We start from the raw sequence: 65079 nt of genomic DNA on the forward strand, positions 1-65079 counted from the left end.
CACTAGAATTCAGACAAAATTTTGTTTGGCAAGTCCAAGAGTGAATTTTTATTACGAACCATGATCATTGCAAGATCCCTTTTACTGAATGACTTTGTAATTTACATTTATTGAGAATATTGAACGATCACGGTTTCTATCACGTACTCTACACTGATCAATATATAATGTATAATCATACTGAGAAAAATACACCCACTGCATTAAGTTAAGCATTGGTTGTCATGTTTTTGATATGCATTGGTGTGTAACATACATTGGATGTTCTGGAAAAAAATATGACAACAAATGCTTAAATAAATGTACTTAATGTGTTTTTGTCTCAGTATGATTACATATTGGTCAGTGTAAAGTATGTGAAAGAAACCATGATCGTTTATAAAATAACTTTTATCGATGTTTTGCCATTTAACAGCGGAAAACGGAAAACTGACAAATAGCTATGCCTTCATAAATAGGACTCTATTAATGATTCTATACTCTTACATATTGATGTTCGAGGAAAATATAAATACTACATACAAAACAACAAAAAGGCGTTAATAACGAACACGCTTACATCAAATGCATATTTGTTATGTAGTAAATATCATTTTCTGTAAGAGGCATGTAATGCGGGTATCACGAATTATGCTTTTAGCGAGTGAATTTGTTGGTTCCATCGGTTAACTTTTATATCATTTTAATTTGAGTTATTGATTGGTATAATCATACTGACTCTTTAAAAAACGTCAGTCTTATAAAGAAAGAACATTAGAAAACCTGATGGGAAAACAATGATTCATAGCTATAAAATGAGTCAAAAAAGTTGGCTAGAACTTTGTTATGTGTATAAACATAATTTGTGTGTATCAGTATGAATAACTGAGTAGAGAATAAAACAATGTCAATCTATTCAAACAAAGTACATGTAATTACGACAAACAAACAACTGTCTAAACAACAAAAATACACACGAGGAAAAACAACAAATTAGGACAAAAGCGGAAACACACACATGTACATGTAGATTGCACAAAAGACATTGTTCGCAAATAATGTCAGTAAGCTATATGAATGTACAACCTACTCTGATAACCGCCTGTATATAGCGACCGCCTGTCTTTAACGACCGGTGTTTAGACTCTCCGTGAGTTTTTACTATAGAACAGCACTGTGCATAACGACCACCTGTCTAATTTGGATAACGACCGGTAATACTAGCCCCGTCAAAGTTGTCTGATGACCGGTCGCTGAGATCGATTTTACGACTAAGCGTTCCTTTGACCATGATTCTGCCGCTAATTAACTCCCTTTAGCAAGTAATTGGCAGTCATTACTGATGCCCAAACATACAAGACTGCATGTTTCATAACCTAGCGGTCGTAACATTTGAGGTACATATAGGGTTGCTGACATGAGGATGGAAGTTTTAACGGCCGTTTACGCCTATCAAAGACTGAAAATATGATGGTCGCTAGATGCAAATACATATTTATGAAATTCAATCTTTTACCCAGCTTTGTTAATGAAACCACGATCCGCGGGAGATATTACCACATTCATGCCATATGTAACCAAATAGAGGTGGGCAGGCTAGTAGCCTTGCTTAAAGGGGCGATTGTAACCCTATAGAGATAGGCAGGCTAGTAGCCTTGCTTAAAGCCCCAATGATATTATTGGTAATAGATGATTGTAACCCTATAGAGATAGACAGGCTAGTAGCCCTGCTTAAGTCCCACAGGAATATCAACATTAGTGGCGTATATATGATATATGAAAATTCCCGCATGATAATAGCACGGAAGGTGGGGATACGCCGGTTGAAAACCTTGACAGGAGTTTGTCATGTAAATCCGTGTATAAGTCTGGATCCCGGTGCTGAGTAAAACTATAGTGGTCACTTTTATAGAGCTAATACAGAGATATGTAGGTGTTTAATAAACACCAAAGTATATATAATTATTAGCCAGTGGTTTGAATGTTCAATTGTGCACTTTTATGATGGTTTATATAACACATGCCTTAAATCCTTGTACCGATGTGTAGTATATTTTAAAGGCCGAGTAACCGTCATTTTAGCGGGGATTGCAGTTGTACTCAGTTGTTGTTTTATAAGGCATTGGCAAACTAGCGTGACCGAAATATCAGTAAAATTGTTAACTACGCGGCACCTACTTTAGTAGCGACTTACGTGGGATGTTCTGGAAAGCATGACAGGACATCGCACGGTCTATGCACGTGTTTTAAACTAGGTGACCAACTTATTATGTTAATGTTTACCGAATAACGTATGAGTATAGTAGGGACTACGAATGGAATGTTTCTGGAAGGAAATGACAGGACCATCACCGTAGTCCACAAACCTGTTTAATAAACTGCGCAGTATAGTTTGTGCAATAATGTGCATATTACACTGCGGTTCTGTCCAGCCTCAAACCAAGAAGTCCAGTCAGAAAATCAAAAACATATACTATTTTGTTAACCTGCATCAGGCGAAACGGTTAGGCTATATTCTGAATTAGGAATTAGTAAATTTTGACAATTTATGATGAGCTGGGTACTTTGGGCAAGCATTGTCCCAAGGGCACTTGCACAAGTCACGTACCCAATCATTATAAATAGAGGGCCGCAATAGGCCCCAGTCAGAGGGAGATTAGACTGAAGACTGAGACTGAGGTTTGAGACTGGGTACTTCCGCCTCACATACACTTTACATCTACCTACGTCACCGCCTCCTCTAGGGTCACACATTAGAGAGAGAAAGAGAGAACTCTTGTCTACATTTCACATTGAATAAATAAGCCGTCAACAAGCTTTCATCCTACTCCTTGTCGTCATTTCGACCGACACAGCCATCCATAGGACGACAAGGTGGGGTAAGGGGTTTGTTATTTGGTGCTGTGACCAGGATCTTCAAAATGCAGAAGAAAAGAAAGAACCTGAAGACGAAAAAGAGACGACTACAGGTAAGCGAAATTTCTCTACTTTGATAAGTACCTCTAGTAGCTGACCATTTTTAATGTTGTTTAGGTATTAAGTGGTATAATTTGGTTAGTTAGAAACCAGGTACTGTCAGTATACATATTTTTGGAAATATTTAAAAAAAAATATGTCTCTCAATTTAGATGTAGACATGGCCCAATTAACTGAGCGTATGGCAGGTCAAACACAGACAGAACAAAAATCAAAATATGCCCCCAAATCAGAATATTGCTCAGGATTCGCTGACATAAACAGATTCGCATCAAGCTATGGCCTTATTACGTAAAACGATACAGTGAACCCTTTGTTAAAAGATATAAAGGAGGCAATGGACATATCATATGCTGTTAGACAATTAATAATGAAGTTTAGTAAGTTATAGACTTTATCAAATCAAAGAATCAAGATCAGCCAGCGTTACCATCTTACCGTCAATGATAAAATTCTGGCAAAAATATTCATTCCTTGATTTACCTTAGATATCCCATTCATACCCTTTCCAGGTCTTAAGAAGGAATTAGCCGAATTGGATGAATTGCTCAAGAAACCAGATTTAAACCTATTTTCTTATTGAATTTACAGGTACAAAGACATTGTCAAGATGCGCAGTTCATTTCTAACCGTGTTTCTTTTTCTGACCATATTAAGTTTAAGCACTAGTACTGTAATAAGACAAAATGTAATATTTGAGAAAGTTGCTGATGTAACATCAACTAGATCAAAATGGCTTGTAGCTTTTGTTCTTAATCTTAATCCTTACGAAGAAGTTCTTAAAAAGTTAAATACTAGTATGTCAGAAATAACTAAAAGCATCCCAGCAGAGTCAATAAAACACCAAGAAACATCTAGAACGAGATTAGGTCTTAATAACAACCTTATAATACTGAACCATGAAGTTGAAAATTTAAGAAATACACAAGACTTTCTTCGTTCAGAACTTACCGACATTAGGACACTTCATCAAGCCAGAACTAAAAGAGCTTTAATTCCTGTAATAGGTAAAGCACTGAACTTTCTGTTTGGTACTTTAGATGAAGGTGATATTAATACAATCAAAACTAACGTAAACCTCTTAAGACGTAATCAAGTCAATCTTCAGCATGCAGTAAAGGAAAGCTTAACAATAATTCATGCTGCACAAGGTCAAATCACTGATAATAGAAGGAATATAAATGACGTGATTGATACCTTAGAGAATCTAAGAAGCATAGCTCTAAATTTAACAGAAGCAATACAAGATATTGATGAATATTTAAGTACATACACTAAGATCGACAGGGCCCTTAGTGAAGCAAAGGAATTAGTTGGATTAGCTAGAGATTATCTTAATCATTTGAAATCTCAGATCAATATACTATCTCTAGGACATTTAAGCTCTTCAGTCGTTTCACCCCCAGACTTGTACGAACTCCTTGTAGAAGTAAAAAGCAAACTTGACCCAGGTGTTAGAGTACCTTTTGACCCGGAAACTGACCTTTGGGAATTTTATAAGACAGTGACCTGTACGACACTTATTAGTACTGATAGCCTTATTGTAGTTATTTCCATTCCATTAATAGACATGATTGGCAAGTTTGCTGTTTACCGAGCACATAACCTTCCTCTTCCGTACCTTGGATCGAATCAAACAAATATTTTGGCGACTATTATAAGAAGAATTAGAATAATTAGAAGCAGAAGCTCTTGCAATCAATGAAGCGAAAACACAATTGGTTACAATGTCAATTGAGGAAATGAATCAATGTATAAATAGCGTTAAAAACTACTGCAGGTTTCTTAGTCCAATGTATACTATAATGGGAAATAAGAAATGTATTGTTAATCTTTTTATGAATTGGACTAATAATTAAGTTAAAGATGCTCCAACCGCTGACAAATGGTATTTTTTCAATTACAGGAGCAGTTTTACTTAAATATTTTCTTCAGTAGTACAAAATACAAACACTCATCCCCTATGGCCCAGTATTTGACCAATGGCCAATGGATAGTTGTCCACGAAAGAAATAGATCTTTGACACTTTTACACTGAAATGCCCCTATAGACTACCCAAAATACAAATCTGGTACTGGTCAATGGTGACCAGATACCCTATATCTGGTAGTGACCAGATACCCTATTGACACCTTATCCCTTGCGGAAGGTTGTTCTGCATCAAATGAATATATGACCTTGCCCTCATATTATCATTCAGAGAGTAAATACAACCTAACAGATCATTTTCAACAGGTGATTTCAAATTATTATGTAGGCTCCATTGAACTCTGGAAACCAATGACCCAAAGACTACCAAATGTAAAAAAACATTAAGATACCCCATAAACTTAAGCCTATAAAGGAAATCCCCATTGATGAGTTGATAAATGAACTTGACAATTCATTTGATCTTGAACCCATGGAATCTGATTTGCCCCTCTCGACCTACTTGTCGATAGTAGGTGTGGTAGTAGTTGTTGTTATAGTGATATATTTATGTCGTAGGAGAATTAGGGATAAATGTCAGAAATGTAGGTTAGGTAAATGGTCAGTGAAAAGGGGAAAGTCAGAGTCGAGTGTCTCGCAAGCCTCAAGACCCATGCAAAGACACAAAAGTAACCAATCCACAGAAGACATGACAGCCTTAGAAGAATTGATGACAACATACATCAAGGAACTCATCCACCAGGAACAAGAAAACACAGAAAAACCTACACTGATGTCAGGAAATTACCCTGAGGGCGTTGACCTCGCCGAGGCAGATGTAACTGCCCCATCAGGAAGTGGAGGAATTGAATCGGGTAAACAAGACTGCCTTACAACCCGAGTACGAAGTGTAATATACCCAGACTTGAGAAAAGAGCTCAGTCTTCCATAGACAGATATAAAGTAACGTCTTGGTCGTAACAAGACAATGTCTAAATGTGAAGAAGGAAATGATAATGACCCGGTGAAACATTATGCCTTGATATTTAACGATTAAAGATACTTACGAGACAAAGATATACATATAATGTCTCGGTTATTACAAGACAATACGGAAACGTCTTGGTGTTAACAAGACCAACTCTTGTCTGGATATTAACGTTAATCAATTAAAAAAAAAATCAGAATGTCTTAATGCGGATAAGACAAAATGTGACCTCTTCAAGAACCGTGGTGGATGACGGACCTAAGAACATAAAAAAGCTCTGGATATAACTAAATAAGCAGCAACTGTGGAGATAAACTGTGGATTTTTATATAGGAGCAGCCATATTATTACGAATTATTTTTAACGATGAAGTTACCATGGAACTCGGTGACTGTTAAATAGGTTCAAACTAAAATGGACGTGACTGTGAAATAATATTACTGATTTTCAACGACGTAGTTACGATGGAACTGTGTGACTGTTAAATACATTGTATGTTCGAACTACAATGGAAGTGAATGTGAAATATGTTCGAACTACAATGGAAGTGACTGTGAAATATGTTCGAACTACAATGGAAGTGAATGTGAAATATGTTTTAACTACAATGGACGAACTGTGAAATATGTTTGAACTACAATGGACGAACTGTGAAATATAATTACTCGCCAACTTTATGATGTTGTGACCATAGAACTGTGACTGTAAATAAGACTTTATATTGCATGAATATATTTAAAGAGATGTTTATAGTATAGTTTGGTTTGTTTAGTTTTACGTCCTATCAACAGCCCGGGTCATGTATCGGGACCAGGTTTGTTGGTGGAGGTTAGCCGGAGTAACCCGGAGAAATAACCACCGGCCAGCGAGTCCAGTACATGGCAAACTGCCCCTCATGGGATTCGAACCAGCATCCCAGTGGTTGGAGGGGCTTTGTGGTAATTGTCTGGGTCATCTTTACCCACTCGGGGCCAACGCGGCCCCTTGTGTATAGTATAACGTCCAAGGATAATTTACTAATATGTGAGTATTGTACATATACATATTGTGCATTTAAGGTAGTAGAATTTGTAACGTTTAATTGGATAAAACTTCGCGATAAATTAAAAAATATACTGCATGACGCTAATTATGCGAATGAAAGAAGGTTGAAAGGAGAAATGAATGAAATGGCCAGCTAGTTACTATTTAGGAATTTTTTTAAAGGAGGCGGTGTGTTAATTGGAAATGTTAATAACTATTGATTCTTGTTTGAAGAAAGGGGCTTGTTTGATTGTAACCCTATCGAGGTAGGCAGGCTGGGTAGCCTTGCTTAAGCCCCAAGTGATATTATTTGGTGATAGACGATTATAACCCTATTAGAGATAGACAAGGGCAAGTAGCCCTGCTTAAGTCCCCATGAATATCATAATCAGATATGATATTTTGAATAATCCCGCTTAGGTAATACAGTAAGTGGGGGTACCATGTTGAACCCTTGTCAGAAAGTTGTTATGTTATCCGTTTATAATTGGTGGATAACGAGGTTGATTAAAATTATGAGTGTATTTTATAAGAGCTACAAGTATTAGAGTTATTTAATAACAACCATGTATTATATTTATTAGGCGCTGTATTTAATTTCATAGTGCATTATTGTGGTGTATATAATGTTGCTTATACCTAGTACTGATGTGTAGTATATTTAAATGGTCAGTAACGCGGGATTGTTTACTCATGTTTGCAGCCAGAGTTAGGTTGTTGTTTTTAAGGCATGGCCAAACTAGGTGACCGAAATATCAGTAAATATGTTACGGGCACCTACTTTGTAGCGACTACGATAGATGGATATTTTCGTGGAAAGCATGGCACGGACATCGCACGGTCTATGCACGTGTTAAAACTAGGTGACCAACTTTATTAATTAATTGTTACCGAATAGGTATGGGTATGGTAGGGACTACGTGGAATGTTCTGGAAGGAATGACAGGACATCGCGTAGTCCACACACCTGTTTAACTCGCAGTATAGTTTTGTGCAAAATGTGCATATTACAGGCGGTTCTGTCCAGTCCTCAACCCAAGTCCAGTCAGAAAATCAAAACATTTATATTTTGTTAAGCCTGCATCAGGCGCCGGTAAGGCTGTATTCTGAATTTAAAATTAGTAAATTTTGACAGTTTATGATGAGCCTGGGTAACCTTTGGGGCAAGCATTGTCCCAACGTGCACGTGTACCAGTCACGTACCCAATCATTATAAAATAGAGGGCCGCAATAGGCCCCAGTCAGACGGAGACGGAAACTAGACTGAAATTAGACGGACATCAGACGGGAATAAGACTGAGACTGGGTACTTCCGCCTCACCATAGCACCTATTTCACCGCCTCCTCTAGGGCACACACATGAGAGAGAGAAAGTGAGAACTCTTGTCTACACTTTGAATGAAAAGCCGTCAACAAGCTTCTACCCTACTGCCTTGTCGTCATTTCGACCAACACAGCCATCCATAGGACGACACTATGAGATAGTCAAGGGGTGGATATAACGCAACTGATAATCACCGTTGGAGTATCGAGAATGATGGAACCACTGCTAATACCCGGGCAATCAGATCACACATATCACAGCACTGCCAGTACTGTACAGCAAGATTTTGTAGTTTTAAAAGCGACATAGGAATGCTTTTATGATAAAATTAAAGACATTAATTTCTTATAAATAAACCATTTAATTCAAAATCGACGATTTTCATCGTAAACAATGTCTAAAGAACAAAGTATATTTGGCTATGCATCAACTGACTCAGAAAGGATGTGCTCAGCTTTTTAGATTGGGTTGATAATAACAAAAACAATGATTGAAAGTGAATGGTGTCATTTATTTGAGTTATAAATGACAACATAAAAAATTCAAAATTTAGTGCAAAAGTGTGAAGATTATCTGTTGACATATGTATGTAATAACATAAAAAAGAACCCCTTTGAGGTAAAATGGGGCTAATAAGCGCCTTCATTGTTATACAATAATATAATTAATTATGAAAATTACAACCATACGTTCGGTGTAGAACCAATAGAGGATTACTATACACTATATACAAAGTATCAAAACATAACACATAAAAAGCAAATAAGAAAACAAAAGAGGAAGGATGTTAGGCGACTTTATGGTCGAAATAAATCTTTAATATCGCTTAAACTTTTTAAAACTACAACTGAAAATTTTCTCTGTAAACAATCTGTATGCGCATGGTGCTGCCAAGGTTATACAACTGTGACTTTGCATGTTCGAGTTACCTCCCTTTTTCACTTAAGCATTACCTCCTTACCTCCTTGCAACGGTTTTGGATAATATAACAATTGGTCATAGCTAATTACATTTATGTTGTAAAATAGGGTTTAATATCAACAAAACCACGATTAAAAGTGAAAGAAAAAGTCATTTATTTGCGATATAAATGACGACCTAAAATTCAAAATTTAGTACAAAATTGGAAAGGTTAACTGTTGACATATATATGCAAAAACAAAAAAGAACCTATTTTATACAAAGTTGGGCTAAAAATAGCGCCAACCATATCCCTGGGCAACTAGATATCTGTTAAACTGTCCAGTTTATATCCCACATCTACATCCAGTCTACACTGTAACTTCCTACTGACATTATAATGTGATTTGCAAAACTATGTCCTTGTGATCAGAAAAAAACTATTTCTCACACAAAAAACAACAAACATATCAAACATATCGTAAAGCCTCTCAGAGGCCTCTAACCCCGCGAGAGCTTTACCTGACTAGATTTTTTGGTCATCGAGTACATTACCCCTACATTATGATATGGATTAACTCCGTCGAGTTCCATAGCAAACGAAATGCCATTCTTGTCTCCATCAAAATATCCATAAGTGCCATACAGTTCCTTCCATGCTGGTGAGTGATGTAGATCCCACATATCCATGCTTGGATTAATGTCTTGGTCCAATAGGTACGTAAATAAACTTACTCTTGGACACCAGTTTCACGAGAGGAAGAAGACGAATGGGGATAGTAACGATCCTGTCCACACAAAGGACAGATATCAACTTCAGCATATGTGTACTTTGAATTGTCCGATAAAGTATACAATCATTTGGACAAACACTGTAAATTTTCTTTTTTTATCAGGAATGGGTCAATAATTTTTCTTCCTTCGTTGTACGAAGATGGTCAGATGTTGTCAATATCATTCTGTGTTGTTTTTTTATCTTTAGATTATGAGTAAAAGTATTTTTGCTCATGGTAGGGTGGCTAACAAACATGTGAAACTGATAGCAGAGCCATGATAAGACTGTCAAGTTGGAATTTTTTAATCTTCTTAATAGCAATACCGACATTGTACTGGTTCATATCACATGACGTATCATCTTCTGTCTTGTCTGGGTCCTCCATCACTTGTATCAGAATCTGTATCACTACCATATTCCTGTTCTTGGTCAATACATGTACTGCTGAAACCATCATCCTGATCTTTGAAAGATTCTTCACTTACATCAGAAGTTGTATCAGAGTCTTCTGGCCCTTCTTCAAATTCATTGTCGATGTCAGCGCTGTGGTCAAAATCTTTTGCCCTGAAAAAAATGCAAACACTACATTAATTTGAAAAGAAAAAAAAACAATTTTTAGACATGTCTTTGTTTTCAATTTTCTTCACAGCAAATTTTAATCTTGTAACTTTTAATATGATAATAGGTCGTCCTTAAAAATGTACTTGCTGTTTCGCGACCAACCCAGAGGTTCTTTTGACAATTTTCATCAAATTTATTTTTTTTCGTTGAATTTTGTCTTTAGTGTCAAATTAACCAAATACCTAATATAAAATTACCCGTGTCTAGATTTCAAGCCCTGGTTTCTTCTAAATAAATACTTTCATAGCATTTACATAACACATAATGGCATATAAAATGTCAAGGAAATTATCGTATTTTTCTGTGACATATTTGAAATGAAAATAATTATAATAGGCAATTAGGCATGTACCCTTTAGCTGTAAGCTGAGTACCATTACTTTCAGTTTCAAGTCAAAAGCAATCTCAGATTGTTATGTGTAGGTTCGACTTACCCGTCGTTTCTATCGTCATCTCCATCCTTTGTATTGTTAATATTATCCCTACCATTATTATGGTTATCGTCTTCAAACTTCTTTGACACATTAAAACTGTCTTTGACGTCGACGTAATCAGTGACTTCAGTGCTACTACTAGTTGTATCACTGTCGGTATATAATCCGTAATATCTGACATGCTGTATTGATTTCCGGTAATCGATGGGTTTCTGTTCGTATTTACATAGTTGACAACCACAACGTCTCTTTGAGGCACTCATACCACGGCCAGATGGCCGCTAGGAAGTCACAACAGGCATATTTTTTCTGTATCGTCGAGTACAATACAGCGCTTAAATTGGACCACATGTTCACATTGTTCAAGCGTTTTATAGACGTTACACAATACACATAAGTTGATGACGTATCCAAACGAGTACTCCTGTAATTGTCACATGACTACTAACGGCGGTAAATTTTCAAGCATGCCAACTTTCACACAGTTGCAGACTTCGCTCAGCCCCGAAGGCGAGAAAGTTATTACAGGTAAGGTAGACTTGTATTTTAAAACGGAATATCGAAAACATGACAACTACATGTAACGAACCCCATGTAACGAGCGTATGATTCTCTGGCTGTATATAATTCAGTTCCTTTCCGTTTTCGGAAGGGAGATAATTCCGTATATTACAAACTCCAAAGAACGCTGATCATAGTCACTTAGGCGCTCCATTCCCTCCCGAAGCCTGATCCAATTGTAGCCAGGTGTTGTTTACATCATTTTAAATCATCGCGCCAGTGGTCATTTAAATGTATGTAAAGTGTACGTGCCGCACGGACCACTTGTCCACACTCTATCACCGGCCTCTCCTCACCGCACTCTCACTTCACCCCTCGACAGGAACGGACGTCCCTGTCGAACTCAACCCCAGCATTCACCATTGTCACAAAGAGCCAAGAAGCCCTGGTAAGTATCTGTATGAAAGTGTTCATTAAACGTATTCATCATGTAAATATAATATGTCCATTTCTGTCTATTTATATCATCGTGTGAATGACGTGTGAAAGAACTTATACTTTTATACTTTATCTGCTTTGCAGGTCTTCGTACCAATAAATATGTATTTGTACCAAAGACAGCGTCCCTTATTATTTTGGGAACCCATGCTACAAATTGGCGCCCAACGTGGTTTGGTATTTTGTGGAAGACCAGGACTGCGCCGACAAACCGGAGCAGGTGCCCGCCATAGCGGTGGATCCGCGATCCGTTTGGGAGGATCTGTGACCCGGAAGTGACCTTTGTCAGTGTGTGTTTCCGTATCGTCCTGTTTCGACGCCAAGAATACGGCAGTTCGTTAGTGTTTGGTTGTATAACGTGTATCGTACCAAGTTTGGTTGAAGACAGACTGTACTTGTGACAGGATGATCACTTTGATATCGTCACGTGTGCTTGCGCATATGTGCATTTGATAATTGGTGATTCGCGAGCGACTGTTGTTGGCATTGCTAACGTGTGAAGTTATAGACATTCAAATACTTTATTGTGATTAATAATTTGATTTCTATTTTAATTTTGCTATTATGTATCAATAGTTATTCGTAAATCATATATAACTTTGAATTGATATAGTCATTAGAATTAATTACAAATTTGACACATTTACACATTAATTTTTTGTAACTGTTGTTGATTTCAAAATTGACTTCAGTAGCCTAATTTCAATTTCGCATTCTATTTTGCGAAATTAAATTGTCCTCGTGTTTCCCAGCTTATCATGTACTTTGTATGATTATTATGACCATAACTGTCAGGATGCTTGTGTGGGTTTGTGAGTGATATTTCATGTATTCATTGTTCTAGTTTTCTTGCCAGGGCTGGAAGGATTTGATCACTGTCACCGAGCACCATCATCATCATCATCATCATCATTGACTCATCATCATGATAAGTTACCTCCCTTGCACTATAACCTGCTTCCCGAATGCACATCATAGAGTAAGGTAAGCATGTATGTATATCTGCATTGATCCTGTTTTCAGCTGTGTTTCATCATATTGTCATAGTTATTCATTGATTTGCACCTGGCTGCCTACTCTTGGTAATTCTTGTATATTAATTTTGTAATTGTTGTTTACTGTTGATAGTTGTCATTGATATCTATAACTAGTGTTATCAACAGGGGCAAAATATATTTTGTATCCACTTTTGTCAATTTGGACCTCAGATAATTCTAATGAGTTTGGGTAAGTTGGAGAAGTATTTAGATAAACCAATTGAATCCCCACAAAGGTTATTTAGTAGACCTATACTTGTAACTAGTAGTAAAGGTTTTTCTTTATTTAGGAATTTGGATTTAATCAAATGTTTAGGGTTCGAACTAGAAATAAATTGTTGGCCTGGAGCAAATTTCAATCAAACTTATAATTGGCTAAAGTCAAATCTTGCTGGTAAACAAAGAAAGTATGGGGATATCACATTATACATCTGGATAGGTACGTGTGACTTAACCAGCAAGAAGGGCAAATTTATAGATCTCGCTCAAAACAGCGACAAGGAGTATGAGGAATTTATTCATTTTCAAATTGATAGGATTGTATTATTTGTTAAGAACTTTTCAACAATCAAACTAATATTTTTAGATATTCCTCCATATTCAATTGTATCCTGGAATACTTATAAGGGTCACCAGTGCCCTGATTTGTTTATAGATCAGGATAGGATTCTGGATGGCAGAATTACTTTGTTAAACAATTACATTCAGGAGGTAGACCAACAATAAGGTGTAAAATCTCTAAATTTTAGAGCAGACCTTTTGAAATAGCAGAGAAAAGGCAGGAACCTGTGGTTAATTTTGAGTTATTTAAAGACGGTGTTCATCCCGGCAGAGTTTTGGCTCGGGTATGGATGAAGCGTTTTGTCTCTAAAAATTTTCATGATTGTGTATGATTGTTTATTTTGCATTTATTACTTATTGTAAGCTTGTATGTTGATATAACCTGTATATATATATGCAGTTATGTTCAGTCCAATAAAGGTGGATCATGATACAGTAGGTATGGATGATGGGAAGGGAGCTGAAGTAGCTTCTGGCGGTCCAGGGGATAAACAGGTTAAACCTGGGGTCAAAGTTGATCCCGAATCACCTACGATGTCTGATGATGACATGATTAGACATCTCTTGTCCAAAGGGAAATATGTTATATCCACTAAGGGTACTGTGGATGGAACTGGTGTTAAACTATCAGTTATTCCCCCCTTGGATAGAGGGAGATCTAGTATTATTTCATTTTTAAATAGCACAAGTAATGATGGCACTTCATCATTTTCGGGTAATAGGTCCCATACTGTACCCAAAATTCCATCATTTGCTAGGGATGACCCTCCCATGAAAGGAGACATATCCTATATGGAGTGGAGATTTGAGATCAGGAGTTTGGACAGAGATCCAGATGTCTCTCCCAGCTTGTTGATTCTGGCAATCCGTCGGTCGTTGCGTGGTACTGCGCGACGTATGGTTATGACGTTAGGGGAGGTGTCTACTGTACCTCAGATTTTGTCCAAATCAGATTCTTTATTTGGCGATACATCAAATCATGGTATGGTCATGCAGGAATTTTTTAATTCAAAGCAAAGACCTGATGAGTGTGTTGTCAATTTAGGGTGTCGATTGGAATCACTATTACACACAGCGATAGATAATGGTTCCTTACACAGGTCAGCAAAAAATGATCTCTTGCGTCACAAATTTTGGACGTCATTATACTCGGATCAGTTACGGAGTCAGACTAGGCACAAATATGACTCAATTACGAGTTATGACCAACTATTGCGAGAAATCCGCATGGTGGAAAAAGAAATCAATATTTCTAAACAGGATACTGTACATTCCACTGATAACAAGAAAAAGGTTAAGAGCCAGAGTCACTCTGTTACTTGTGAACTTGAACAGCAACAGGTAACTACTAATCCTTCAGAGATTAGCAAGGACTTTCAGAATAAACTCAAAGATGTTGAGGACAGACTCTCGGCTAGAATCGATCAAAAAATTTGATCAGATTTTCTCCAAACTTGGTAATGCGGAGCATGGCAAATTAGGCCAAGGTCATAGAAAGGGTAAAGGACAGAGGTCAAATAGAGGTCGTGGTTACCGGGGTAACCGAAACAATCCTAAATCAGGTCAGGATAAGGGTAAGTCCAACGAGCACCGAAACAACTAGCGGTCTCTGCTAGTGGCCGCGTAGAGACCGTCAATGAAGGTCAAGGTCAAGGTCACACTGATATTTTGAATCGTTTGGTAGGAGTATCCAACGAAGGTCATGTGGTCATTGAGGGACACAAAGTCAAGTGTTTGATAGACAGTGGATCTTCCACTATGTCATATGGATTTTATAAGAAGTTGTCCAATAAACTTGAGTTACAGGATTTGAATACACTTGCTGTAGATATAACAGTGGCCAATGGTTCTAAGTTAAATTACTTATGAGTCCATGGTTGTTAACGGTATGGTCCGGGGTATTGACCCGGGTACTTCAAATCTCGTTACAGAAAACTTTTATGATACTAACCTTAAGTATACAGTCTGCCCCAGAGTTGTTAGGGTTAGACAGAATGTGTCTAGTGTCAAGTTACCTGTGAAGATCTGTAATATTACAGCGAAGCCAATAGTTATTAACCCGAGGGCAACCCTCTATCTTGCTAATGAGGTTAAAATTGTTGATAATCTGGCTTCAGATTCACAGGTTGACTCTCCAGTGTCCTTACTGGGTCTTCATGTTGACACACAAAATCTTTCTGAGGCGCAGCTGTTGAGGGTTCGTCAGGTTTTAGGTAATTGGAAGCATGCATTTTCCACCAGTGCTTTTGATATCGGCTGTACAAACATTGTTAAGCACAAGATCGACCTCATCGAGGAAAGGCCTTTTAAGCAGCCTTACCGGAAAATACCTCCCGGCATGTATGAGAAAGTGCGACAGCATATACGTGATATGCTGGAAGCTGATGTTATTACGGAGAGTAAAAGTCCATTCTCTAGTAATGTGGTACTTGTTCGCAAGAAAGACGGTAGTCTACGTTTTTGTAATGATTACCGTATGTTGAACTCTTGTACGCGCAGAGATGCATATATTTTACCTCGATTCGACGACACCGTGGATACTTTATGCGGGTCGCGATATATTTCGAAGCTAGACCTTCGTTCGGGTTATTGGCAGGTCGAGGTAGACGAAGCTGATAGAGAGAAAACCGCATTTTCCGTGGGCAATTTGGGTTTCTGGGAAACCAAGCGGATGGGTTTTGGTCTCACCAATGCACCAGCTACGTTCCAGCGTTTGATGGAAAAGTGCATGGGTGATATGCATCTGCGCGAGTGTCTCATCTTTCTGGACGATATTTTGATATTCTCCAAAACCTTTGACGAACACCTCGTAAGGTTAGAGTCCGTATTCTCAAGACTCGTACAGCACGGCTTGAAACTTAAACCATCCAAGTGTGAGCTTTTTAAGTCTTCAGTGACATATCTCGGTCATGTCGTCTCAGAGTACGGTATAGAAACAGACCATAAAAAGGTGTCTGCTGTTAAGGATTGGCCCGAGCCAAAGAACGTAAAGGATTTACGTCAGTTTTTTAGGATTTAGCGGCTATTATCGGCGATTTTTAAAGGATTGTGCCAAGGTAGTCCAGCCTCTTAATAGTCTGCTTCAAGGCCATGACTTGAAGAAAAAAACCAAAACGGCTAAGTCTCGAAAGTTTAAGACTAAGGCTAAAGCCAAATGGGTTTGGGGTACACCCCAGCAGGAGGCCTTTGATTTGGTTAAACAAACACTGACGCAACCCCCTGTTCTGGCATATGCTGACTTCTCAAAAGATTTTCTTGTACATACAGATGCCAGTTCTTTAGGCTTGGGTGCAGTTTTGTACCAGGTACAAGAGGGAAAGGAGAAAGTAATTGCGTATGCGAGTCGGGGGCCTTAGACCCAGTGAACGGAATTATCCGGCACATAAATTAGAATTTCTAGCATTGAAATAGGCGGTTACAGAGAAACTTCATGATTATCTCTATGGTAATAAGTTTGAAGTTGTCACAGACAATAACCCCTTAACTTATGTGCTGGGTAAGGCCAAGCTGGATATACTACCGGTCAGAGGGTGGGTAGCAGCGCTAGCCTACTATGATTTCACTCTGAGATACCGAGCTGGGAAAAAACCTAGATGCCGATGATCTCTCTAGAATGTCACAGGTCCAAACCGATTCTGTTCATGCCATATGCCAGTCTGTGGTGTCTAACTTGCCTCCATTAGCGGACAGTGTATCGGACGTTGCCGTAGCTCATGTGGCCAGTGAGTTTGCGGTGGAATCTGATACTATTAGCACAGTGGACTGGAAACAGGAACAACAGGTGGATCAGGACATTGCTAGGGTTTCCGATCTGGTGAGAACCGGTTTTCATCCCAGGGGGGAAACATTACAGAATGAGTTCCCATATGTGCAAAAACTTTTAAGAGCTTGGAACAAATTGTGTTTGCGAGATGGTGTTCTCTATAGAACCGCTTCTCTCGATGGTCAGAAAGTAAATCAGCTCGTCCTTCCAAAGCATTATCATTCCCTAGCACTTAAGGGTGTCCATGATGATGTTGGACACCAGGGAAGGGAGAAAAGTCTTTGGTTGGCACGTCAACGCTTTTACTGGCCTGGTATGGAGAAGGATGTAAACACTAAAGTTGACACTTGTGGCCGCTGTTTAAGACGTAAGACTCCAGTTAAACCGGTTGCTGAGTTGGTGCCAATAGAATCCTCTAGACAACTTCAGATACTCTGTATCGATTTCCTCAGTCTTGAGAAATCCTCAAGTGGTTATGAAAACATTCTGGTTATAACCGATCACTTCACTAAGTATGCGCAGGCAGTGCCATGTCGTAACCAGACAGCACACACAACAGCTAAGGCTTTGTTCGAAAAGTTCATTGCCTACTACAGCTTCCCTGAGCAGCTTCATAGTGATCAAGGGCGTAACTTTGAGAGTAAGGTGATAAAGGAGCTGTGTAAAATCGCAGGGGTTCAGAAGACCAGAACCACTCCTTATCATCCTCAGGCAAACGGCTCAGCCGAAAGGTTCAACAGAAACACTGCAACCTCGAGGAGCATGAAAAAAGACTGGACCTCTTATATAGCGCCCCTGGTTCAAGCCTATAATGCAACAAAGACCGATGCCACCGGCTATCCACCACATTACTTAATGTTTGGTTGGCATCCTCGATTGTCAGTAGACGCGTTTCTTGGCTTCAACCCAGCCGAGCAACAGGAATCTGTGGACCCGTCATCCTATGTTGGTAAACTACGGGGCCGCATGGAATTTGCATACGAGACTGCCCGTCGTACCGCATCTAAAAGAGCTGCTCAGAACAAAGACCGATACGACCGGTCAGTTCGAGAGTCAAAGTTGTAGGTTGGTGACCGTGTTTTGGTACGCAAAACTGGTCTCAAGGGAAAGAATAAATTGGCTGAAAGGTGGGAACAGGAACCCTATTTGGTGACTTCTATTCCAAATAGTGATATTCCGGTCTATAAGGTTGCACCCGAATGTGGTAAGGGATCGAAACGAACCCTTCACAGAAATATGCTGCTTCCTTTCCACTCAATTCCAGTGGACGTTCCTCCTAAGGTAGCTAACCGTAAGGTTAACCGACCAAAACAGTCAATCCCTGAACGACGACATAGTCCAGACCCAACTTCCACATTTGAATCTGATTCAGAGTCAGATACTGAGCTCTGTCCTGTTGTAAGAAAACGTACAAGACAGTCGAGAAACCGTAAGCCCAGTGAGGTAGGCCTTAGTCCAATTCCCCGACCTAGTCGATCCACTATCGATTTAGGTACGACTGGACCTAACGAACCTGTGTCACCACAGGAACTTCATATCGACCCTCCGGAGAGTCTCTACTCAGCCACTCAGTCTACGGAACACCCTATTGATGATACCATCAGTGTTGTGGACGAGATTGAGGTTGATGAGAGCGTGGTTTCTCAACCTGTTCCAAGGAGGTAAACTCTAAACCTCCAGAGCGTTGGGGCTATACCGTTTCCTCTATAGCAGGTGTGAGTAAAGAGTCAGGGGAAATCTTTGTGTGATTAGAACTTACACAATATCCAATTTTATCCAATACTATGAGTAGCCTCCCTTGGAAAGTTGATACCGACTGGTAGGGGGTCCCCCAACCGTTGGAGATTAAGTTCCAGAGTGGGAATGTATTTTTTTAATATGTCATTCTATATTTTATCTTGTGATCAACCTCATTTTATTGATACCATGTTTTTTTATGTATTAGTATCCTTCCAGATACAAGCAACCACCACCTGTTGTCAGGTATGGGGCCCCCAAACCGTCAGCAGTGGTGTGTTGTAGTACGATGGTGGGTGTGTTATTTCGGTCGTAAAACCAGAAAGAATTATAGTGAGTTTCATTTTGTTAACGTTACACATGCCATCCAGAACTAAGACTGCTTTATTCTTTAAGCCAGTAGAAATGTTCTATTATTAGCATGTCCCATTTAAAGGTCCCTTCTGCAAAGATGGTCCCTGTCTCTCCTGTGCTATTGCTCCTAAATAGGGTTCCTTTATAGAAAACTATACCTATATTAGTTCCTATTTCTAGGGCACTACCAGTTCTAGAGCGGTAGTCTCCGTGATATTTTTATCGTTAAATTATCTTTAAAAATGTCCTATTGAGAAATGCATGGTGTCATTTTACAAAGCGGGGGAGTATGTAGCCAGGTGTTGTTTATATCATTTTAAATCATCGCGCCATTCGCCATTTAAATGTATGTAAAGTGCACGTGCCGCACGGACCACTTGTCCACACTCTATCACCGGCCTCTCCCCACCGCACTCTCACTTCACCTCTCGACAGGAACGGACGTCCCTGTCGAGCTCAACCCCAGCATTCACCATTGTCACAAAGAGCCAAGAAGCCCTGGTAAGTATCTGTATGAAAGTGTTCATTAAACGTATTCATCATGTAAATATAATATGTCCATTTCTGTCCATTTATATCATCGTGTGAATGACGTGTGAGAGAACTTATACTTTTATACTTTATCTGCTTTGCAGGTCTTCGTACCAATAAATATATATTTGTACAAAAGACAGCGTCCCTTGTTATTTTGGGAGCCCATGCTACACAATGTAATGACTGCTCGAACAAGATACGTTTTTAACCTTTTCTGTGAAAAATATTGTATGTAATATCTTTTAATTGATATAAGTTTTGTGAACTAATTCCCTTCATAAAATATTTTTTTTGTAAAAAATCACGATGTTATATGAAAAAACGCAAATGTTCGCAGCATTTTCAAACCGCTGTTTTTATGTTAATATTATAATGGAAATTGATGAAAAATTATAAAGATTAGACAGTGCGTTATTGTGCTTCTGTATGTCTAAAATAAAACCCAAATGAAATTAAGCAATGCAAACAAAATCGGCGAAAATGTTCATATTTCACGATTATATATCGTCAGCTAGTATAGTATATTTATATGTGTGTGTTTCAGGTTCCCTGAAATGCCACTTTGTGCATTTTGAAGGGTATTCAAAGGTATTAAACTGATGATATAAATATTTTTTTGGCTGATTGATTTTCTTGTGTTCAACTTCACGCAAGTAAAATTTTGCTGAACATATGTAGAAAAATATAAACGTGCCTACAACTCGCCACTAATGCTAATGCTATATATGATAATAATAAACCAGAATTTATATTTGGTTGAGCCTTGAATCTATATTTAGTACTACATGTATAGGTTTCTGGCTGGGCATTATAAAATGTTAGTGAAAATTTACTACTGATTGAAAGTTGATATATTATAACCAGACATTACATTTGGAGTCAATAAAATTGTTAGGGTGACAACAGCAAAATGAATTAAATCTAGGGTCAGTCAGGCCAGGGAATATGAAACGTGCATATTTTTGATATTAATTAACAGATGATCTTATTCTACTTTTGATTAATTTTACAGATACTGGCCTCTCTGAAGCAACCCTGAAACAGTTCAGGGAAAATGATATTTTGGATTTTTTTTTAAAATGTCATGGACCGATCCTACGTCCGACGGTTCATCGAATCAACTTCAAGCATAGAATTTTAACAAAACCAACAAGGTACAAGTGCACGTGGTGACACAAATTGCATAGAACAAAACCAAGGTACAGCGGATCATAATACAATTAAAAGTAGTACTGTTACTGATCGACCTGCCAATGATATCGATTTTACAGCTGAACAAATGCTTGAGAAGAAAAGCCAAAGGGGAACACAGACTGAGGCACAGAAGTATTTCTGTCATTTGATTCGAGATGCTGCAGAATCAGCAGGTATTTTGAGGAAAGCAACACCAATCAGTCTTCTTTCAGGTTCAAGAAAATCACTTTTTATGGAAAAAGTTTTATGTGTAGCTCCATAGCTTGAAAAAAAAGCAGAGAGAGGTGTTTTTAAGGCTTGGACAGGTACTTCAAAACAGAAGAAAGTACTTAGTGGATAAAGAGGCTGGAAGGAGAACAACAAAAACCAATAAACCGCAACCAATAAAAGTGTCAAATGTGTTGTGTCGTGATCATGATGATCAGCAGTTTAAACTTGGAGATCACCTTTACCTGTTGTACAAAAATTATTCTATTTAACTGGGACAAGATATTCTTGTGGCTGATAATACTGAGCATTTTGTTGAAGTTGTTCTTAAGTCAGTGAAGGAAGTAAATTTCAGCAGAGTTCATGAAAACTGGAACATTTGAGTGATTTAAAAAAGGTTTTTTTGGAGGAAAGATCGACTTTCAAAAATAAAACCAAGTGTTCAAAAGTCTGCAGTTACATCTAGATCTGCTACGGTTACATCTGCTTCAGTTATATCAGTGCCAGTTACTTCTGCGTTGCCAGTTACTTCTGCGGTGCCAGTTACTTCTGCGGTGCCAGTTACTTCTGCGTTGCCAGTTACTTCTACAGTGCCAGTTACTTCTGCGGTGCCAGTTACTTCTACAGTGCCAGTTACTTTTGCGGTGCCAGTTACTTCTGCGGTGCCAGCTACTTCTGCAGTGCCAGTTACATCTAGATCTGATAAGTCTAGGGTTGCTTCCAATTCGAATACCATCGCCAACGTACGCGTGCAAGAAAAGAATGAACAAACAAATACAAATGTGCATGGTTTTAAAGAAATTGTTCTTATTGAATGGGGGAAAAGTGAAACATACTTTGGTGTTACAAAACCTGATAAGTACACCAGCCATATCATAGTGCAAAATTGTTCAAAACCGTTTGCAAAAATCACAGGTAAAGGAACTAAAATAAAAGTTTCCCTCGATGAAGTAATGATAAAAAGACTTTGAGGTAAATCCCAATATGCGGTTTTGTGTATGGCACATGCCACTCTTCAACAGCCTTATGCAACATATTCCAGCTGGGAAAATGGGAGCGCTGCAAATTCGCGATACAAAACAATTCTTGGCAAAATATGAAAAAAAATCCTGGAGTATTTAGCAGTATAGAGATTTACCTTGCTCCTTTGAAGTTTGAAGTTGCTATATTGTTGGAAGTTTTTTGTTTGATCACCCAGTTAATGCATTTTGTTATCAATGAAATTAATTTTGAAAGTATTGAACATTTTTGTGTTACTTGTTTTTAGTTTTTAGGTCTGGCATGTGCACACTTATGTATAATACTATTATGAGTGATATACTCGTGATCCATGTACGTACTAGTACTACATATATATAAACTAGGCCAAAAAAAAAAAAAACAGTTTGTCTGATGTTTAACTCTAACCATTTTTTTATAATTATTCCAAAAAGAAACTTCTTCTTACCTTTTCAAGGAAAAAATTAAATCCTTAAAACATAATTAAATATATTATTCTTATAACTACTATATTAAAGCTAAACTGATTATGCATATTACATGTACTTGTCCAAATACTGAAAGTGAAACATGGGTAGGGTTACATCAAACAAATTACATTCTATTGTTGGTCTGTATATTAATTTTATTGAATTTAATACACATCCATTACATGTGCAAAAAAAATAGTTTTCGTCGTTGGTGATAAAATAACTGCCAGATCTGCATTTTAAATATTATATATGATCTTTATCAGCTGGATGTCCATCCTCATCCTGATCTCCAGGGCTTGAAGTACTAGGATACGTATTGTACAAAACACTAGTTACTTGTATTCCGTAGCTGAAATTATCGAGCATGACAATTATTATATCAAAAATCACACTTGGCTAGAACAAAAACATCACATGCATATATATATACAAGGAATCAATGTGAAGCTTTTTTTTGCCACTGGCAGCATATATATATATATATATATCAGATTTATTTTTAGGAATTACAATATGCATATGTACATCAAATGAAATTTTAAGTACCCTTACTTAAATAAATTAAGTGACTACAAAAAGAAATGCATAGGGTTATTTTGAGTGCTCTTAAAAAGGGTGCAAAATGATTTAAGAACACTTACTTAAAATTATATGACCATTGAAAGAAACGTCTTTTGGATATTTTAAGTGCACTTAGTTGAGGAGTTCTTGTCCTGAAATTGCTCTCAATATACATGTAATTTTCAAATAAAATTTTAAAGTACCATTAATATTGTATAGTTTAAGTGTAATCTAAGTGTCCTTGCTTTTTTTACATCCTTATTTTTAAGTGTGGAACTATTTAAGAGCACTTAAAATTTATCTAAAAATTGCAAAATTAAGTGTCCTTATATTTTTCCTTTTTAAGTACATATTGTGATTCTTAAATTTCTTAAATTAAAAACCTCCAATTAAAGTGTCCTTAACTTTTAAAGAATAAGTCTCTTTGATCCGAATTTAAGGACCCTTGAAGTATCAATATTAAGGGCAGAAATTAAGACAAAATTAATGACAAATTTAGGAAAAATTTAAGGGAAAATTAAGTGCTCAATTTAATGGTGATTTAAGGGCATATCCTGCAGTAGTGATAACTGGTACAATGCTGGACATTTGAAGAATAAGGTTATACAGAATACATAGGATTCGACTTTTTCCAATGACGGGAAACTTAAATTTGTTGACATAAATATAAGGATTGATAATCAATCTTGTTGTTTGCATTAACTGATGAAGAAAGTTATTTTTGTGCAAATGGTACATGAACTGCTTCGCATATCACTTCATTTGCACGAGATCAACTTTCTTCATCAGTCAAAGAAAGTAACGAAATTAGCAATCATTGCTTAATAATATACACTGGTAGGCAATGTTTTCGTCAAGTCTTATGTTTCAGTTTTGCCTCTTGTTTAGCTTTTTCTTTGATACAATTTTCTGTAGCACATATTCATTAATTCTTCAATATCTAAAATTAATGCACAGTATATGAAATAGTACAAATGCAGTGTATTTGCATGATTTGACTTTCTGATTTCTATTTCATTTAAAAACATAGCATTTCTATTGGTGCAAAATATTACGAAAGAATAAAACCATATGGTTGATTTTATATAGAACTGAAAAGGTAAGCACACTTCCGGACTATTTTATTCGTAGTATGTGACCAGATATTTAAACTGGAACCCAAAACTTCCTGGTCTATTTAAAGCATTACGTGAAGTATGGTAATAGGGGTCGCGTACAGAGGCCTATATACGTTTCTCCTCATACCTTCAGGTGTAGTATATACATTTGTATATATTGCACTGGTGTGAGGGAGACGGTTCCCCGAGATAAAGTATGCCTTCCGAGGACGAAGCCCGACGGTTACATAATTTATCAAGGGGAATAGCAAGGGCAATAACGTTAACTTGAAACACTTTGAATACCAACATGATCATACACAATTTTAAGATTGAATAAAGTGTTATGTAGTTTATGGCATTGCATTAATATTCGTTAATTGTGGAGAATTGTTGGAAGGCAGTTTCCCTGTATGCAATGTGGCGTGTTTGAATGTCTTTATTTCCTTAAAAAAATAAAACGTTTTGCCAACACTGTTAAAATTACATCTTTGCTTCGTAGGTTTGGTTTCGGTAAAATTTGTTGATTTTCAATCATATTTAAAGATGCTCCTCCACTGACAAATAATATTTTACTCGATAAAAACCGTATTTTTAAAAATAATATGAACATAATATTCGAATGTGTTCATTATCACACACCTACACCTAGAATATTCCATATCAATCGTATTCATATCTAAACGAATGAATGAACGAGCTTGGAGTCGGAAAGTGAGGTTAAATAGCTCGCCCTACATACAATATCAGCCGATCACAGTTCAACGGGGTGACAACATATGTAGACGTGCGCTTTACAAAGATGGTTCCTATTGCAGTTTTTCACCAAGAAAATATTAGTTATATCAAGATTGAGATGGGATGAAGATATGAACCCAGAGCCGGAAAATTGATTTCCAGGCCAAGTAGCTCGTCCTACATACAATTCCAAAGAATACGATCCGATAGATTGAGAACCCTGGTAGATAAGTGATAATAGATGAAGGGCACGGCGCCAATATTCCAAATCAGTTTTATTCAGGTTGAAAAAGGATAAAGGTATGAACTCGGAGCCTACAAGTACGAAAGTATATTAGACTTTGAAATGGAACAGAGGGTGGGCAGCACGTGGGTAAACAAAGGTAAGGTTAGTCTGGTGTAAGTAAAGACCAGTTAAGTTTGCTGTAAGTAAAAGACAATGTTAGTCTGGTGTAACTGAAGACAAGGTTAGTCTGGTGTAAATAAAGACAATGTTAGTCTGGTGAACGTAAAGAACAGGTTAGTCTGGTGTAAGTAAAGACCTGGTTACTCTGGTGTAAGTAAAGACCAGGTCAGTCTGGTGTAAGTAAAGACCAGGTTAGTCTGGTGTAAGTAAAGACCAGGTTAGTCTGGTGTAAGTAAAGACCAGGTTAGTCTGGTGTAAGTAAAGACCAGGTTAGTCTGGTGTAAGTTAAGACCAGGTTAGTCTGGTGTAAGTAAAGACCAGGTTAGTCTGGTGTAAGTAAAGACCAGGTTAGTCTGGTGTAAGTAAAGACCAGGTTAGTCTGGTGTAAGTAAAGACCAGGTTAGTCTGGTGTAAGTAAAGACCAGGTTAGTCTGGTGTAAGTAAAGACCAGGTTAGTCTGGTGTAAGTAAAGACCAGGTTAGTCTGGTGTAAGTAAAGACCAGGTTGTCTGGTGTGTAAGTAAAGACCAGGTTAGTCTGGTGTAAGTAAAGACCAGGTTAGTCTGGTGTAAGTAAAGACCAGGTTAGTCTGGTGTAAGTAAAGACCAGGTTAGTCTGGTGTAAGTAAAGACCAGGTTAGTCTGGTGTAAGTAAAGACCAGGTTAGTCTGGTGTAAGTAAAGACCAGGTTAGTCTGGTGTAAGTAAAGACCAGTTAGTCTGGTGTAAGTAAAGACCAAGTTAGTCTGGTGTAAATAAAGACCAGGTTAGTCTGGTTTAAGTAAAGACCAGGTTAGTCTGGTGTAAGTAAGGACCAGGTTAGTCTGGTGTAAGTAAAGACCAGGTTAGTCTGGTGTAAGTAAAGACCAGGTTAGTCTGGTGTAAGTAAAGACCAGGTTAGTCTGGTGTAAGTAAAGACCAGGTTAGTCTGGTGTAAGTAAAGACCGGGTTAGTCTGGTGTAAGTAAAGACCAGGTTAGTCTGGTGTAAGTAAAGAACAGGTTAGTCTGGTGTAAGTAAAGACCAAGTTAGTCTGGTGTAAGTAAAGACTAGGTTAGTCTGGTGTAAGTAAAGACCAGATTGGTGTAAGTTAAGACCAGGTTAGTCTGGTGTAAGTAAAGACCAGGTTAGTCTGGTGTAAGTAAAGACCAGGTCAGTCTAGTTTAAGTAAAGACCTGGTTAGTCTGGTGTAAGTAAAGACCAGGTTAGTCTGGTGTAAGTAAAGACCAGGTTAGTCTGGTGTAAGTAAAGACCAGGTTAGTCTGGTGTAAGTAAAGACCAGGTTAGTCTGGTGTAAGTAAAGACCAGGTTAGTCTGGTGTAAGTAAAGACCAGGTTAGTCTGGTGTAAGTAAAGACCAGGTTAGTCTGGTGTAAATAAAGACAATGTTAGTCTGGTGTAAGTAAAGACCAAGTTAGTCTGGTGTAAGTAAAGACCAGGTTAGTCTGGTGTAAGTAAAGACCAGGTTAGTCTGGTGTAAGTAAAGACCGGGTTAGTCTGGTGTAAGTAAAGACCAGGTTAGTCTGGTGTAAATAAAGACTAGGTCAGTCTGGTGTAAATAAAGACAATGTTAGTCTGGTGTAAGTAAAGACCAAGTTAGTCTGGTGTAAATAAAGACCAGGTTAGTCTGGTTTAAGTAAAGACCAGGTTAGTCTGGTGTAAGTAAGGACCAGGTTAGTCTGGTGTAAGTAAAGACTAGGTCAGTCTGGTGTAAATAAAGACAATGTTAGTCTGGTGTAAGTAAAGACCAAGTTAGTCTGGTGTAAATAAAGACCAGGTTAGTCTGGTTTAAGTAAAGACCAGGTTAGTCTGGTGTAAGTAAGGACCAGGTCAGTCTGGTGTAAATAAAGACCAGGTCAGTTTGGTGTAAATAAAGAACAATGTTAGTCTGGTGTAAGCAAAGACCAGGTTAGTCTGGTGTAAGTAAAGACCAGGTTAGTCTGGTGTAAGTAAAGACCAGGTTAGTCTGATGTAAGTAAAGACCAGGTTAGTCTGGTGTAAGTTAAGACCAGATTAGTCTGATGTAAGTAAAGACCAGGTTAGTCTGGTGTAAGTTAAGACCAGATTAGTCTGGTGTAAGTAAAGACCAGGTTACTCTGGTGCAAGTTAAGACCAGGTTAGTCTGGTGTACGTTAAGACCAGGTTAGTCTGGTGTAAGTAAAGACCAGGTTAGTCTGGTGTAAGTAAAGACCAGGTTAGTCTGGTGTAAGTAAAGACCGGGTTAGTCTGGTGTAAGTAAAGACCATGTTAGTCTGGTGTAAGTAAAGACCGGGTTAGTCTGGTGTAAGTAAAGACCGTGTTAGTCTGGTGTAAGTAAAGACCGGGTTAGTCTGGTGTAAGTAAAGACCGGGTTAGCTGGTGAAAGTTAAGACCAGGTTTGTCTGGTGTAAAGTTAAGACCAGGTTAGTCTGGTGTAAGTAAAGACCAGGCTAGTCTAGTGTAAGTAAAGTCCAGGTTGCCTCGGGTATTTGGCAGGAGCGCTTGGTCTGTTAACAATCCTTGTCTATTTAACTATCGGTGTTGAGATAGCTAAATAGTTGGAGATGAAGACGAAATAAAAATGTTTATTATAAGTGGTAGGAACAGCAATGTTACAGTTTACAATATTTACTATCGACTATAAAACAACAGTGCAAAAAATAAACAAAGTCGCTTTGAATAACATCTAATATTTATTTCTAGAATAAAAAGCGACACACATTTGACTCTTGGATAACAAAATTGAATATATAGGTTGTTAATCGAAAAGCAACGGAATCATATTTAGCGCATAACAATGTACCTTTAAGCATACATAAATGAAACGTTTTGCACAACATACTATATATGTTTAAACAAAATTGTATTGAATGTTAATTTACTAGCCCTATTGGGTTCTCCGTCACATGATGGTTTACATAAACATTATGTTGTTTATACAGCTTAGTTCTGCGTCATCTGAGGACGAATCACATCTGTTTATACACAGTTTCTTTTACAGCAAGAAGATGAATTGTAAAAAATCGGTTTCCATTATCGGGGCCCCACAGCTGTCGGGGACCTTTGGGAACAAAAGTAAACTTGGATGTAGATAAAGTATGCACTGAACCTTTTTATATTCATGGCAAAGAGTAAATATCTCCATTTACCCTCTGTGAAATGGTCACGCACGACAATTCAAATATTTGACTCTTTAGGCCAAAGTAGTTTAGACATTATACAAAAAAGTACAAAATGAATTTGTATATTTATACACAGGTATTTGTCATTGCGTAAAACCTTTAAATGATAGTTTTAAATGAAATAAATCTCCTTGATTAAGATATTAAGCTCCTTTTTACCTTTGAATAGCCTAATATTTCTCATACAAATACATCTGCGATAATCTAGCTATGGTATGATAAAAGTACACGTATATGTAATCTAATTCTAGCTTCTTAATCAAAGTCAGCATATATATAAATTATAATAAAAAAAAACTAATGATTAAATCAAAAACACAAATCATCAAAATTGAGCAACTAAATTGAAAATAAGCACTAATAAATGTAATGTAAACATTTGTAAAAAAATATAATATGTTTGCATACAAACTATTCGGTTGTTCTTTATTGTATGATTACATTATCTGGCTCTCTCTGGCGCCTTATTAAAAAACAACATGGACAATCATTAGGGGTGTTTCGAATTCTTATCAACTTGTCTCAGTTATTTTATGCCTAGCATGTCAGGATATAATAGGATGATTTGTAGGACAACAGTGACTAGAAGCCGTAAACGGATGCTTAACGCTCTTAACGATCGAAACTGGGAATGTTTGATATTTTATAATTTGTTTATCAAAGGCCCACTACCTTAAGAAATAAAACAAAAACAAAAGTTTCTTATAAGACAATAATAACAACAGAAAACTAAAATTGATGACCTAAGGTGGGGTTACAACACCAATCAAAAATTATCAATCTCGTTTTACATTCATATTTTGAAAATGAAAAACCATTTCGGAAAGGTAGTGGGCCTTATGGGTTCAAATGTATATTGTACAGAAAGGATTTAGTTTGAAAAAGATATAATGCGATGCTAAACTATCAACAACATAAATAAGCAAACATACTTTACAATGAGTGTAGGCATACAATAAATCTCAATTGTCCTTGTATTTGTGCTTTCTTTCATACAGATAAAAAATAGGTTTTATATCGTAATGAATGTTAACTATATACACAATATGTAATAGAGTTAAAATAAAATAACGAATCACGGTTTTGTTTGATTAACAAAACAAACAGCCTTAATTTTCAACTATAATTTATACGTAAGAACAAATATAGAAATTAGTCCAGTATATGAAACCACGAAATATTGATGCCGCGAATTTAACGCGATATACAGTATTTGGTACATACAATCAAAAACAATTGATAATTTAAAAACCTTCTATTAAATTTGTTTCAAAAAGTAAACATCTTAAACTAAACATCTTCATTAAAAGCGCAACCCAATTTATGATCAAATGACATATACGCTATGTACAATACATGTTCAAATGCGTGTGATTGTGTGTCGGATATCAAATCAGAAATTTAAATGAAAAATAAGATTAAGTGGACCCCACTCGATATGAAATAGGAAAAATTGAATTAATAAATAAATTAAAAGATGTACGATTCCCGTTAACACAAAACGCATTACCTTTCTCTTGAAACACACTAAAATCTGGAAGATTTTCCATTCTCCATAGGACTTCAATATCACCAGTTTCCAATGTAACTAATCTTACAGAAAATGTATTCATATCTTTAATAACAATATGACACAAGTTATCCAATGGATTATTTGAAATAGACTGAAATAAACTAAACAAAAACATTAAAAGGACCACGAATAAAGTATCCATAGAGACAGATTTATCTTACCAGTCCCGTAGCACAGACTCAAACGTTAAAGGTGACGCGGATCTTTTACTTACGATAAGCCTTGCAATCAATCATTTGACATTATCTACAGTTCATACTCTTCTCCATGGATTAAATTCGTAGTAGTAATGTTTGCAAACAGTCTTCTCAGTTGCGTTTTCAGTCGTGCATTGTACCTATGGTGTTTAAAAATGAGTAGCTTTCTACTATGGATAAATATATATAAACATAAAAAATACTATAAAACTAACACATCGCTCTGACTATTGTTATTTACCAGCAATTGTACAAGGGAAAATCAGGTTTCGTACTGTTTTTTTTTTTATTTTAAATCTAAATATGCAAACACAAAGATATTACAGGATTAGTTTTCAAAATTTCATTGACCGCCGTTTAAATTAGAAAAAGTAGCCTTCATTTCTTCCATATATCTATAAGGTCACTAAGTACTTGACCCCATTCAGAATGTCGGGCGTCGTTAGGGAAATATACACTTATCTATTTAATAACAGAAAAATTTTGACATATAAGGAAGGCAGTATCTCGTACCGTCATCTTCGATGGCTAAATACGTGTGGATTTGTTATTCCTATTTACGTAATGCTCACATCTTAAAGTGAATAGTCGGGCAAAGAAAACCAGTCTAAATGCGTTCATTGGCCTTCCAAAAGTTCTCACATATTAACACGACGGTCAAGTTCTGCTTACGTTTCCCAGTTCTGACCATTGAAATAAAGAAAAGTTGAATTCATTGAAAGCGAGGCTGCATGGAAATGTAACCATTGACATTGTCAGCCGGGAGGACGATTTAGGATTCCTATACTTTAAATTGATTTCTTCGTATGAAGACAGATTTTGACGAGAGAATTTATTTTTCTATTTCATATGAAATTTATACTGGATACATAACGCCATTTTTACCGACTTTAGCCATCCTTGCCCGACTGTTCACATTAATATGATTACAAAAATATCAGTGACGTGTTTAGCATTATTACAATGATTGTGTTACATATGTTTTACAAATATGATATAAAGCAATGCAAATAATGCGTATGGACACATGTTTTATACATTTATTTGCAATGACTGAAATCTCACTTTCAACTCGGCTGTGAAAACAAAAAAAGTAATTGCATTTAATCAGTTTGAATAAAAAATGACAAATAGTCGATTTCATTCAAATAACATGATAAGAATTAACCCAACTGTATTAATTATTTACATTTTGATTGGCAAAGTACGAAATGTTCTAATGAAATGTTCTATCACTGAGCCTCTCCATCTGAGCGGGGAGGGGAATCTTTAAGTGCTTTCGTTTTGTGTTTCTATCCCAGCGGTAACTACTACCGACATAATACGTTGATATGACCAAACCCATCTGTCCTAGCTTTCACTTGCTGTACCAGAATTCCCCGGCCGCGGTGACCAGATCTGCGCTGTCGTATATGCCAATCCATTTGACAATATTTCATCGCTGTCAGCAGCCTACCGATAGTGGCCCTGGTTTGGAACTTGTCTATCCAACACCGGATGAGAGCCAACAATCTCGACTGGATGTTGTTTGGAAACCTCACCTCTTGCTGTTCTATAGTGGGAGGAGACAACCCAAGTTCCAGGAAAAGGTTGAAATATGCATTTCCAATATTGTCGGCAATTTTCATGATCTCTTGGTCAGAGGGAACTCTTCTTCCGACATCAATGGGGACTATGCCTCCTGTGTAAATTTAAAAACGAATATAACACTTATGACATGGTTTTAATGTAAAAGTAAACTCAACAAGTGTATATGCTGCTAGTAAAAGATTAAACTTTAATTAAACTTTAATTGAATTTCATAAAACAGTTTCAAACGTATTCTTATATGATGTCGTTTATTTTAATGTCTGTCACTAATTTGTAATTTTGTTACCTGTGAATACGAATAGTCAATATTATGAATACAGTGTCACCTTCACAATAACGGCAGCTAAACTCACCCTCTCACTCAACCACTCACTCACTCACTCACTCACTCACTCACTCACTCACTCAACCACTCAACCTCTCATTCACTCAACCACTCACTCACACACTCACTCAACCACCAGCTACTCACTCACATACTCACAATAGCTCATCAATTAAATCAGAAAGTAGCAGAACACAAATAATTGTTGTCGTGTCAAGATGTGCAGACACATCGTATAACCTGTTAACAATATGACGTTATCGGAATTTAATATATTTCTATAGCAATATTGTATGCAACATCAACCCACATGCGACATTCTTTTAAATGCGGAAACAAACTTCTACTTTTACCATAATTTTACCGAACAAATAAATGGACAGGCATACGGATATTCCACATCTAGGGCAGCCGTGTCTCGCTGCATGGTTCTATATAATAAATAATTGGTTTAATCGATGGCAATAAATATTTTATTGCGTTTCTATTTAATCCTGCTTGTCATATGCATTTTCATTAGTAAAAACATTTTAATACATTGTATATCTTCTCAAGGTAGCTTCTGATTGGCTGATACAACAGCGTTTACATTGAATAAATTATAGTTATGTACAGCAGCTATAACGTGTAACAATATATTCAATGTAATCTCTAGAGTATGTCACTGACCTTGGTTTTCTGAATCTTCGTCTAATTCTAAAACTTCGTCCATACGATCAGTTCCCATGTCGACCATTTCCATAGCCTTAGCAATGTGCTGGAATGTCTGATTTGGGTAGGTATTTGTCCATTTTAGAAACATCTTGGTGATGATTGTGATTCCTGCCAGGCTGGTTGACTCCCATTTAGTTTGTTCAATTTCTGGGTAAGGCAGACCAAGGCCCACAAATAGCATCTCGCATCTAGATGCCTCGACCAGACGGGACAGACGCCCAAGTTCTCGTGGAGTTGGCCTGCGGTAAGACGTAATGGCGCCATCCCCTGTTTTTAAAATAAATTGGAATAAACTTATTTAATGTGTATGTTGTATGTTGAGTCATATACGTTTGTACTATTATCGATGCAAAACTCGCATAATAACTCTGGTGTATTAAAAAAGTGTAAACAATGTCTTCAATGATCATTAGAAAATGAATGTGTCTTTCTTATCTTTTTTTGTTATTATTTTTCAAACTCAAAACAGTAAAATGCTAATTTTTTTTTTTTACTTTAGACATATACTTACTCGATATATCAAAACCGTATCGCGCATCTCCAGAACCCTTCCAAATAGAAAGAGACATATTTAAAAAGATTACTCGTAGAAAACATTACCAATATAAAATAAAATACTTAGCAAATATAAAAGCAAACATATACATCTGTATATAAAAGTAGAAAAAATGTTGTTAAAAACGCATTGGTTTATGTGACATCTAGCTTAAATAGCCATACGAAGCAACGTATTCATCACAATGATCCATAGTCAGTCAATATGTATTGCTATCCGTTTTAGACAATTAACGTGTTAATTTCAAATTTTTCACATACTTCCACTTAAAGTTAATAAAGAAATCAATTACATTTAAATGAACCATAACTTATACCTCAATTCCCCAGTAAATGGCGTCTGTCTTAGACAAACGATGTTGTCCTTGGCATTCCCCTCCTTTGCATGGTACGCCGCTTTCTGAGTTGATGACTCTGTATAGGTGTACCGGAGTATCGTAAGGAGTCAGGTAAAAGCTGCAATGTAGTTTGTGCGTGAATTGAAAGTGTTCTTGATTGGTCATTAGCAATGTGTTCAGGATAATTTGCTCGATGGATTGTCGTAAGAGTTTTCCAGAGTCATCCGGAAGACCGTCTGCTGAGGTACTGAAGGCCGTCATAGCAATGGTGGATCGTTCTGCATGCATGGACAGAACCATTCTGTAGTGGTCATCGACTTCGAAGCAGACAAAGCCGTTATAGAGACAATCTTTATGGTCTGATGTTGTCCCACTTCCGGTTGTTGCTTCTCTCCCACTTGGTTTTGGCAGTGACGTCAGCTTGTACATCTTCATTACGCTAGCCAAGATTCGCTGGAACAATTCATTAGACATGTATGCATTGAATACAAAGCACAATGTTTTGGAGATATGATTGTTTAGCTGCTGTATACTTGTGACCCTACTTGTGATATCGCTGACGTCTTGTAGCACTCTGAGTTTGCTAGGAACTATATAGGTCTCCGTGAACTGTGATACTGTTTTCGAAATTTGAACTATCAAGCCAAATTTTTCCATTATTGCAAAGAGTGCTGATCTGTATGGACGAAAAGCTTCGTTTTCTTTTCTTTCGAGGAGACCGTCAATAACCTCTTCAGTCAGCTCTCCACTTGACTTGTACAACTTCAATTTTCGGAACAGCGGGAGGTCGTCTGTAGGTAAGAATCTATTATCCGTGACGAAAATGTTTATAAAATCTGCAAGCCATTGTGGGTCCGTAACCACTGTGTCAAACTCTCGAAAATAAATCACAGACCTTGTGCAGTGCAGGTATCTAAACATAAACGATAATGTTACCAGCACTTACATTAAGATAACTTAAATCAAAGATATATCTTTATCTAAAAAAATATAATTTCTTATCAAAAACTGTCTATACCGACAAAACGTTAATGGATTATAAAATAAATGGCTTATAACACAAAATCAAATGTAAGGAATTAAATGTATGAATATTGGCCATATTTATGAATTGCTATTTCGTTCTCTCCTAAATGATACTGCTTCATTTAAAATACATTTCGTTGCATATCCTTGTATACAAAGTTTAATGTAAATGCCTACTCACTCCAATGCGAGTTTGATTTCATCTTCATCTGCTAATGCGGCAATCGACGATTTGTTCATTTCTATGACCTCTGCCAATTGGAGTACCTTCGTGCCCTTTTCCATTGCCTTGAGTAAGTCCAGCTCTAGTTTTAACCATTTAGTTGGTAGTTGCCTCTCCCATTGATCTTGGTGCACGGCTGTCACTGTTATGAGATTCCGAAGTTTATCAAATTCAGCTGCATCACCAAGGCTATTGTCAACCGTGCAGAATTTGGCACAATGAAAATCTGAAAGCTCTGGAAATTCTGTTATACTGTTTAGTATTGTCTCTATGTCTTTGTTGTAGTCCTGCAACATTTTTTACGAAAAATGGAAATAAATAAATAAATAAATATATTATAATGATGGAATTATTTGTTTGAGTGTCTCATGTCGTATGTTATAGCACATGCTATACATTTGTACTTCTTACAATCATACATAATTGATCATCATTATGTGTGTTTGGTTTAGTATTTAAACATTATAATGTACGCTTGCTGGTAAATTAAAATATAAGGAAGAAATCATGTCCATATATTAAAGGAGTCCTACAAATTCACCAATTGTTTCCGCAAAGATCTTTTGATTAAGCGAGGTAATAAAGCGTCTTCGTATTATTTCCTTATTTATATACATTCTTACTATATATATTATGTAAGAAGTAAGTAAATATTGGAAATTAAACGTATAATTCAAATTAAAACCTATATATATATATATGTGTATAGTGTGAATCCGGACTGAGAACATACACCGACTAACAATCGATAAATGTTTCTAGATTTAAAGATATGGCATCACAACTATTCTGAGGTTACAAGAAGAAGCAAACATTCGCCGCAGTAGACAATGTGCAGTGGCAATACTATATACTGTACCTTTGACGATTTCTTTAATTCATCGAGAAACGTGCCGACAAATATGATCGGAGGAGCATGGGTCTTGAACTTAGGAGCATTTAGTTCACCTGAAGAAAATGTACCAATAAGACGAATCCATTTCTTCAGTCGATCTGAAAAATGTCAAACATATATATTTAGAACTAAAATATATGGTACATTTCGGATGATATAAAAAAATGTATTTCTATAGCAACTCAAACTCAAAAAATATAATTTAATAATATCCTTCCCACTTATGTAGATATTTGTGTAACAATATTGTATGCAATATAAACCCACAGAGGCATTATTTTAAATGCGGGAACAAACATTTCCTTTCACTATAATTGTACTGAAACTATGGGCCTATGTTCCGTTACCATGGCAACACCGAATTACAAAAATGTTACTATATTATTCGGCATACCTCATAACCAATAGGTACCGATTTTCATTTTAGTTAAAAATATCTTAATTTCACGCAATCAAAGTCACCCATTTTGTTATCATGGAAATCAGTCATACGGAAGTGTTCTCATGTTATTCAGTATACTTCATAACCCATATATATCAATTTTCACTAAAATTTTACAATATCTAAATTTCAATCAAACAGGGGCCTCCATTTCGTTGCCAAAGCAACTTATCGTTTTTTAAAGTGATACATTATAATAAGCATACATCATATCCTCTTGTTACCAATTTTCACTTCCATCTGACATTTTCTAAATTTCAGCCAATCATGTTGTTACCAGCACTGCTTTATTCAAGACACCCAAAAACTGTTGTCCCGAAATTTTAATTTTGAAACTAATTTACACTTAGTCAGAAAATATCCTGGGAGTATTTTTAATGCAGAGCAAGATTGCGGACAAAACCGTAACAGGGTGAGATGAGATGAGTAATGTTTCGTTTTCGTTTCGATCTTATTTACCGTTTTCTTTTTCTTTTTTTCAAATATCATTTCAAACAAGATTCTCAGTTCAAAATATTAAATTGATAACTCAGGTATAACGTTAACGATGTACTTAATTGATTTAAGGATAAACAATGTAGAATATCTAACAAAGGATGGCATATTCTGGCCTGTTAGTGCAGGTAGTTTTAATGAAAGTAAACACAAAATATTTCAGGCCATTTCGGCCTTTTTAACAAAAAAGTAGCAGTATTTTGATCAGGCAATAAGTGGTACTTTCCATATGCAAAGAAATTTGGGTCGTGTACAGTTTCTGTGAAATTTTTAACATTAGCTTTAAAATGTGCAAGGTTTGTACAATACGAAAGTTTTAAGGCAATGTTTGTTAAGAAGACCCAATTTTGAAATTTTACAAAGAGGATAGCTTTTTGCCGGTAGTTTAATATATTTTAGAATAATCTTATTTATGTGCATGCGAAATTTCATGTTTTACTATAAACACAGTATTTTACAATTATCTGCTGTACATTATTCTGTTACATTAACGAATAACAGAAAGGAAAACCAGCAGCTAAATTCAAAACACAGTTTAATTATATGTACAATATTATACAGAGATGGTTTACAATGTCTAAAGTAATTGGTGGTGGTACAAGAGTAGTACGATGATTTAAAGTGTTACTTATCTGTATGCGAATGTCCTGGTATAATCCTTGATCCTTCCAGGTTTCAAATTAACAATAATCACAAATCCACAAGGAAATTGAATGTCCACAGATGATTTGTAAAGTTCCAGGCAATATGAATAAATCCACACAAAGTGTTGTAATAATCCACAGATAAAGTCACAATAGCTCTCCCAATAGAATCTTATATGGCGCTGTACAATTCTTGATATGTCTTATTACAGGTCTCATTACAGTTCTGATTAGCCTTGGACAGCTGGAGTATATATAGCTAAACCGTAATTCAAGAATATTGGAGAACCTCCTACTTCTAGAAATATCTAACTAAAAACAGTAAACAAGTTAAAACACACATATCTTCTGGAAATAAATCATTCTAGATATCTACTTAAAATCAACATGTTTACAAACATATTTGTTTATACATGATTATATTCTAGAAAGTTCTATAACCTAAATCAATGATATGACCTTCATAGGATGTATTGATAAAAAAAGCTATAGGAGTTATCTCCCTTATCTCATAACTACATGTATTTAGTGTCATACATAACACACCCCTCCTTAAAGAAAAGAAAGTTTTCTTGAAAAGGAAACTTTCTTCAAATATTAAGTCATATTTAAATCCTTGATAAAGCATCTGCTAGAATATTGTCTTTCCCTTTGATATGTTTGATGTCAAGATTGTATTCTTGCAAAGTCAAACTCCACCTGAGAATTCTTTGGTCTTTGTCATTTTCCCAATGAATGTCAAAGGGTTGTGGTCGGTAAAGACCAACACAGGCACAACTGTAGTGCAGAGATACACATCAAATTGGTTCAAGGCCAAAATCAACGCTAAACATTCTTTCTCAATGGTGGAATAATTTCTCTGGTGTTTGTCAAACTTTTTCGAGAAATAACAAATTGGATGGTCAATTTGTTCAGTACCTTCTTGCATCAAAACAGCACCAACACCTACATCACTGGCGTCAACAAACAGTTTAAACTGTTTATTAAAATCTGGAGCAGTCAGAACTGGTGAGTTTGATAGTATGGCTTTCAATTTCTCAAATGCAGACTTACATTCGTCTGACAAAACAAATTTGACATTTTTCTTTAACAAAGCAGTAAGTGGAGCTGCTATAACAGAGAAATTTTGACAAAATTTTCTGTAGTATCCAGCCATACCAAGAAATCTCATCAGCTCTCTCTTGCTTCCAGGAGATGGAAAATCTATAATTGATTCTACTTTGGCCTGAACAGGTTTAACCTGCCCCTGTCCTACAACATGGCCTAAAAATTCAACAGTTGCATGACAAAATTCACATTTCAATAAGTTTACAGTCAATTTCATGGTAGTGAGTCTTTCGAAGAATTCACGAATCCCGCGTAGATGGTCTTCCCACGTGTCGTGGTAGTTGATGACGTCATCGATGTATCCACCACAGCCTTCCAGGTCTGATATCACGCTGTTAAGAAGACGTTGAAATGTTGCCGGGGCATTCTTCATACCAAACGGCATAACTTTGTACTGGTACAAACCTTGTGAGGTTACAAATGCCGACACTTCTTTAGCTCTTTCTGTTAATGGCACCTGCCAATACCCTTTCAACAGGTCAAACTTGCTTACGTACTTGGCTTTGCCAACTTTGTCAATACACGAGTCAATCCTTGGAATTGGATAAGAGTCTGTTTTACTGACAGAGTTTACTTTTCTGAAGTCAGTACAGAACCGGTATGTCTTGTCTGGCTTTGGTACCAGAACACATGGAGAGCTCCATTCACTTTTGCTTGGTTCAATAATATCATTGTCCAACATGTATTGAATTTCTTTCTTTAAGTGTTCTTCTTTCAAAGGATTGACACGGTAAGGATGTTGCTTGACAGGTGGCGCATCGCCTACATCCACGTCATGATAGATAGCATCTGTTTTGCCTGGTGTATCCGGAAACAAATGTTTAAACTCAAGTATCAAATCTTTCAGTTCATTGCGTTCCTTTTCTGATAGATGACACAGTTTCTTGTCCAAGTTCGCGAGTACATCTGAATTCCGTAACTTAACACCACAGTCTAAACCTACATCTTGTACACCACCATCTAAGTCTAATTTACAAATATCAGCTGTACTTTCACTTTGTGATGGTACAGAGGCCAAAGTAGCAATAGGTTGAGAGGTCTTGCTCTCTTCTCTATCTACATATTTCTTAAGCATATTAACATGACATAATTGAGTTTTCTTGCGCCTCCCTGGAGTTTGTACAATGTAGTTAACATCATCAACCTTTTTCTCAACAATATAAGGTCCAAAATATCTAGCTTGCAAAGGCTGACCCGGTATTGGTAATAGAGCCAAAATTTTGTCACCTGGATCAAAACTTCTTGCACGGGCATCTTTATCATACCATGTTTTCATTTTGGTTTGAGTAACGGCCAAATTTTCTTTTGCCAGTTCACATGCCCTTGTCAACCTTTGCTTAAAGTTAGACACATACTCTAAGAGATTCACTTTAGAATCTTCGTCCAAAATTTTGTCTTTCAAAATTTTCAAAGGACCACGTACAGTATGTCCAAACACAAGTTCAAATGGACTGAAACCAAGAGATTCTTGTACAGATTCTCTAACGCCAAACAACAACATGTGTATGCCTTCGTCCCAATCTCTTTTGTTTTCAAAACAATAAGATCTCATCATATTCTTCAATGTCTGATGAAAACGTTCTAAAGCACCCTGAGACTCTGGATGATAAGCACTAGACTTATACTGATTGACCTGGAGCTGGTACATGACTTGTTGAAAAATACCAGACGTGAAATTTGAACCATGGTCCGACTGGACAGCTTTTGGAAGACCAACCAATGTAAAGAATTTAACCAAAGCCTTGACTATGTTAGGGGCCTTAATATTTCTGAGTGGAATGGCTTCAGGAAAGCGTGTGGAAGCACACATAATAGTTAAACGATACTCATTCCCAGACTTAGTTTTGGGTAGAGGACCTACACAGTCTATAATGACTCTACTAAATGGTTCCTCAAATGCTTGAATGGGGTGCAAAGGTGCAACAGGGATTTTCTGATTAGGTTTCCCTACCACCTGGCAAGTATGACAAGACCTACAAAAATCAGTCACATCCCGTTTCAACTGGGGCCAAAAGAAGTGATCTAAGATCCTGTTATAAGTCTTGGTCACACCTAAATGCCCTGCCATAGGTACGTCATGAGACAAAACTCAGAATATCTTGCCTATACCTCGGTGGGACAACTATTTGATTGACAACTTTCCAGTCTTCCTCGGGAGACACATCAGGGGGGCGCCACTTGCGCATCAACACACCTGACCTACGGAAGTAACAAACCGGGACTTTCTCCGCCTCTTCCTCACTCAAAGCCCGATTACACAGTAAGGAGATTTCAGGATCTTTTTCCTGTTTCTACTATAAGCTCCTCTCTAGACAAAGATGATTTGCTCATCATGTCAGACAAAGAAGTACCCTTGTTAGGAACAACTCCATCACTATCAAAGTCTACAGGATTTCTCAAAAGATCACACTTGCCCCCGATATCCTCTATATCATGAGCCAAGAAAGTGTCACCTAACCCTGGACTATAATGATCCTCAACTACTGCAACATCAGAAACCTTCTTACTCATTGAATGAGTTACAGCACAAGAAGGGAAAATACCAGGAAATTCCTGTTGAATAGTCTCAGCATCATCTGTTTTATCAGGGATACTGGACACTAAGGGATCTACCCTAACTTTCTCTCCAGCCAAGTCATTGCCTAAAATGAGCGACACGCCCTCTATGGGAAGTTCCGGTCTAACACCAATGGTGACAGGCCCAGTTACTAAGTCTGACTTTAAATAAACACAATGGAGAGGCACATTAACAAAACCTAACTCTACACCTTGAAGCAAAACACTACTACCACATGAGGTCTCCTCAGACAAAGGCACTACGCCATCTAATATTAAAGAATGAGAAGCCCCAGTATCTCTCAAAATCTTCACAGGTTTCAAGTTGGTGATATCACTAGTAAGTGAAACAAAACCTTCAGAAATGAAGGGAGAGTACTTCTCCAAGACACTATCAGACTCTGAGCTCTTAATCTCAACAGACACTTTAGAATCTTCCACAATATCACTAAGTTTCTGACTAGGCTTTGACATAGCTAACACAGAAGGAACTGACTGTTTACGCTTTTGCTCCTTACGCTGGAGAGAATAACATTCAGACATAATATGCCCTACTTTCTTGCAGTAATTACAAACAGGACCAGAAGGAGACCCCACACCTGCCCTATGATCTGTTTTAGAATCAGACTTAGTCTTATCACCTAATTTAGGTTTGTCGTTAGAAGGGCCACTAAAGGTTGGGTTCCTAGGCTGACCAAATTTACTAGTACCTGTGGTACTGTTTTTGTCTTGAGAACTGTTTTTAACAAATGAGCCTTTGTGGGTGAGAGCGTAATCATCAGCCATTGTAGCTGCTTCACTAAGTGTTTCAACTTTTCTCTCATCTAAATGAGTTTTTATGTTTGTGTGGACACAACGTTTAAAACTCCTCTATCAACAATAATTGCCTCAATTTACCGAAATCCTCATAAATTTCTTTAGAATCACACCACCTATTAAATAATTGTTCTTTTTCTCTGGCAAATTCTACATGAGTTTGTTCATCTCTCTTTCTCGAGTTTCGAAATTTCTGGCGGTAAGCCTCAGGAACTAACTCATAAGCTTTCAAAATAGCTTTCTTGACTACTTGGTAATTTGAAATCTCATCTACAGATAAAGAAGAATAAATGTCTCTAGCTTTACCAATCAGGACACTCTGGAGAAGCATTGTAAGCTTATCTTCAGGCCATTTCATACTGTCAGCTATTTTCTCAAAATGTAGAAAATACTTGTCAACTTCTTTCTCTTGAAAAGGAGGAACTAACCTAATGTTTCTACTGACATCAAAACCTCTGTTTCCTGGTAAACCCCTAAAAGTTGGATTACTTGAACCGTCTTGAGAAGCTAGCTCTAATTCTTTAATTCTAAGTTCTGTTTCAGCTTGAATTTTCTGCTTCTCTATTTCTAACATCTGATCTCTCTCGATCTCTTTTTCTTTTAATTTTCTTTCAATTTCTTTTTCTCTTAACTCCTTTTCTATTTCTCTTTCTCTCATTTCTTTTTCAATTTGTTTCATTTTCATTTCATGTTCAAGTTCCATTTGTCTAATTTGAATTTCTGAACTGATCGTTTCCTCTATACTATCTAATGCACTAGAGTCAAATTTGCCATTGTCAACAAAATATCTTATAATTACATTCCGAATTTCAGCTTTCCTCAAATTAGTTTTGATAGTAAGGCCTAAATGTTTACCCAATAACAGTAAATCCTTCTTACTAACTTGCAAAAGAACTTCCAGGGATGGCGCTTTAACAAACTGTTCTACCTGCATAGTAGTCATATTTATCTAGCTGTTGGTTTCAAATGTAAACTCAAAGTTTGTACACAAATTTTGACAATTTCTAAACTAATTTTTCAAAGTTAGATTTCACAAATTAAATATCGATCCCGGACGAGCCCCCAATTCTGTTACATTAACGAATAACAGAAAGGAGAAACCAGCAGCTAAATTCAAAACACAGTTTAATTATATGTACAATATTATACAGAGATGGTTTACAATGTCTAAAGTAATTGGTGGTGGTACAAGAGTAGTACGATGATTTAAAGTGTTACTTATCTGTATGCGAATGTCCTGGTATAATCCTTGATCCTTCCAGGTTTCAAATTAACAATAATCACAAATCCACAAGGAAATTGAATGTCCACAGATGATTTGTAAAGTTCCAGGCAATATGAATAAATCCACACAAAGTGTTGTAATAATCCACAGATAAAGTCACAAAGCTCTCCCAATAGAATCTTATATGGCGCTGTACAATTCTTGATATGTCTTATTACAGGTCTCATTACAGTTCTGATTAGCCTTGGACAGCTGGAGTATATATAGCTAAACCGTAATTCAAGAATATTGGAGAACCTCCTACTTCTAGAAATATCTAACTAAAAACAGTAAACAAGTAAACACACATAACTTTCTGGAAATAGATCATTCTAGATATCTACTTAAAATCAACATGTTTACAAACATATTTGTTTATACATGATTATATTCTAGAAAGTTCTATAACCTAAATCAATGATATGACCTTCATAGGATGTATTGATAAAAAAAGCTATAGGAGTTATCTCCCTTATCTCATAACTACATGTATTTAGTGTCATACATAACAGTACTAATACTGTAATAATTCTTAAGATATACAAAGTACATGCAATTGTATTTTAAATGCATCATAGAGATATTTCAATATACCATTTAGTAATGCAAGTGAAGGGTGTTTAGAATTCATTCACTTAATGAGAAGGCAATTTTTACCAGTTTCCTGATTGTCCTTGAGGAAATGTGTGAGTCTGAAGACCAGGAGATACACGCCGTGAGACGAGATAAAAATTGTATGAGATGATTGAAAAGCTTCATGTCCCCCCATATCCCACAGAGACAGGTAGGCTTTGTCAGAAGTGGTCTCCATGGAAGCATGTTTACGGATGGCGTCTACTTCTTTGGCGTGTTTTCGACGTCGCTTTTTATCTGGTTCTGATTCATGTAACAGTATTTCTGGAACAACATAATATGACAAAAGTGATAGACACACATTCTCTCACCGTTCACGGTTTTGTCAATATTTCTACGCATGAGAGATTTTTTCTGTCAATCCCTAGGGTATGACAAATTGCACTTGGTAACCTTTTGAACCGGACGTAGAGCCGAAACTATTTTTTCTGTTTACTATTCGTCGTCTGCTATTTGCAAACAAACGATTTCAACCAGAAGATGATTGAAGTAGGAGACACAGTGGTGATTATGGCAAAGAGGGCAAGATAAATGGAACTTTCTGCCGTATTGGGACGTGCTTAATGTTCAAAGTACAAATGTTTGACACTGGAGTAAAAACCTTTGTCAGACCCGCTTCCTCCTGTTTCTGTGCAATACTATAAACGCCCCCGACAAACAAAATGGCATAATACCCACAATCCCAAAGCCTCGATTTGTTAAAATGAATGAGTCAAGCATTGTGCCCTATTGGTACGTACTTAATGTTCAAATAACAAGTGTTTGACATTGGGTATATTGTCAGTGCAGCCAAACATGAACTAATTAAAGGGCTACCAGATGGGTATTTTGACTTTGTTGGAGACTTTTTGGTTGAATACAACACGACAGATACATCAATCTCTACTACAGCAATGACCATCCTTCTCCTTTACGGAATGCGAAATCCAAACGTACAGTGGTTTCTACGCAGTCCAGTTGGTCAGCTCTATAGGCAATGTAATGTTTTTTGTCCCCTCAGCTTCAAAAGACTACCAGTGCGAATGACAATGTTCCGAAACTAGGCGACTGACAAACACCAGTGTGAGAAAGCATGTATGTCAAAAATTGAAGGAAAATAACGTACCGACACTCGGGCAATTCACATCACTTGACATATAAACCAACAGTCACTGAACAACTACTGGCATTTATATGACATTTAAAGACAAAAAACAGGTCGGCGATTTTATCTAATTAAGCTACCAGTAACACTATTAAATCGGTAACTGAAACTGACATCGTCGCCGGTACAACTCTTGGTAAACCTACCTCTAATGCTTGCTGGCGCGACATTATTCAGCTGTCACGAGTGGAAAATCACAACAACAAATGCTTTACGCTCTACTCTTCATGATTTCACGAAATCTGTGTTGTATGGATCTATCATCAAATGCGGAACTTAACATTAATTTGCATAGTCGCACTGCTGGTAATCTAGGTCTTGTGTCATCTACGACTCTGACTGTGATTATGAATGAGTGTACATGATATCAATAAATGACGTCATGATATACCGTGTCATTTCCCGCGAAAACACAACCGACAAAATAGCATTTTTCTTTCATAGAGGTATACTTCTAAGTGATTTGAATTTTAATGTGATCTATTTCTATATTTCATATATTAATTTAGTATTCAAATGATTTTAAATAAATCGTTTATGCCTATTGTTTATTGCGTAAGAATGTATTTGTAGCGACCGTGCGATGAATGCCGTCATTGAAATTTATGCTTTTTGTAATATTGTTACAGAACGGAAGTCAATCAAGATGAAATGTCCAATGATCTTAAATTGAGGGAGAAAATATTCATTCACTGCATTGGGGGTGTGACGTCGAAATCACAACCCTCGGGGAAATCCATGATTATCCAGGTCAAAATTCTATTATCTTTATTTAACAATTAAAGGATTGTTATCTCCAATAAATGCAATCTAACAATCCTTTTATTGTTATATTTACATTTTACTTTCTAGTTCTAGTAAAACATAATGTAGATACGACTGTTCAAAGTGATAAAATATAGTCCCTATACAAATTTGAAAATACCACAAATTTTCAATGTGTTTCCGATGCTTTTCAGTTTACTTTCAATTTTCAAGAAAGGACCTCTTTCACGAACAATGGAATTTTGCCCACGAACCAATTTTATTGAAATTAAATGTAATATGTAGCAATATAAATGCAAACCCTTGAAATACGTTAAAAAAATTCAAAAGGTCCCAGGGGCCTGTGCTATGGCCAAATTAATGTTGCCCAGTAGAGGTGTATGACAGGGTTCCCTTTTTGATCCAAAATGGTATAAAAATAATGTTTTATGTCATAAAACTGTATTATTTTCTGAAGAGTATAAATAATTACATATAATGATCACAAATATGTAGGCAAAATGGGACAAATAAAATTTTGGCTACATTTTAAAGACAGAAAATATCGAAATTTTGGGTGTTATTTTCGGCCATGTCAATTATTAACAATGGTGATTCACCCACTTCCAGTTTGAGTGCACCAAAAATATTTTCTAAAAAGTTGGCTCATTACCTGAAGTAAATATTATGAAAATTTCAGAAAAATTGTGGACCGGTAAATTTGTCGTTTAAAGGTTATAATATAGTATGGTCTATTTTTAGTAACGTTACATAATGTTAAGAATATGCTTATTTTGGATCATTTATCACGAATCTAACGGTGTCAACATTAATGTATAATCCAATACTCATCTGTAACGCTTGATATGATTTCAAATTGATTTATTTAGTGATACTTTGTAGAAAAATTAAGTTTTACATAATCAAAATTACAAAACATTTGGGTGTTTTATGACCACAATAAGCTGTTTTGCATTTGAAGTAGCTTCACTAATATGTCCTGTTCTAATGATTTATTTTGTAATTATAGAGCATATTTACAGTGAAGAGAGTGATTAAAATGGGATTCTGTAACTGTGTGGTTTGAGAGGGAAGAGTTACCAGGTTACACGGGTCATGTTACAAACCTACAGTAGTTCAATTATTTGCAGGGCTAACACTTCTGATTAACATTTATGTTGATTCATGCTAAAAAATGTAAATCTCATCACTTTAACATATCGTTTTAGATTTTAAGTTTATTTTTTTTCGGGAAACTCATTGATGTATCATTTCAGATTTAGATACATTAATGGCAAATACTTCTTTAATCTTGCAAAATAACTAACTGAATGTAGCAGTTTTAATAATGAAAATAGACATTACCTGTAAGTAGATCATCAAAACTTGATTTATCTTTATTGTCAATAATCATATTTGAATTCCATGTTAGTATTATTATATAATTAGAAAATTAAACAGCTTTACTGAGTAATAGACACAAAAGAAAGGCTTCGATCACAGTACATGAACATGGTGTATATCCCCGTGGTAAAGAGTGTGTGGCGATAAAACCGTTTTATTCAATACTATATAAACTGACTTTGAGTTTAGAATTATATGAGTTTTATAAGTAATTGTAAAGTAATCCGTATGGACAAAAACATCTCTAAAAATCTTAATTGGCGGATATGATATTAATTGTACAGAGATAATGGAGAAACCGTCAAACAGGAATTGAGAGTGTCTGATCAAACTGGAAATCATTTAAATGAAGTGTATTGCATATACTTAATGTTACTTAGCTTTGTGTCACGTATAAATTTATTTATTTGGATCCCCATGACATGTATAATTCATGTTGTGATAACCAAATTTCTTATAAAATCATTTTTTTTACCTGAAATGATAAACCTTATGCCATTTTGATTGATAGTATGATGTGTTTACGATACACAAAGCTAATTATGAAAAATTAAACTGTGGACCTCAAAAACGTTTGACTGTTTCATTAACCATAAAAGATGCTGTTATTTTTTAACTGAAAAAAAAAATTCTTAGTTAACTTTTATGGAATTCATGAAAATTCTAAAGAAAATTAAAAAAAAAAACTCAAAATCAAACTTCAGTTGATTGATACACAATATGTTCTGAACAATCTAAATATTAAACTGATAAGAAATACTTATATAGTAAAATTAATACATTTTTGAACGAAAAAAAAATCATATATCAATTTGTCTATGTTTTTTTAAACAAAAACTTGTAATGGTGTGATTTGATGCCATTGCCAACACTTTGAAAGCACAATATTTTGAAAAACAACAACATTATACATATATGCACTAATATACGGGATGTGTGAAAATTGGTAAAAACTTAATTCTCTTACATAATAATCTACTCCCACCCATTTTTTTTCTAGATTTTGTTATTATGTTACTTTATATGCCTTTCAGCTGTAAAAAAAATAATATTTCTGAGAATGCAGTTGCAATCATCATCTAGCTTGAAAAGTGAATGATAATGCCCTAAATATTCCGAAATACTTTGTTATTGTGATTCAATATTTTGATTATTCTACAATATATAGGTTATAAAATCATATATTAATTTAAATTTAATGTAACTAATGAGTATTAAATAAGATTAAGAAATTAGTTTCTTTGTTTTCTCAATTTTATGATTGAAAAGGGCCGTGGTGCAACCACGGTGTAATACTGCTAAAAATAGACCTTGCCTCATTAAGACCTTTAAACGACAAATTTACCGGTCCACAATTTTTCTAAATTTGCACAATATTTACTTCAGGTAATGAGCCAACTGTTTAGAAAATATTTTTGGTGCACTCAAACTGGAAGTGGGTGAATCACCATTGTTAATAATTGACATGGCCGAAAATAATACCCAAAATTTCGATATTTTCGATCTTTAAAATTTAGCCAAAATTTTATTTGTCCTATTTTGCCTACATATTTGTGATCATAATATGTAAGTATTTATACTCTTCAGAAAATAATACAGTTTTATGACATAAAACATTATTTTGATAACTTTTTGGATCAAAAAGGGAACCCTGTCATACACCTATACTGGACAACATTAATTTGGCCACAGCACAGGCCCCTGGGACCTTTTGAATTTTTTAAGCGTATTTCAAGGGTTTGCTTTAATGTTGCTACATGTAACATTTAGTTTTAATAAAATTGGTTCGTGGGCAAATTTCCATTGTTCGTGAAAGAGGTCCTTTTTAAAAGATTTTGTTTATAGTTTTATAACCACACTGGTCCATTCAACTACAATGTCAATTTTCCCGCGCGGACTAATATGGTGTCAGTAAACACATCAATTTATAAATATATTATTAGTCCTAGTCTAGACTGCATTTATTAGCTCATCATGCAGATCACGATTATCATTAGAGTAATGGGAGTCCCTGTGGCAAAATGTTAATATATATAAGAGTGGGTTTAAAAAAATAGACATCGTTGTGAGATTATGATCAGATATCATTTACAACAAAATACTGAAACTGATTACTAAAAAAGGGGATCACATTGTATAACAGAATCACGATATTTAATTACAGTCAAAACATAGTAACCAAGTGTTGGTTAAATGTGATACTTTTACAGTGGAAGTAACACCCCGACCACAAGGTATTACATGTACCTGATGATATTTTTGAATAATTACACGTCAAGAAGAAGTCGTACAAAATCAACACATGCCCCGGTTTTATTGGTATGTATACAGTGTAATTGGGTACACATAGGGATTGGATTTCGCTTTTATGTTAACTATGGAGCAATTCTTTTAAGAATACAATGTATATTCTATGGGGCGCGTTTTGCTAAAAGTTAATACATAGAGTAATAACATTAAGTATTTGTACTCGGCCACATGTGTGAACTCAGCGTTATTGTGAAGCGAGGCGAAAATGACGCACGCTTACACACTGGAGTTTGCCGAAGTTGTCAAAACACCAGTGTTCAAGTAGCTCGATGCGTTTGAGATTGTCATCTCACTTGACGATATTACATTCTTGGGAGCCATATGGTTATATAATCTACACTTAGATCCATCGCCATCGATAGATGGAACAACTTTACTTGTGTTCGATGGATACAATGTATTTGTGGTGACGCGTAGCTGTCAACATGTGGATTACTAGCGGTGCATGTTTTATAATACACATGATTAAATTCTAAAAGAACAAACACAAGAGGATATGTTTATAACTGACCTCTGTCAGAAGGTCTCACTCCAAAGCAGAAGCTATCTGACGCGCTCCACGGGATATGTAGATAGCTTAATACTGCTATTCATAGCCGCTATGAAAATTACAAAAATACATTCAATCCCTATGTGTTTCTTTTTAAAAGTAGACATTTTACGTTGCATAGAACATTTTCATACGCAAGTTCAAAGTTCAATGTTACCATGCAGTTATGATAAACAAAATCAGTTAGTATTTGCGTATAGTGAACAAGCCTAGTAAGTGTAAATATAGTAGAATATCATTTACTATAAAGCTCTTTTTATCTTCCGTTAACAATATTCCCTTCACACTCACCATCATCATCATGAAGAGGCATCATTGCTGCCATACGTTTCTCAATGGTTTTAGTTGGCGTATGATCTGAGCTATGTTGCCATGTTTTGTCCGCCATGTTGATAGTGAACCAAACAGGATGAATGTCGGCTCCCAAAGTTGGTTGTCTTGATGTGATGTCGACATATTTGTTCTGGAGACGTCGACACAGAGTAGTTTTACCTACACCTTCGCAGCCTACGAACACTACCCGAATGTGTCGGTAACTTTCTGTCTGTCCCTTGAACAGCCTCAAATATCTGTTATAGTTTCTGACGTCCCCTGAATTGTGAAAAAGGATCAAGTAATGGATAAATATATGCCAGAAAATATCTTCATTTGGTTATGTAGCAAATTCTTGATTATTACAGGATTATAGAATGTCCCAATTATATCATTGTTTATTGATAAAAAACGATACGGAAAACAAACAACCACTGAATACACATGAAAACGGAACAATACAACAGAACGATATTGTAACTTTTGCTAAAGAATAAGGAAACAAACAAATATATAATTTTAAATGTCGAATATTTGTTCATGGTTTAAATAACGTAATCATAAATCATTTGTAATGTAGATAATTTGAAATGCATGAAATGGTTGAAATACCAACGGCACGACGTGATAGCATCCATTGTCTCTGTACTATGTATTGTTAAAATGTCCAAAATACATCAAAATTAGATGTTTATGTTAATTTATACCTACTTTAATAAAAAAAAACAGTGACAATTCTAGATTGATTATACCAAATTCAGATGTATGGTTATTATCGATGTTTTTTGTAATTTAACTAAATACAACACACAGAAATGGCTGTGTATCTGCAATGTTAGATAAGCAATAAGACAATGATATATATATGTTAAAATAAAACTGTAAAAGGTTGTAGGTCTACCGTTTGATTATTCTGTCTAACTCTTGCTGACTTATTTCAAGCTAAATAGCTTTAGGCTTATTTTGTATGTATTGGTTGATTTAGATTAATACAATTAATGACCTTGTGAAATACCGGTTAAGGTATTTTTGTGTAAATAAACGTCATTTACTATATGTTTTTAAGCAAGCTATTTCAAGGATATATATAGATATGGGAAAAAACTTTTTTAAATCAGCACTGTTATAAATTCACATGGACAAAATACGTCAATATAATATAATTCTAACAAAATCAACAAAAATGCACTAGTATTGAATTTTTGTACTATTGTCTGATTAAAATGTCAATTGCATCAATGTTTAATGTTGCAAAATATCCCTTAAAGAATACAATATTTCTAAATTGATATTGAAATTCAGAAATAGTCTTATTTCGTTTGCACATATTACAAAGACTTCAGCTAGTTATGTGTATAATTTGCTATTCGTTATTATTACTAAATTCATTACGCACTTGAATATTAAAAAAAGATATTGATGTCAATATTGAATTAAGAACCTTCATAAAATTACCAAAACATCATAAAAAGTCATCACCAATACTCATATTATTATACAAAATGCAGAAGTAATCTTATATACTTCAATACCTTCATCATAATGCTAGTGATGTTCATTATTTATTATGTTGTATATTGCTACTTGTTACATTACACAAAAAGGGTTTCGTTCTTCATTGTTAGATTAAAAACTAGACAAGATTTCATCATTGAATTACTAACCATAACAAGTAGATTATATATCAGGATTGAATAAACAACCTCTAGAAGTAGGTTTATCCAGTTCCACAGCATCATGTTGGACCAGTTTTTACTTAATACATTACACATAAAAGGTTGTGCATCTACAGTGTTAGGTTAATGAAAAACAAAGCAATGATATAAATATTATGTATAACCTTCAGACACATTACCCGAAACACCTAAAAAGGTTCAATCAATATGCCTACTGTCTGATTAATGAGTCTAAAAAGCTAGAGATCAATTAGAAAATTATTACTTCTAAACTAATTATACAAAATTCAGAAGTAATCTTATATACTTACAACACTTCATCATTATACTATTGCTGTTCATTATTTATAATGTTGTATATTGCTACTTGTTACATTACACATAAAGGGTTTTGTACCTTCATTCTCAGAAGTAGGCTTATTTCATTTGCACTGCATAATGCTAGTTATTTTCATTATTTATGTTGTTAGACGTTTACATTACACATAAAGAGATGTGCATCTTCACTGTTAGATTAATGAAAAACAAGATAATGATATAAAGCTTATATTTAACCTTCAAAGACATTACCGAAACACCTAAAAGGTTTTTCCATCAATAAACCTAGTGTCTGATTAATAAGTCTACAGAGCAAGAGATTTAATAGAAGAAAATAGTACTTCTAAACTAATTATACAAAATTCATAAGTAATCTTATATACTTACAATACCTTCATCAATATGCTAGTGATTTTCATTATTTATTATGTTGTATATTGCCACTTGTTACAAATAAAGGTTTAGATATTATCATTCTTAGATAAAATACAAGACAAAATTCCATCATAGAATTGATAACCTCACAATATGTCTGCAATTCCGAATAAATGATCATCAACACGCCTTTCGGCTGATTATTTATTCTACAGACATTTTGTGGTAAAAATTCAATGACCAAACTAGTAGTTGACTTTTATGGACGACGATAAGCAAAATGATAACGAATTGATCAATCTCATTTACTCAGTGATCTAATTATTCACAAATACGTTTTTGTTTAATAATGATAATAATTCATAAATTCAGCATATAAGCTTTACATTTATCTAGGGGGAGAGATAACAAGCGACATTATCATTTGCCGGTTAATCATCTTATAGGAGACATTTTACCTCATCATTTCACTAATCAGAATTATTTATTGGTACATTAATAATGATATTGACTTTGTCTGTACTATTTTTTAGTTAAAATGTTTAAAATACATCAATGATTGATATTGATCAATACAAAACCCTACTAAGATCCCTATTAAGAAGAATACTATTTCTTAATTTATTAATTAAAATCAAGAAACAGTAATATTTAATTTGCACAGCACAATGTGAGGTATGTTCATAATTTATGATCAATTAAATAAAGATCAATTAATCAAGATAGCGTATGGAGTATTTCCATTGGTTGATTAAGTATATTTGTTTAAAAGAAAATGTTACTTACGTGCTGTGTTTAAATCAGCCATTTTCAGCAAGATATGAAAGAAACAAAGCATTTTAAATCAGCAATGTGTATCAACTCATATTGAGAGGTTTGTTAATACATTTTCAAACACAAACATAACTAGTAGATTCTATTTTTCTTTGTACAAGTATCCGATTTAAATATCAAGAATCCATATATTTTTTATGTTAATAATTATTTGAACCTACCAAGATTCCTACTTAGAAACATTTTCAGTATTAGAAAAACAAAGCAATCATATAAAGATTATATTTAACCTTTAGACACATTACCGAAACACCTAAAAAGTTTCCATCAATACGTCTACTGTCTGATGAATAAGTCTACTGAGCTAGAAATCAATCAGAAAATATTACTACTAAACTAATTATATGAAATTCAGAAGTAATCTTTATATACTTACAACACCTTCATCATTATGCTAGTGATGTTCATTATTTATTATGTTGTATATTGCTTTTTGTTACATTACACATAAAGAATTTTGTGTCTTCATTCTTAGATAAAAAAAAACAAGACAAGGGTTCATCATTGAATTAATAACCTCGCAATATATCCGCAATTCCTAAAAGGTGATCATCAGTACGCCTACCGGCTGATAATTTAGTCTACAGACTTTTCGTAATAAAAATTCAATGACCAAACTAGTAGTTGTCTTATATGGACGACAAAAAGTAAAATGATCACGATTAGTTTAGTCCCATTTCCTTAGTTGTGTAATTATGCACACATACGTTTTTCTTTAATAATGAAAATGTTTGATGAATCCAATGTATAAGATGCACATATATCTAGAGGGAATGATAACAAGCGAAATTATCATCAATACTTCACAAATAATTCTTATTCATTGGCACATTAATAATGGCAGTAATTTTGTCTGTAGTATTTTCTATTTAAAATGCCCAAAATACATTAATATTAGATGTTCATGAATAAATAAAACCTACTAAGATCCCTATTAAAAAGAACAATATTTCTTAATGTATTAATCAAAATCCAAAAATAGTCAGATTTCATTTGCATTCCACAATGTCAATTATGTATATTATTTACAATCAAATGTTTAATGATCAATTAATTAAGATGGCGTAAGGTGTATTTTTATTTGGTTGATCAAGTATATTTGTTTAAAAGAAAATGTTACTTACGATCTGTTTCGAAATCAGCCATTTCCAGCAAGATATGAAAGAAACAAACATTTTAAATCAGAAATGTTGATAAACTCAGATGGAGAGGTAAGTTAATACATTTTCAAACACAAACATAATAAGTAGATTCAATTTATCTTTGTATTAGTCTCTGACTAAAGTATCAAGAATAAATTGATTTTTTGGGTTAATAATTATTCAATTCTACAAAGATTCCTATTTAGAAAAGTAATATATCTAGATTTGATATACAAAATTCAGAAGTAGGCTTACCTTAGTTGCACAACATAATGTTTGTAATTTTAAGTATTTGTGTTATTTGTCATTTCTACTAAATACATTACACATAAAGGTTTATGTATCCTCAGTGTTAGATCATTGAAAATCAAGGCAATTATATAAAGATTATATCAAACCAGATGGACAGGTATGTTAATACATTTTCAAACACGAACATAACACGAAGATTAAAATTGTCTTTGTACTAACATCTGACGGAAATATAAAAACAAATTATATATATTTTTAGGTCAAAAATCATTAAAACCTATTAAAATTCATTTTTAGGAAAGTAATATATCTAGATTTAATATACAAAATTCAAAAGAAGGCTTATTTCTTTTGCACATATGTGATTGATTATTTTTACTAAATACATTACACATCTTCAATGTTAGATTAATGAAAGTACAAGGCAATGGTATCAAGATTATATCAAAACTTCAGACACATTACCGAAACACCTAAAAAGTTTCCATCAATACGCCTACTGTCTGATTTTAAGTCTACAGAGCTAGAGATCAATTGAATAACAAAAACAGTAATGTTCTTTTATAGAGGACAAAAAGCAAACTTATCACGAATCTGTTAGACATTTCCTTAGTGCTTTAATTACATTGCAGAAAGAAGTCTTTCTTATTGTCTGGCGTACATTTGACAAATGCAGTGCATATAATAACTTTAGTCGAAACGATCAATACGCCTACCTTCGGATTATGAAGTATTCAGATAATTAAAGGTCAATTCAAAAACCATAGCAGTATTTTTTTTTTCTTTTAAGCATGATGAAAAAGAGAACTTAACAAATCTGTTATGCAAATTTTCCCAGTGTTATAAATTCAATACCAATTTTTTTTGTTTAATATATGAAATGTATTTGACAAAAAAATGTTTGAGACATTCTACCTCCCAAATCTCGAACATATATTTCTAAATTACGTGTGATTAATGAGAAAACCCTTAACAGTGGTGTTCAAGCTAATGTAAAAATCTCATAGAAACTGGCCACAGCCCAATTTTTTTGAAACTTTGAATATTGAAAGAACAACTAGTTGTTCTTTTAAAATGACACTACTTTTTCCTTTTGAGATTTTAAAAACCCCCATAGGGCCTGAATTATTCGTATTCATTTCATTAAAACAACCTTCAGAAACATGCCAAAATAGGTAAGCCTTTGTGAAATATTCTACATTTTTTATTCATAAATCATTTGAGTAGATCGTATACTTTATATTTAAGTCATTTTATTTAAATTTTGTGTAAAATAATATTTTTTTACGAAAAATTAACGCTTTTTGGAAAAAACGAAAACGAAGCATTGCTCTTTGTCATCTCATTTAACTCTGATATGGGTTTTGCCAATTTATCACCCATTAAAATACATGAATAAAAATAAAAATAAAATATGTTCAAACGGTGGACACAAGGGGTCCTCTTGTCACAAACCCAAAGCATTTTTTAGAAAACATTATTTAAGACCCTTTATCCCTTTTTAAAAAAATACAAAATAAACAAAAAGCACATATAAAGTAGTTATGTACCTAGACCTTTAAAACTAAAAAAAATTTGAAAACAAATCGGGGCGTGGGCGGTTTTGCATCACCACCTTTAATGAACAAATGTATTATCAACAGTTATACTACCAATAAATATTTAGCAAGCTCTACATATATGTCAAATGACCAAACTAGTAAATTAATAATAAACAAGGCAATGATATAAAGATTATATCAAAACTTCAGACATATTACCGAAACACCTAAAAGGTTTCCATCAATATGCCAACTGTCTGATTAGTAAATATACAGAGCTATAGATCAATTAGAAAAAAAATACTTCTAAACTAATTATACAAAATTCAGAAGTAATCTTATATACTTACAATACCTTCATCATTATGCTAGTGATGTTCATTATTTATCATGTTGTATATTGCTACTTTTAACATTACACATAAAGGGTTTTTGTATCTTCATTCTTCGATAAAAAATCAAGATAAGATTTCATCAATGAATTAATAACCTCACATAACATCTACAATTCCGAAAAGGTGATCATCAACACGTCTACCGGCTGATTATTAAATCTACAGACATTTCGAGATAAAAAATCAATAACCAAACTAGTAGTTGTCTTATATGGACGATGAAAAGCAAAATGATCACGAATTTATTAGTCACATTTCCTCGGTGTTTTAATTATTGACGGATACGTTTTTGTTTAATAATGGAAATATTTAATTAATTCAATGTATAAGCTTTCACATTTATCTAGGGGGAGAGATGACAAGCGATATTATCATTTGCCGATTAATCATCTTATAAGAGAAATTTTACCTCATCATTTCACAAATTAAAATTATTTATTGGCACCAATTAAATAGTGATATGATAATGTTTTATTTCTGTTTGTACTATTTTCTGGTTTGAATGTTCAACAATACATCAATAATGGACTGTTGTGAAAATAAATTTATAGCTATTTAGATTGCTTTATTAAGATAGTAAGGATATGTTATTTCTTTATTTTATTATGTATATACATGTACGAAAATGAAACTATTTACATTGGCAAATCACAATGTCAGTTTATGTTTATTATTTAGGATCAATTTTGTAAGGAACAATTAATCAATGATGGCGTATTATTGTTTCTGTATTGGTTTGATAATTTGTTTATTTTGTTTCTAAAGTAATAGGTTAATTACACGTTATGTTTCGAATATTCAGCCCTATTCCAAGAAAGTTATGAAAAAATCAATAGCTTTTTCATCTCAGGCAATGTTTGTATCTACTCAGATGGATAGGTATGTTAAATACATTTTCAAACACAAACATAATAAGTAGATTCTATTTTTTCTTTGTACTAGTATCCGATTTAAATATCAAGAATGCATATATTTTTTATGTTAATAATTATTTGAACCTACCAAGATTCCTATTTAGAAACATTTTCAGTATTAGAAAAACAAAGCAATCATATAAAGATTATATTTAACCTTTAGACACATTACCGAAACACCTAAAAAGTTTCCATCAATACGTCTACTGTCTGATGAATAAGTCTACTGAGCTATAGAAATCAATCAGAAAATATTACTACTAAACTAATTATATGAAATTCAGAAGTAATCTTATATACTTACAACACCTTCATCATTATGCTAGTGATGTTCATTATTTATTATGTTGTATATTGCTTTTTGTTACATTACACATAAAGGGTTTTGTGTCTTCATTCTTAGATAAAAAAAAAGACAAGGGTTCATCATTGAATTAATAACCTCGCAATATATCCGCAATTCCTAAAAGGTGATCATCAGTACGCCTACCGGCTGATTATTTAGTCTACAGACTTTTCGTAATAAAAATTCAATGACCCAAACTAGTAGTTGTCTTATATGGACGACAAAAAGTAAAATGATCACGATTATTTTAGTCCCATTTCCTTAGTGGTGTAATTATGCACACATACGTTTTTCTTTAATAATGAAAATGTTTGACGAATCCAATGTATAAGATGCACATATATCTAGAGGGAATGATAACAAGCGAAATTATCATCAATACTTCACAAATAATTCTTATTCATTGGCACATTAATAATGGCAGTAATTTTGTCTGTAGTATTTTCTATTTAAAATGCCCAAAATACATTAATATTTGATGTTGATGAATAAAAAAATCTTCGAAGATCCCTATAAAGAAGAATACTATTTAATCAAAATCCAGATATAGTCATATTTTATATGCACAGAACAATGTCAATTATGTCTATTATTTATGATCGATTTAGTAATGATCAATTAATTAAGATGGCGTAAGGTGTATTTTTATTTGGTTGATAAAGTATATTTGTTTAAAAGAAAATGTTACTTACGATCTGTTTCGAAATCAGCCATTCCCAGCAAGATATGAAAAAACAAAGCATTTTCAATCAGCAATGTTTATCAACTCAGATAGAGAGGTATGTTAATACATTTTCAAACCAAACATAATAAGAAGATTCAATTTATCTTTGTATTAGTCTCTGACTAAAGTATCAAGAATAAATTGATTTTTTTGGGTTAATAATTATTCAAACCTACAAAGATTCCTATTTAGAAAAGTAATATATCTAGATTTGATATACAAAATTCAGAAGTAGGCTTACCTTAGTTGCACAACATAATGTTTGTAATTTTCATTATTTATGTTATATGTCATTTCTACTAAATACATTACACATAAAGGTTTATGTATCTTCAGTGTTAGATCATTGAAAATCAAGGCAATTATATAAAGATTATATCAAACTAGATGGACAGGTATGTTAATACATTTTCAAACACGAACATAACACGAAGATTAAAATTGTCTTTGTACTAAACATCTGACGGAAATATAAAAACAAATTATATATATTTTTTAGGTCAAAAATCATTTAAACCTACTAAGATTCATTTTTAGGAAAGTAATATATCTATATTTAATATACAAAATTCAAAAGAAGGCTTATTTCTTTTGCACATATGTGATTGATTATTTTTACTAAATACATTACACATCTTCAATGTTAGATTAATGAAAGTACAAGGCAATGGTATCAAGATTATATCAAAACTTCAGACACATTACCGAAACACCTAAAAAGTTTCCATCAATACGCCTACTGTCTGATTATTAAGTGTACAGAGCTAGAGATCAATTGAATAACAAAAACAGTAATGTTCTTTTATAGAGGACAAAAAGCAAACTTATCACGAATCTGTTAGACATTTCCTTAGTGCTTTAACTACATTGCAGAAAGAAGTCTTTCTTATTGTCTGGCGTACATTTGACGAACGCAGTGCATAGAATAACTTTAGTCGAAACGATCAATACGCCTACCTTCGGATTATGAAGTATTCAGATAATTAAAGGTCAATTCAAAAACCATAGCAGTATTTTTTTCTTTTAAGCATGATGAAAAAGAGAACTTAACAAATCTGTTATGCAAATTTTCCCAGTGTTATAAATTCAATACCAATTTTTTTGTTTAATATATGAAATGTATTTGACAAAAAATGTAAGAGACATTCTACCTCCCAAATCTCGAACATATATTTCTAAATGACGTGTGATTAATGAGAAAACCCTTAACAGTGGTGTTCAAGCTAATGCAAAAATCTCATAGAAACTGGCCACAGCCCAATTTTCTTGAAACTTTGAATATTGAAAGAACAACTAGTTGTCCTTTTAAAATGACACTACTTTTTCCTTTTAAGATTTTAAAAAGCCCCATAGGGCCTGAATTATTCGTATTCATTTCATTAAAACTACCTTCAGAAACATGCCAAAATAGGTAAGCCTTTGTGAAATATTCTACATTTTTTATTCATAAATCATTTGAGTAGATCGTATACTTTTATATTTAAGTCATTTTATTTAGATTTTTAACGGAAAAAATTGTGTAAAATAATATTTTTTTTTACGAAAAATTAACGCTTTTTGGAAAAAACGAAAACGAAGCCTTGCTCTTTGTCATCTCATTTAACTCTGATATGGGTTTTGCCAATTTATCACCCATTAAAAATACATGAAATTAATTCCGAAATGAAAATCCGGGAAAACAGTTTGTGAGTGCATTGAAAATAGAAATGCAGGTAGCAAGGGGGGTCTCAAATTGGTTGAAATTTAGATATTATTAAATAGAAGTGAAAATAAGTACATATGGGTTATGGGGTATGCCGAATGAGATAGTAACAGTTTTAAATACATCGTTGTCATTGTAACGAAATAAAGGCCCAGGTATAAGGCCAATATTGGAGTATGGGGACATGGTTTGGGGAAACATACCTCATGAACTAGTGAAAAAAACTTGAGAATTTGTATATTGAAGCAGCTAGAATAATTACAGGTTCAACAAAATTGGTTAGTATTGATAAACTGTTCAACGAATCTGCAGGGGTCAGCTTATTTGATCGAAGGCAAGTTAATAAAATTATACATTTCCACCAGATGTTCTATCATTATACACCTGAATACCTCTATAGCATGATCCCAGAAACTGTTTCTGAAGGACATTCGTATGAAACTAGACACTCGGACCATACATTTATTACACATTTATCATTTAAAACCTCATTCTATCAAAAATCTTTTTCTTCCTTCTGATATAAACCAATGGAATAGTCTACCACAAAGTGTTCGCTTAAACCAGTCTACTTCTGCTTCAAAACTTATTTTAGTTATAAGTATTCACCGAATACGCTTGCTTATTTCAGTTCTCATATTCATAAGGGTCAAATATTTCATGTACGTCTAAGAATTGAGTGGAGTGCTCTAAAAAGTCATTTCTTTGCAAAAATTGTACCATCTTCATTATGTATATGTGGTGTAGTCGAAGGCAACAAACATTTTTTACTTGAATGTGGTCGAATGAGACGACGCTTACCTTCACTTGTTAGATTTCAATATTACTTTGGATCTTCTTCTTTTTGGAGATGAATCTATTTCTTCTCTACAGCTGATAATAAATTAATAGCCGTTACTAAGCCTAACACCCTTTTTCGTATTAAACACTACATAATTACAAACCGGCAGATTTGCTTCCATTGAATAAATTATATGTAAGATATGACACCCTAAAATTTCATTCCAGTTTAAACCGAATTTATATCTTTATTCATTACCAATTTGTTAATGCGAGTGAGTGAGTTATCATATAAGAATGGTGTTATCATGCTCCAAAGTTATCATTTGCTATAAAACACATGGTGATATGTTTACATAAGTGTCTGTGACACTTGTTCCTATTTCCGTGATTTATATCAGCTTGATATTTATCTAGGGGGGAGAGATAACAAGCGACATTATCATTTGCCGGTTACTCATCTTATCAGAGAAATTTTAGCTCATCATTTCACAAATCATAATTATTTATTGGTACATTGATAATGATAGTAATTTTAGTCTGTACTATTTTTTAGTTAAAATGTCCTAAATACATCAATGTTTGATGTTGATAAATAAAAATCCTACTAAGATCCCTATTAAGAAGAAGAATATTTAATCAAAATCCAGATATAGTCATATTTTATTTGCACAGAACAATGTCAATTATCTCTATTATTTATGATCGATTTAGTAATGATCAATTAATTAAGATGGCGTAAGGTGTATTTTTATTTGGTTGATAAAGTATATTTGTTTAAAAGAAAATGTTACTTACGAACTGTTTCGAAATCAGCCATTCCCAGCAAGATATGAAAAAAACAAAGCATTTTCAATCAGCAATGTTTATCAACTCAGATGGAGAGGTATGTTAATACATTTTCAAACACAAACATAATAAGTAGATTCTATTTTTCTTTGTACTAGTATCCGATTTAAATATCAAGAATGCATATATTTTTTATGTTAATAATTATTTGAACCTACCAAGATTCCTATTTAGAAACATTTTCAGTATTAGAAAAACAAAGCAATCATATAAAGATTATATTTAACCTTTAGACACATTACCGAAACACCTAAAAAGTTTCCATCAATACGTCTACTGTCTGATGAATAAGTCTACTGAGCTAGAAATCAATCAGAAAATATTACTACTAAACTAATTATATGAAATTCAGAAGTAATCTTATATACTTACAACACCTTCATCATTATGCTAGTGATGTTCATTATTTATTATGTTGTATATTGCTTTTTGTTACATTATACATAAAGGATTTTGTGTCTTCATTCTTAGATAAAAAAACAAGACAAGGGTTCATCATTGAATTAATAACCTCGCAATATATCCGCAATTCCTAAAAGGTGATCATCAGTACGCCTACCGGCTGATTATTTAGTCTACAGACTTTTCGTAATAAAAATTCAATGACCAAACTAGTAGTTGTCTTATATGGACGACAAAAAGTAAAATGATCACGATTAGTTTAGTCCCATTTCCTTAGTGGTGTAATTATGCACACATACGTTTTTCTTTAATAATGAAAATGTTTGACGAATCCAATGTATAATATGCACATATATCTAGAGGGAATGATAACAAGCGAATTATCATCAATACTTCACAAATAATTCTTATTCATTGGCACATTAATAATGGGCAGTAATTTTTTGTCTGTAGTATTTTTCTATTTAAAATGCCCAAAATACATTAATATTTGATGTTGATGAATAAAAAAAAAAACCTACTTAGATCCCTATTAAAAAGAACAATATTTCTTAATGTATTAATCAAAATCCAAAAATAGTCAGATTTCATTTGCATTCCACAATGTCAATTATGTATATTATTTACAATCAAATGTTTAATGATCAATTAATTAAGAGTGGCGTAAGGTGTATTTTTATTTGGTTGATAAAGTATATTTTGTTTGAAAGAAAAAGTAACTTACGAACTGTTTTGAAATCAGCCATTTCCAGCAAGATATGAAAGAAACAAAGCATTTTAAATCAGAAATGTTTATCAACTCAGATGGAGAGGTATGTTAATACATTTTCAAACACAATCATAATAAGTAGATTCAATTTATCTTTGTATTAGTCTCTGACTAAAGTATCAAGAATAAATTGGTTTTTTGGGTTAATAATTATTCAAACCTACAAAGATTCCTATTTAGAAAAGTAATATATCTAGATTTGATATACAAAATTCAGAAGTAGGCTTACCTTAGTTGCACAACATAATGTTTGTAATTTTCATTATTTATGTTATTTGTCATTTCTACTAAATACATTACACATAAAGGTTATGTATCCTCAGTGTTAGATCATTGAAAATCAAGGCAATTATATAAAGATTATATCAAACCAGATGGACATGTATGTTAATACATTTTCAAACACGAACATAACACGAAGATTAAAATTGTCTTTGTACTAACATCTGACGGAAATATAAAAACAAATTATATATATTTTTAGGTCAAAAATCATTAAAACCTATTAAGATTCATTTTTAGGAAAGTAATATATCTAGATTTAATATACAAAATTCAAAAGAAGGCTTATTTCTTTTGCACATATGTGATTGATTATATTTACTAAATACATTACACATCTTCAATGTTAGATTAATGAAAGTACAAGGCAATGGTATCAAGATTATATCAAAACTTCAGACACATTACCGAAACACCTAAAAAGTTTCCATCAATACGCCTACTGTCTGATTTTTAAGTCTACAGAGCTAGAGATCAATTGAATAACAAAAACAGTAATGTTCTTTTATAGAGGACAAAAAGCAAACTTATCACGAATCTGTTAGACATTTCCTTAGTGCTTTAATTACATTGCAGAAAGAAGTCTTTCTTATTGTCTGGCGAACATTTGACAAATGCAGTGCATATAATAACTTTAGTCGAAACGATCAATACGCCTACCTCGGATTATGAAGTATTCAGATAATTAAAGGTCAATTCAAAAACCATAGCAGTATTTTTTTTTCTTTTAAGCATGATGAAAAAGAGAACTTAACAAATCTGTTATGCAAATTTTCCCAGTGTTATAAATTCAATACCAATTTTTTTGTTTAATATATAAAATGTATTTGACAAAAAATGTAAGAGACATTCTACCTCCCAAATCTCGAACATTATATTTCTAAATGACGTGTGATTAATGAGAAAACCCTTAACAGTGGTGTTCAAGCTAATGTAAAAATCTCATAGAAACTGGCCACAGCCCAATTTTCTTGAAACTTTGAATATTGAAAGAACAACTAGTTGTTCCTTTTAAAATGACACTACTTTTTTCCTTTTGAGATTTTTAAAAAGCCCCATAGGGCCTGAATTATTCGTATTCATTTCATTAAAACAACCTTCAGAAACATGCCAAAATAGAGTAAGCCTTTGTGAAATATTCTATTTTTTTTTTATTATAAATCATTTGAGTAGATC

The 65079-nt window shown here is 34.5% G+C and overlaps 2 protein-coding genes across 3 annotated transcripts; one reads left to right on the forward strand and one right to left on the reverse strand.

Moving 5' to 3' along the window:
• The first annotated feature begins 13967 nt into the window (after positions 1–13967).
• Positions 13968–14963, forward strand: LOC138312330 (paraneoplastic antigen-like protein 5). The gene has a single exon (XM_069253249.1). The coding sequence runs from the start codon at positions 13968–13970 to the stop codon at positions 14961–14963; it is 996 nt and encodes a 331-aa protein (XP_069109350.1).
• A 13942-nt stretch (positions 14964–28905) lies between these two features.
• LOC138312328 (uncharacterized) lies at positions 28906–50821 on the reverse strand. Of its 2 annotated transcripts, XM_069253248.1 has the most exons (9): positions 50582–50710; positions 50252–50339; positions 44163–44402; positions 36146–36279; positions 35245–35573; positions 34017–34950; positions 33656–33692; positions 33100–33411; positions 28906–32196 (listed from the first exon to the last, which is right to left on the reverse strand). In XM_069253248.1, exons 3-9 carry the CDS (start codon positions 44314–44316, stop codon positions 31826–31828), a joined length of 2271 nt encoding a protein of 756 aa, XP_069109349.1. In that variant the 5' UTR covers positions 44317–44402; positions 50252–50339; positions 50582–50710; the 3' UTR covers positions 28906–31825. The 2 variants fall into 2 exon arrangements, with proteins under 2 accessions (XP_069109349.1, XP_069109348.1); XM_069253247.1 differs by lacking the exon at positions 50252–50339 and having other exon boundaries at positions 50582–50821.
• Between the last annotated feature and the right edge of the window lie 14258 nt (positions 50822–65079).

This window comes from Argopecten irradians, unplaced genomic scaffold (genome assembly GCF_041381155.1).
Source record: "Argopecten irradians isolate NY unplaced genomic scaffold, Ai_NY scaffold_0275, whole genome shotgun sequence".
Classification (NCBI taxonomy): Eukaryota; Metazoa; Mollusca; class Bivalvia; order Pectinida; family Pectinidae; genus Argopecten; species Argopecten irradians.

What these genes read in the sequence shown, in the direction of transcription:
- LOC138312330 (XM_069253249.1), top strand. Translation starts at nt 13,968, where the DNA reads ATGGATGATGGGAAGGGAGCTGAAGTAGCTTCTGGCGGTCCAGGGGAT.
- LOC138312328 (XM_069253247.1), bottom strand. Translation starts at nt 50,678, where the DNA reads ATGGCGGACAAAACATGGCAACATAGCTCAGATCATACGCCAACTAAA. An exon ending in GCCTCTTCATGATGATGATG is followed by an intron (nt 44,403 to 50,581) that starts GTGAGTGTGAAG and finishes ATGTTGTTCCAG; the next exon opens with AAATACTGTTACATGAATCA. An exon ending in CCATTTACTGGGGAATTGAG is followed by an intron (nt 33,693 to 34,016) that starts GTATAAGTTATG and finishes TCTATTTGGAAG; the next exon opens with GGTTCTGGAGATGCGCGATA.